General features: G+C 45.9%; 1 protein-coding gene across 1 annotated transcript; it reads right to left on the reverse strand.

Moving 5' to 3' along the window:
• Positions 1–746: 746 nt before the first annotated feature.
• On the reverse strand, positions 747–54,923 carry LOC142775808 (uncharacterized protein C18orf63-like). Its single transcript, XM_075877927.1, has 8 exons — positions 54,761–54,923; positions 53,333–53,374; positions 52,271–52,347; positions 46,173–46,276; positions 42,651–42,747; positions 35,433–35,711; positions 22,255–22,341; positions 747–1,032 (listed from the first exon to the last, which is right to left on the reverse strand). Exons 1-8 carry the CDS (start codon positions 54,882–54,884, stop codon positions 901–903), a joined length of 942 nt encoding a protein of 313 aa, XP_075734042.1. The 5' UTR covers positions 54,885–54,923; the 3' UTR covers positions 747–900.
• Between the last annotated feature and the right edge of the window lie 362 nt (positions 54,924–55,285).

The raw sequence follows: 55,285 nt of genomic DNA on the forward strand, positions 1-55,285 counted from the left end.
ATTTTTGCTATAGGCTATTTTATTTCTAGGCGTGTTTTGGTCCTGTTTGTCTTTATTGTTTTTATAAGAGCTGTGCAAAATGTAAAAGTTCAAGGTTTTGTTTTGTTAGTCTGTAGCATTTGTTCTCTCTTGAGGACATTGTCACCAGAGGCAAAATGTAGCTTTTTATGAAAGACTTTTTCGAGGTGCCAATTATTTAATATTCAAAAAAGTTGCATTGCATTGAGAAAGCAATAGTTAGCACCAACTGCCATTTTTCAACTTGCTGCTCTGTCGTTCACCAAGTGTCTGCCTTCCATTTGAGAGGGCCCAGCATCGATTGCAATAGGCTTTTATGTTTGTTTTTTTTTCTTCATGTTTAACTTACTTCAGGCTGTGGTACCAAGTTCCTTTTGCAAGTAGCAAAATAACTGTTGGTGGCTCAAGGCGACACGTGCCTGTATAGAAAGGAGCAGCACAGTCTTGATGTAGCACAAGACCCTGCAATCAGTGGACTTTAAAGGAGGAGTGGTCACAAGGTTGCCTGTGTTAAAGTGTACAGTGTGTGTCAATCGCAGTATGAGGCAGTGTAAATAGTGTACATAACCTTCATAGGCAGAGGCATTCTACCTGGCAAAACAGGAACACCCAAGTTGGTCAAGATGCTGTGTGGAGTGTGTCTGTTGTGAATAGTGTAAATCTATGTTATAAAGATCAGCAGTACCACAGGAAGCGATTTGTGACACTACAGTGGTTGTACAAGAAAGTGGTACATCCAACGGCATTGAGCTTTATTTTGTCAAATAAAAGAACAAAATAAGAAGAGAAAAAGAAGAGTATTTTTGCAGTCGTCTTGCTGCTAGTAGATTCTTGCAGTAATCTTGCTGCTGTCACCCTTTATAAGCATGCTGAGCTACAATGTCAAACCTCAGCAACGTACTGAGCTATCTTGAACAGGGTGTCGCTTTCCTTGGTCTTGATGTTGCAAGGAACATTGTTGTGACACAGCCAGGCAAGCAGCATAGCAGAGTTCACCTTGTTGAGCATGTCAAACTGGAACCAAAAGCATATAATTAGCATTGTTAATTTGTTTACTGCTAAGCAGGTGTGCACCTGGCTTACTGTTGATAGTTTTCTTGGAGTTCATTTAGGAGCAAGTTAGCTAAGGACCTTGGTAGTTTCAGAATATTCTATCATTTAATCGCTGTTTCTATGCGATCAAAAAGTGAAGTCTTCCACAAATTGACTGCACTAGACGGCATGAAGTGCTCGAGTTAGATAGAGTATCTGTTTATGCCCCCATTCCAAGAGTGTGCTATATAACAAAATAGAGTTTGCAATGCAGAAGATCAGGGTTGTAAAAATGAGGATATGTCTAAAGTACAGGTTGTAAATGACAGATTGAAACATGCACACATTGTATGAATTGGAATAAGCGCCTTGGAACATTGTGGTGTCATCCATAGGTAGAACCCCATGAATGGGGTGTAATGGCATCCCATGTACTCAATGTTTTTTTCATAGTTTTGCTGCATGTGAGTGCACTGCTGCTCATTTTTATAAGTTTCTTGAAAGCGAAGGATGACTTTCACTGCCATACTACTAACAGATTTAAACAAAAGAAAATAATAGAATGCTTTACAGGCACTTCTAAAAGCAATGTAATGCCCTCGGCTTGCTTCACCAAACCAGCTTTTCACCTTAGCATCGAAGCTTGGTCGTGTTGGTTGAACATTCGAGATACACAGCGTAAAAGAAGTTTAGGGCAAGGAAGCACTGTGTGTGTTTTGCCTTGCGTTGTCAGAGTGATCTTTTGTGCGGTCTTCCTATCAACGTTTCATGCATAGCACAGCTACACCAATGGTAACACCAGAATTCTTGTAACACTGAAACCATTGGCGACTCGCTGCAGTGATCACATGGTTTTGCAGCAAACAAATCCATGTTTACTAGCCATTACGCATTAGTACATCAGATTGAGACAGTAATGTTTCAACTGTCAGTACCTACATTGTGTTTGTTGGTTTATGTTCGTTTTGACAATAGGGAGTTAATTTTTATGTTGAAAGAGTGAAATAGTTTCAAATATATAGGTGTGTATAGAGGCATAGACCGAAATTGTCTTTTTTTTTTGGCAGGGGGGGGGGGGGGGACGGAGGTCTCCTTTATTTAATGGGGGGGGCTGGCCAGGCACATGTGTTCGAGTGTCATTTTCTACTTGTACGGGTGGCTGGATGGATGGGTAAACTTTATTGGATCCTTCGGAACTCCCTTTAGCACGAGGTGGGCCGCTCCCATGTCAAAATAGAAAGACCTAAGCTTTTTGCTGCGTCGCGGGCCCGTTGGACTGCTCATGACCCTTGTTAAGGGGTATTCACACCGAAGAGAAAGCCTCGAGTATAGTGCCTAGAATACTGCCAGTATATTCTAGGCACTATACCTCGGGGGAGACGCGGGAATTCTGGATTACGTGAGAACGACGTCACAGATTAGCGATGGTGCGCGTCTTTTCCGCGCCAGCTCGGAGACGACCGGGACCTTTTCTTCGACAAATAAAACTACCCACCCCGCGGTAAGGGATATGGCGGAATTTCGCGCGGATTTTGGGCATCACTGTCGCACGTGCTCCTGGATCAGAGTTTCTAGGCCAAGCTATTTCGATAAACGTTGTCCGAAATAGAGCGGCAACGCGCTGGTGGTTCCATACTAGACAGCTAGTGAAACGGGCGTTACAAGCCACCAGAATCGAAGTTTCTAGGCCAAGCTATATTGATAAACGTTGTCGGAAATACAGAGGCAACGCGCTGGTGGTTCTGTACTAGACAGCTAGTGAAACGGGCGGTACAAGCCACCAGAATGGTCTGGTGACACTTGTGCGCCTCTGTTCTTCTCATCCATGTGAGCGGGGGACATTTGCAAGGCTTGTCTGAATGCCCCTTTATAGAGTCCGGCGATGGTAATAGCAGCCTCTCATTTGAACGACGTATATGACTTCGTGCCGTGCAGCGTCTGCGATGTTTCGCTACCGTGTCGGTGTGTTGAGAACTGTGGCGCTTTTCAGTTCTTCCAAATTTAGTTCAAGCAAATGACTTCCAGTGTGGCGTGTTCGTCTGGGGCGATAGTCAAGTACTGAGGAGGAATGCGCACCGGCTTAGCCAGGGGGAAAGTAGATGGCGGTGTTCATGGTCCCCCCACCCCGAAAAATTTCAATTTTGCATACATCTGTACACACACGCACAAACAAGTGGAAAGAGTGGTCAAACCCTCCCATCGAAATTCTGGCTACGCTACTGGGGATACGGTTTGGTTTGTGTGTTAAAATGGTGTCCTTAACAACAAACGGGACATTTTCCTGCGTGCGTGATGTACAACGTAATTTTCAAGGGGTGAATGTAACCTTGCCTATTTGTTTTAAATGAACCTGATTTCTTTGCGTCATCTGACGCTGGTAAATGGGTTTTATGAACGGGTTCGTAAGACACATATGAGGCAGTTTGAAAACCAAGTAAAAAGAACAAATTGCACTGTGCTAGCATATCGACACTGCTTAGTTCTGCTACCTGTTTTCGCATGAACTGCATTTCTTTTGATGAGTTTATTGATTGTGCATAGACACTATCTCCAGCACGTGTATGCTTCATCACTGATGCTTATGTGATGGCTTTCGTAGTACAGATCACGTAAAAAAATTTTTCCTACTCTTGGTATTACAGTTATTTCTGTTGGTATACACATATAAATCATTATTATGGACACTGACACACACAGACATCCCTAAATAGTTACACCCCACCACAGGCCTGTTTTACAGTGAATCGCATCAAAGCGAATTCGTCGTCATGGAACTCGTGAAAGCAGCACTTAGCTCCGGATATTTATCGCCGAACAAAACAGGCGAAATCGAAATCGGTGGAGGCAAGCTCGCACAAAGCGCGGCCGTTCTAGTACGTCAGACTGGAATTACTCCGCCACATCGGAGTGAAAAAGTTAGAATGACGGCCCGTCGCGGCCGTGTGCTTTCGTGAAAAGCTAAAAGTCATATCATTTGTGTGCCGTGTATCGCCGTAATTTTTCGCGTACTGTTTCGTGCTTATCTATTTCTGTCAAACAGTGCACTGGAAAACTGGAATAGGAACCTTTTCTTTGTCTTAGAAGCACAAATTACTGGGGCAGCCGCTGCTGTGCTTTTTGCATTGATATATATGTGGGGTTTAACGTTCCAAAACCATCATATGATTATGAGAAACGCCTTAGTGGGGGCTCCGGAAATTTCGACCACCTGCGATTCTTTAACGTGCAACCAAATCTGAGCACACAGGCCTACAACATTTTCGCCTTCATGGAAAATGCAGCCGCCGCCGTCGGGATTCGATCCCGGGACCTGCGGGTTTGTAGCCAATGTGCTTCTTGCAGACAGGCGAAAAGTTTTTCATGCATTTTAATAGTTTTAAACTCCACAAATAATATAATTTTTTTCTGGTTCACATTTTATGCAAGACAAAGAAGCCCAAATTTGCAATTTAGTAAACCTACAACTTCTTATTTATATTGCTTGCACTCGGAACCATTTTAGTAAACGTATTACAACAATTTCATGATGGCGATTATGATGTGAACATCATCTTTGGGACATGTAAGCCGGGCATTTTTGTACTTGTACTATACTTTACAATGAGCAACGTATAGTGCCGGTTGCTATGCCTAGGCATAAAATGTCGGGCCGTACAGGTTGTACATGAACATTTATTTCTTTTGTTGTTATAGAAGGCGTGCAGTTTATTCAGTGTGGATTAAGCAGATACGAAGATATAAACCAGTGGTGTCAAACTCGCACCCGGGCCACAGTCACCAAATTTAGTCCGTTAAAGGGCCAGGACACTGAGTCCGTGAGAAGCGGAAGGGGGTGGGGTGGGGGGGTGTCCGAACAAAATTTTATCTAACGTTGCTGTTTTCCCATATCCCATGTATGGCTCATGTCTAAAGAAGGTTCGGCATCAGGTTTCAAGAACGATACCGATCTACGCAATGACTAAAAGCTGGAAGTCGAAACTGGTTTATAAAATATTTATTTCACAATCATTTTTTCAACATAAGGTAACGTAAGCAACATGAAGTATCTCACGAAAAAAAAAAGCTTGATATATATATATATATATATATATATATATATATATATATATGACTGTCATGTGTGGGCCACAGGCTGCAAGAGAAAAGTTGGTGCGTTCCTCTAGAACTAAATAAAAAACGCCAGGCCTGCGCTGTAGGCGCAGCACAGTCACATCGAAAGCTAGAAGAGCGGTCGTTTCAAAATACTCATTGGGTGACTGCTGCAAGCACACTCGCTTGATACCCACTACGACATTTATAGTAATAATTTCTGGGTAGTAGGCTGACTGACATTCGCTATGCTATCTTTCGTCATTATGCGTATAATCTTGGTATCCGCTAAACGCTTGCAAGGAATCGTGTGCCAGTTGTTCATGCAGTGGCTGACGACGATGAGGAATTATGGCTGAAGTGGGTATGCACCACAATTAGTAGGGGAACAACAACAAGCTTTGGTAATGATTTGGGGCATTGGACGACCCAATCGTTATGCTATTCTTGCGCGACGACTGGTTGTTCTATCGCTGTTTTAAAACGCTTTATAAGGCCTATTAACGCAATTGCTTTCCTGACATCAAGCCTGCCTAAGGCAAGTTTGCCAACGAGTCCCAAGCACTTGTGTGGCTCAGTGGTGGAATGCTGGGCTGGCACCCAGCGGCCCCGGTATCGAGCCCCGCTGTCTCATTGGTGTTAGGTTTTTTTTTTTCTTCCGATTTCGAGCGAGGTGGTTAGAGACACCGGCGGCGGCAGACAACTGCACGTGACCAGAGTTGTGATCTCATAACAGCTTTCGCTGTAAACTGAAGAGCAAGTTTGTAAGTGAACCACAAATTTGCAACAGCAATTGAAGATAGAAAGACAAAAGTCGTATCGGACACATTTATTCTGATATGGTATTCTGCATGTGTGTTAAATACTTTTGTCAATATCTTATGTTGTATCTCGATATTAGCTCAGCGCACCTTCACAGCACTGAGTAGTGGTTGGTGAGAGGGCAAGTGGAAGTTCTGAGGTGCAGTTAGCGTTAAAAGTTTATTGACCACGAGATGCAAGAAAAAAATGCCGCCATATCCACGAAGTGAATGATGATGAGTGGGCGAAGCTCCGGAGGTAAACCTGGTAAACCATGAATCCTCCGTACATTTTGCCCACTCGATTTTATTGCAACGCTCCCCCTAGCGTACGTCGCCGCACTATATCGAACGATGACACGCGCCATATGTGGCATCATTCCTATTTTATAACACCTCGCATCTTTCATAATCAACTACACGTACCGCCGTCTAGTTTATAACATCTTGCATCTTTTGGACGGACGGATGGATGGACGGACGGACGAATGTATGGATGGATGGATGGACGGACGGACGGACGCACGGACAGATAGACGGACGGACGGATGGATGGATGGATGGACGGACGGACGGACGGATGGATGGATATGGCTGTACCCTTTAGATCGGGCGGTGGCTAGCGTAATACTTAGAACTGAACGAGAGGTGGCTACATACAGGGGACGCACAGCCCACGCCTTAAGGAGCTTCGCTCCTAAAAGCTAAATACTCCCGATGATTCGGCAGGCAGCCTTGAATTAAGACATCTGGCGTCTTCTAAAACGCGCTCACTTACTGTGCAGATCGACCGAATATATACAAGAACGAATCGCTGGAGATTCAAAGTTTTTTCAGACCTAGTGACGTTGGTTTCCGGTCTTGCTATAGTTGAACATACTCTTGCCGTTACCGTCAAGTGGTTCCCTGCGCATGCCAGGGAGCTGGACGTGGGCCCGAACCGCAACGAGGGGGCAGATACGGAGGCACACGCGCTAACTAGCCGCAGGTCTCTGTCAACGCATTCCTCGGAGCCGCAACGACCCGATGCCGAAGACGGAGAGTATTTTATCACAACCTACGCCGACGTTTCGCAGTGGTACAGAACGAGCAGACGCCTCTACCTACCGCCTCACCGAGACCTACAACGCAGAGAAGCAGCCACACTACGGCAGTTTCAAGTGCAAGCCATATGGACCCCTATCTGGGCAAAGCACGTTTGCCCGGAGGTTTACACCACTGATGTATGCCAACACTGCAAGAAGGCGCGAGCCACCCAGAGACACCTCCTCTGGGACTGTGTACCACCGCCGGGTAACGAAGAAGTATTGCCAACTGCCATAAGCAGTAAAATCATCAGCCGAGAGCCAGGCAACCAAAGAGACGTGGTCCAGCACGTGCTTAGCATCCTGGAACGCCAGCGGCCAAAAGCGGCGCCCCCATGGGTGTGACGCGAGTATGTTGCTGCTCCGGGACGTCCGAGCACGCTAGTGTCTTGCTTTAATCCCTCTACGCCTTCCCCCTTTACGCCGGATCGTCAATAAAGTTGTTTCACTCACTCACTCAGACCTAGTGGCCTTTACAGTTTTCAGGCCTACAGATACTGTAAATGCTACCTGTATATGTTATTGTATATGCTCCCATAGGGAGCATATACAGTATTTGAGTAATACAGTAATAGAGTAATATAGTAACGAATAGAGTTAGCGTATATGCTCCCATAGGGAGCATATACACTAACTCTATTCAGGCCGGCTTTACACGTGTTTTTACATTGGAGAGTAGGGGAGCGCAATTAGAAGTTCCTGTGCACAAATAACGTCGACTGCACTTACAGATGCTATAGGTGCTGCAGCTGCCCCGCCGCGGAGGTCTGGTGGCTAAGGCACTCGACGGCTGACTCGCAGGTGGCGGGATCGAATCTCGGCTGCGGCGGCTGCGTTTTCTTTGGAGGCGAAAATACTGTAGGGCCGTGAGCTCAGATTTGGGTGCACGTTGAAGAGCCCCAGGTGATCTAAATTCCCGGAGCCCTACACTAAGGCCTCTCGCGTAATCATATGGTAATTTTGGGACGTTAAACCCCACTTATCAATCTATATGTGCTGCAGCTAGATATTCAAGCCTATAACTTCTGAATTTATTTCTCTTTGAGAGAGAAAAAAAATTGGGTGAGTCTGAATTCAGGGAAGTTTATGTCAAAGAAAGATTAGTTGGTGAGCGCTCATGTCATAGTGAAGCTGCCATCAGCACCTATAATACTAGTTTTTGATGAGCAGGGGTGACCTCACATGTGCAGCTGCTGCCGTTGTCCGATGTTGGGCTACCTGCAGTGGACACAGAAATTGAAATGATTTGTGCTACACGCTCGTCATTCAGTAGCCATTATAGATGCGTTAGTGGTAGACGGTGTTTCGTTGTAGGTTAGTTGTCTCTTTTTTTATACTGATATGATATATAAAGAGATGTTGGAGCACAATTAGTTGTCGCTTAGTATTTGGCCGCGCAATCACCTCTGAGGGATGGTCAAAAAACTGGTTGTGGTAGGCAGCTGTGATAAATGAAAAAGTGGAGTAATTGCAAATTGAATTGTGAATAGATGAATTGACATAAAAAAATAAGCAAGGAAATGATATTGTAAAATTGGGAACTAGAGAAGGAAGAAAGTATAGCTGGTCACTGTTCTGGTTCTCAGAAAACCGAATGTGGCTACAAGTGCACTTGTAGCTAAAATCCAAAGCGGCAGCATTAGATGAAGCACTACCAAAAAAAGAAGTCGAGGCCGAGTTTTAGAAAAAAATTTTTCAAAAGTATTTTTTTCTGCAGTTTAATCGAAGTCTTACAAATTAATGTCCAGAGATGTTGATCCTTGCTCTGAATGCTGTGGTAAATATAGTGGAGGAGACGCAGTCATGGAGGCCAGGCGTGCAAAAGTAAGGATGTGTAATTGAGAGGGTCGGCAAGAACATTTCGTTAAGCAGGGCTTCCAGCTTTTGTATGAGACTTCAGCTCCTGTTTGAAGTTCAAAATTACACAAGGAAATTCAGAAGCGAAAGTAAATGTATGTTGCGCGGCGATCAAACAATTGGCAGTCGTACAATAACAACTTTGACAGAGTAGAATTTTGGGCCAGTTGGTCTGCTCTTCGCTTTATCAAACATAGCCTGAAGTGTGAAGCATGTTATGAGAATTGCAATATGCTAGTTTATAGATGGCAATGAAGTGTTCCCACCTGTTTTAGATATACTTTCACAAAGTGATTGATCAGTTATTAGCACGATAATTATTAGAAGGAGCGTGAGGTAGCCATTACAAGAGATGACTCAAATACAGTACAAATACTTGATGTTATTAATAAAAAATCGTTAGAAGAATTATGCAAATAAAGCTATTTGACACGGCCGCCTTGCAGGGTAGCTTGGAAGGGGCCACAGTGTATACCTGAAGAGAAATGGCATCGCCATCATTATCATCAGCAGCCTGACTACGCCCACCGCAAGACAAAGGCCTCTCGCATGATCCGCCAGGCAACTCTGTCCTGCACTTGCTGCTGTCACTTTACATGCACAAACTTTTTAATGTATCTGCCCACCTCACTTTCTGTCTCTCCCTCACCTGTGTGCCTTCTCTTGGAATCCAGTCTGTGATCCCTAATGACCAGCGGTTATCTTATCTTACATTCGGCAACGTGCCATGCCCATGACCATTATTTCTTATTCATGACTTCGACTATGATGTCCTTAACACCAGTTTGTTCCTTGATACACTCTGCTCTATGTCTGTCCCTTAGGGTTACACCTATCATTTTCTTTTCTATTGCTCGCTATTGCGTCGTCCTCAACTTAAGTTGAACCCTCTTTGTAATCCTCCAGGTTTCTGCTTCGTAGGTAAGTACCGGTAGGATGCAGCTGTTGTATACCTTCCTTTTGAGGGGTAGTGGTAATTTACCATTAATGATTTGAGAATGCTTGCCAAATGTTCTCCACCCCATTGTTACACTTCTAGTTAATTCAATCTCGTGCTTCTACTCCGCGGTTACTACCTCTCCTCACTAGACGTACTCTTTTGCAACATCAAGTGCCCTACTACCAAATGCACTGCTACATATTTCTAAGCGCCATTCGCTTCTGAAGTTGTTGTACATTACTTTCGTTTCGTGCAGATTAATTTTAAGGCTTGCCCTTCTACCCTCCTTGTCTAGTTCAGTAATCATGAACTGCAATTCGTCCCTTGAGTTACTCAGCTATGTAATGTCATCGGCATAGCGCAGGTTACTAAGTATACTCTCTATTAACTCTTATCCCTAACTCTTCCCACTCTAGGCCTCTGAAAACCTCCTGTAAACACGAGGTAAATAGCATTGGGGAGATTATGTCCCCCTGTCTTACACCCTTCTTGAGTGGTATTCTGTCGCTTTCTTTGTGGAGCACTATGTGGCAGTTGATCCTCTGTAGATTTTTTCCAGGATGTTTATATATTCTTTGTCTATGCCCTGATTTCGCAATGTCTGCATGAGTGCTGATATTTCTACTGAATTAAATGCCTTCTCGTAATCTATATGAACTCTATGTGTAATGCTTGATTGTATTCTGAGCATATCTCTATTACCTGATTGACAGTATGAAAGTGGTCGATTGTTGAGTAGCCTGTCGAAATCGTGATTGTTCCTTTGTTTGATTGAATTCTGATGTTGTCTTAATTCTGTTAGCTCTTACCTTTGTAAGTAGCTTGTGTACGACGGAGAGGAAGCTGATTGGTCTGTAATTCTTCAAGTCCTTGTTATCTTCTTTCTTATGCAATAAGGTGATGTTAGCATTCTTTCTAAATTCTGGTAACTTTTCTCTCAGGAGACACTTTGTAAACAGGGTCCCTAGTTTTTCTAACACAATCTGTCCTTCGTCTTTCAGCAAATATTATGTTACCCGATCCTAACCAGCAGCTTCGTCTCTTTGCGTTTCCTCCTAGGCTTTCTTTATTTATTCTGTCACTACTGGTGGGACGTCATGTGTGTTGTTGCTATAGTTCTTACATAATTTAAGAAAAGCGTGGTTGCGACTGATTATTAAAAATATACCTGTGGTGCTTAGTTGTTACCTCCACCGATATATGTGCCACACTGTTGATAGGCCTTTTTTTTCCCTAAGTAGAACAAAATGCATATTTATGGAGTCTTTAAAAAGTAACAAACATTGTACATTGGGCATTATATTTCTTATCGCTTTTAAAATTACGCTTTTTTATTTCTGAACCATTTATCAGGTCTGAACGGCGAATCATTTAAAAATGGCAGTGCTATTTTGGCACGCAGTATGGAGTTTCTGGAAAACAGCTTTCTTTGTTTTGTTTTTACACTTTTTTGTTTGCTTAGATTTAGCTCAAGTACGGATTGTTCAATAACATTTAAAGCCCTTTATAAAGGCTAGAGAAACCATGTACAGTAGCATTCACTTTTGAAGGGAACACTCGAATACACAACATCAATATTGCTGGCCCTCTAACAGCAAGTGGTTATGAAAACGATCTTCATGCACATCGACAGTGTGTCAATAGGAGTCAGAACTTTCAACTACCACTATAGTTTGATGGATATTTAAGCTACTATGCCTCCGTAAGGTAGGAAAATCTAAGCGTGCTGTGCACACAGGTGTTCCCTTTATCAGTGGACACGTATGTACATGATCGAGCAAATGTATTTAGTTCCACTTGTATTGACCCCAGCACACTTCTGCGGAATCAAACCTGTGCACGTGGATAGCTTGAAGTGCTGCATGCGAATCATTCATTCAAATAGCAAGATAATAATTAGTTTCTCGTTTTCAATGCTCTGCCTGTGCCCTTGCACTCGCTAAATTTGCAGCAGCGAACTCGAACACTCGAAAAAACAATTTCCTCCATGAGGCCAAGTCAGTGGCCTTCATTTCGATCACTTTCCATACATGTGTGACAACATCTGTCGCGAGCAACTGCGATTTTTGCCTTAAGCATACAGGGTCACATTTCCAAAGCCGCATTTCTGTAACACCCAGGAAATAAGCCAATTAGTCAAGTGAAAGCGTTTCTACGTAGACCCATTTTGCAATCTCGTGCCTTAGGTTACAGCAGAGCGTACTACTTTAGTCATAAAACCTACGCAGAAACTACCCAGGAAACAGCCAGAGGCATGAAAGTTGCCGCACTACTGTGAAGCTCAAGGGTGCGGGTTTGCTTCCCTACGACGGCGGCTGATTTTCAATAGGTGCGAAATTGAAAAAAAAAACATTTATGTTCGCCTTTAAGCGCTTTAGGTGGTCGTAAATAATCTCGAGTCACCCATCATGGGGTCCCTCACGATCATACTGGGGCGTAGACAGAAATCTTTTTCGGAAAAGGGGGGCACCCCCTTAATATGAATTGGTATTCACGAGACAGATGTGGTCGAGTGTCATTTTTGGGACCTCTATTCCTTGGTAAAACAGAAAATTGATACGGGGAAGGGGGAGGTACACAGGCCCGGTGTGCACACTCCTGGCTACGCCATTGCGAACATGTCATGGTTTCGGCTCGTAAAACAGTGGCAAGTATTGCTTATTATAAACTACTTTAATTTTATAAACTCGGAAGTTGGCTGGTCAGAAACAGTTTATTCGGGTATCAATAAACGTTATCCAGTTAAGCGCCTGCATAGCGAATGAACAAAATTATCGATTTAAAGGCATCTATTTAATTTTTGTCACAAATTCGTGACCATAAAACATCAATGAAAAAGAAAAAAAGAAGCATTTGGTGATTACGACTTTGCATGAAGTTTCATATTTCAATTTCAGGAATTTTTTTTTATAATGAAGTACATTGCCGGTTTTACCGACTTCGTTATGTCAAGGTTTCTCACTTACAATCGCTCTTTGCTCCGTGATTTCGGTGAAACGAAGAAAAAGTAGTATATTTACAGATCATGACAATTACATATTCGTAAGGAAAACAATATTGGCACTTTCGCCGCAAGGGTGAAGAAAAGAACGAACTGTCTTCTTTTAATGGGTGAATGTGCACTTGAAAAGAAAGTGTTCAGGACAAGAGCTATAACAATCGATCTCAATTAGTGACGTGCTTTAACAGTTCCTGAGTGATACTGAGCTAACTCAAACTTATACTCAAGTTTACTGAGGTGCGTATGACAAACTCATCTAAATTGTGAAACGAAAATGTCCCGCCGGCTTAAGTGGCGAGCGACGGTCAATGCGACTGTGCGTTACAAGGAGAACAAAGAGTGATTAAAAATGATTTGAGTGATCTGTGTGGTACACTTTTCGGTATACTTACTCTTTAAGGAAATTTTCGCATATATTTAAGGATGGATTTCGGAAACACGTGCACATGCGCAAGATTAAGCCATGTAAACAGCATATTTTAACAAAATGTGTGGCAGCGTCACGCAAGTGATTCGAAGCCTGAAGGAGGACGATAGTTATAGCGCGAGAACAGAATGACGACAAAGAGACAAGAAGGACACGAGCGCTAACTTGCAACTGAGTTTATTGCGCAGAGCGTGAAAACATATAGAGGAGACAGTAAACCATGTGACAAAAACCATGCGGCACAAAGAGCAATGCATGAGTAAGGAAAAAAAAGGCGGATGAGATTTCAACCAAGAAGGACGCATGTTTTTGCGCCCCCGTCCTTACCCCGATCTTCGCTCAGTGCTCTTAGCGCGCAGCCCTTTTAAGGGCTATATATGGCGCCTCAGCGATTCAACCGAAAAAAAAGAAACAACACATTAGGATGCCGTCGTGGCAGCCTCGACATCATTTTCCGTGCCAGCACAGCAGCAGCAGGTACAATCCAGGCCAGCACGCTCCAAGAAAACCCAGCCGCAGGAAGTCAGCAGCCCTTCATCTCTTTCAACTTCATCTCCTTCATCTCCTTCAACTCCTAATGTGTTGTTTCTTTTTTTCGGTTGAATCGCTGAGGCGCCATATATAGCCCTTAAAAGGGCTGCGCGCTAAGAGCACTGAGCGAAGATCGGGGTAAGGACGGGGGCGCAAAAACATGCGTCCTTCTTGGTTGAAATCTCATCCGCCTTTTTTTTTTTCCTTACTCATGCATTGCTCTTTGTGCCGCATGGTTTTTCACACTGCTGCTCTCTCCCGGGCTTCGAGCAAAGCGAAGGCGCACACCGGAGCTTGCTCGGCTCCTGCCACGGCCTTGTCTATCTGCGAAGGATACCCTCCTGGCAACAACACCTCCTCATCTCCTTCAACTACTGGGACCGCCTAGCAAACGGCGTCCGCCTCCAGTGAGCGTGGTGTGCCCCCAAGCATGCCTCCGCGTTCTGACGGTCCCTACGTTGTTGGTGACCCTCTTTCGAGTGGATATGCGGCCACCATCGTCTTTCAGCCTGTCGGGAAGAAGGCCAGCTTCTTGGCTGCGTGGGGGGATTCGATCGCCGCCTTCCTTCGGGGTTCCCAGCCACCCAGCGATGTGCGGGTCCATTTTCGGCGCAACCTTGTTTCTGTCGACACCTACCCTACCGCCGATCTGACTGCCCTACTTCAGGTTGGAATGATCTGCGCGACCAAAGTTCGAGCCACACAACTCGACCTGAACACCTGTGTTGGCATGGTCTTTGGAGTGGACTCAACGATCCCCTTCGAGGACCTCGCCGACAACATTGCATCACATGTGCCCCTCGTGTCCGGTGTATGCAGAGGCAACTGCCTCACCCTCACCTTCGCTGGGACTACCGTCCCGCCGTATATACTGCTTTACAAGCAAAGGCGCCCAGTTGGACCCCGTCAGCCACGGCCCCTGCAGTGCTCCCGTTGCGGCCGCTTCGGGCACGCAACTGCCACCTGCTATCGGGACGAACGGTGCCTGCGCTGCGGCATCAAGCACGCCCCAGGATCGTGTGCAGCACACCCTCGTTGCATAAACTGCAGCGGGAAACACCCTGCAACCGAGTCCCGCTGTCCAGCCTGGCAGCTTCATCGCAGGGCCGCGGTTATCATGGCCTCAACCAAGGGCACCGTGACTCGCCACCAAGCCCTGCACCATGCTAGGACCCCTGGCAGCAACGCCTCTATCATCAAGGGACGCTCCTTCCGATATGCGCTCGCCGGACCGGCCACACTACCTCGGAGGCCACCCCTCGCCCTACAACGAGTGCGCCCATCGTGCTTACTACAACGACGACGGCCCCGTCCTCATCCACAGCTCAGCCGGCCCCTACCGTCGTCCAAAAGCGCTCGACGGCGACGCAGACACCGCGCGCTTTCTCACAACCGCCGGTTCCTGTCACCGTCACCTGAAGCACGACGACTGAGCCCACTACTTCGACCTCACAGCAACGGGACATCCAAACGAGGAACGACAGCCTCAGTGCTCTTGCTGTGGGACTTCGAGTGGTGCTCAGGGCCCTACCAGGTGGCTCCCACGAGCGCAATCTGGCTGTTGTGCCCCTACTGGCCTTCGAGGCCATGACCGAACGATTTGGTATCTCTCTGAACGAATCGGCTGCATATCATGAGTTCCACTCTGACCCGTGTTAAAATGTGCACATCACTGTACCGCTGGCCTTCTTGGTGGTAGTTCCAATCGACTGCGAGTGGCGTACCGGTCTTCTTCTTGTGCGCGTACGCTTATTTCTTCCTTTCTCTCGTCCCCCTCCCCCCATTCATAGTCATTTGCTTCGTGCGAGAACACATTGCGTCGCGCCCCACGCCTCCTCGGAGTCCCACGTGACCTTGTTTACATACGTTGCTCTGAGCTGCTTGACTGTTTTTTTAAAGACGATAGTCTTTCTTGGGGACTTTCGACGCAAACATTTTGGTCTGTCTGTCTGTCTTTTTTGTCTTTCTGTCTGTACATTTGTCATTTTGTCCACTCTTAACGACCCCGGGTACTTGAAATCACCAATGTTGGTCAAGTTTTAGCGTTTATGCTTGTGCAATTGCAAATTAATAAGCAATCATTGCGCAAGTCTTGGTCACCATGACAACACGTATAGTCTCAGCAACAGAAGCGATAAACGCCTCAGGAATACTATCCTGCAGACCAATAGGACAGAGCAGAGGCAGGGACAGATTTCGAGCAACACGGATAGTGTGTGAAAAGATAGCCGTTGTTCCGTACAAACACCAGATATCACGCAGGCTCAAGAAAATCACAAAATGCGCGGTAGTTTGTGTCCTGTTCTCAGCACCGTTCAAATTAATCACTCTCACCAAATCTACAAACCCCCTGAAAAAGCAGTCATCAACTGAATGCAGAGTTAAGCATAAAACGGGTATCTGACATGTTCCCGGGAAGTTGAATGTAAGCATTCGAGAGTAGTCTTTCTGGTTAGGTATGAAAATGGGAGATGATTTAGACTCCAACCAAAAGTTTTGAAGAAACCTGGCGTTTTGAAACTGACTTGGTTCCTTCCTCAGGGGTAACTGGAGAGGCTACGTAGCAGCGGCGTGTTCAAAGTACTCGCGGCGTGAATAATGACCCTCTGCTCTCTCTCTTTCTCTCTCGTTTTGCTGTGGAGTGCAATCCTTGTGCATACACTGAGGGAAGGGTTCCGAGAGAGCGGTTGATGTTATGGGCTATCCTCTGTATGTGCCACGACTCCAGTAACAACCTTCTCCAGTTCGGCTCGCTTTCAAAGATGGCCGTCGCTTTGAAAATTATCGGGTGATCCAACGTCTCAGCATGTTCGGCGACTGCGCTCCGCTCCTTGTAGAACCTCCGCACATTGTTGGCGTGTTGCTTCAGTCGTTCCGGTGGGTTTTTCGTTTTGCCGATATACGACGAGGAGCACTCGGCGCACGGAATTTTGTAAACGACACTGGGGGTCCTGTCCAGTGTTGTCCGGTCTTTCGGGCTAGGGAGGAGGCGGCCCAGCGTACACGAAGGCACGTGCGCGATACGAACCCCTTCCTTTTTGAAGATCCGCGCCAACATCTCGCTGGTTCCCCGAAGGTATAGAACCGCTACGCTTTTCGGGGGGCTGCCAATTATGGTTGATTGGGCTTTTGGTATCCTCTGTTGCTGTGCGCTGCGGGTGGTGGCTCAAATGAAGTTTTTTGGGTATCTGTTTTTTCTGTGGTCCGCAATTACGCGGGCCTCTTTTTTCTGTCGCTCTGGGTCAGAGAAGTTGTCTATAGGACCCCCCTTCCATGTGGTGCTTGTGATGTCGGAAGGACCGGAAGGTGTCTGAACGATCAACTGAGAGAACACGCTAACAATGTTAGAAACGGGAAAAAGGTTTTCTTGCTCAGCACTGTACTGAGTGCAACTGTGTGCCCCTTTTCATAGACACAGTGACGCTGTATAATCACAGGGATGAGCGCTCCCGAGTTATCGTTGAGGCCGCGCAGATGGCACGCGAACAGGTGTCATGCATTAGTAAGACCCCCTCCCGTGTTTCTGTCTGAGAAGGAACTAAGGTTCCTCGAAGGCTTCGGTGCGCGAAAACAGTTATATTACTTTTACTTTTCTGTTTCGTTTCCTTATATAATTTTCTTTGCCTTTTTCTGTGGTTTTGTTTTTCCCCCGCTCACTCATGCATTGCTCTTCGTGCCACATGGTTTTTATCACATGGTTTACTTTCTCCTCTATTTGTTTTCGCGCTCTGCGCAATAAACTCAGTTGGAAATTAGCGCTCGTGTCCTTCTTGTCTCTTGTTTGTCATTTTGTTCTCGCGCTATCAGTATCGTCATCCCAGGAACTTGAAAGTCGCATCGAAAGTAAATTCAACGCCCTTATCAGTGACATAACTACAAAATTAGAGGCACGGATAGAACAATGCATGGAAACTATTCTCCAGAGGATGGTTTGCATTCTAGAGACACGCCTCACACAGCTCCCTCCGCTTGCCACCCCCTTTCCCCTCACAGGACAACGTGCCGCCACGGATCCCCACACCTCTATTAACGAGAGTCTAACACCGCTCATACATCCCCCTACGCTCCATTATGGCAGTGCGGGCCAATAATAATTCCATTCATATAACATGGAACTGCCGTGGCTTTCGGGGCAAGCGCGCGCCCCTGCAGCTTCTACTTCCTACTCTCTCCCCAACGCCCCAAGTCCTTCTTCTCCAAGATACTGCCACACAGGCCACACTTCCTAGTTACAGCTCCACACACTCTGACACCACAAACGCACCCAGAGCGTCTACCCTTGTGCACCGCGCTCTCACATACAAGACACATTACATCACATCAGACACACCCTGTGTAATAACAGAAATTATCCACCACACACATACCATCCCCTCCATATTTATTGCCAACATTTACCACCCCCCATCCCAACCGATGGCCTCGCTGGATTCCCTCTTCCGGGAGCTGCATCGACTGGCGGGGAAACATCCCTTGCTAATCGGCGGCGATCTCAACAGTCAACATACTGACTGGGGATACAAAACAACTACACATAGAGGTCGCAGGCTTTGGCTGCTCATGCAGAACCTCCAACTCTCCGTCCACAACAACTTTCAGACACCTACACGCATAGGCAACAGTGTCAGTATGGACACTAGTCCGGATCTGGTGCTTAGTCGCTCCCTCCGTACTGTCACATGGACGAGAACACAGCACACACTGGGCAGTGATCACTACATTATACAAGTCACTGTCCCGTTCAAACCACCCCGGCACACATACATGACACACAAACTCATTAAGTGGGACGCTCTTCGTGCTGCGCGTACCACCCGCGCAGACAATCCCATAACCGACATCAACGACTGGATGGAATCTCTTCAGACTGACATTCAACATCACACGCAACTAATTGAAACCACCACAGACACTCCAACACTAGACAACCGACTCGCTCACCTATGGGATGCCTACCACAGCCTTCTAGAGCGGTGGAAACGGGGTAAACATAACAGGAAGCTAAAGAAACGCTTAGCCACTCTACAATCCCAAATCCAAATACATTCGGAGGAGCTGTGCCGCTCCAATTGGGGGCAGGTACGCGACGACATTGCTGGCAGACTGACCACCAAAAGGGCGTGGCATCTCCTCCGACACCTCCTCGACCCATCGCACATGAAAACCACTACCCAGCACCACGTCACCCGGCTTATACACGCACACATGGACAACCCCAATGATCTTTTGGATACACTCCGCGACACCTACACATCGCCCGGCATACCAACTTCTCTTCCCTCATACACAGGACAACCGAATGCCGAACTCGACACAGATATAACCGAGGCGGAGGTCAGAGCCGCGCTGTTGACTCTCCGCACTAAATCCGCACCCGGAGCCGACTTGATTACCAACACAACGCTCCGCAACCTGGATGACAAATCGATCACTCGCATCACGGAGTACTTCAACCAGTGTTGGAAGGAAGGAACGCTTCCCCAGTCCTGGCGTCACGCGAAAGTAATGTTCATACCGAAGCCCAACAAACCACTTACACTCCAAAACCTTCGCCCAATCTCATTAACTTCGTGTTTGGGCAAGCTTTTCGAACATGTTGTACTGGCGAGGCTTTCACAGCATATGACAGACCGTGACTTATACCCTCACAGCATGGTTGGCTTTCGCCCCCATTTGTCCACTCAAGATGCCATGCTACAAATCACTCACGACATCTTCGACCCGCTCATTCCGGGCCACACAAAGGCAGTGCTGGCTCTGGACTTATCCAAAGCCTTTGATCGCGTTGAGCATCATGCGATCCTGACAGCACTTTCTCCACTGAACGTGGGTACACGTACGTACACTTACATTCAGGCCTTTCTCACAGCATGCACGGCCGAACTTTAGTTCGGCCCGCTCACCCACCCAACATACACACTAAAGAGTGTCGGCACCCCTCAAGGGTTCGTCCTCTCACCTTTCTTGTTTAATATCACCCTCATCCCCCTAGCTCGACAATTGGCAACTGTTCCTCATCTGAAACATACCCTATACGCAGACGACATCACGCTCTGGTCTACCCATGGCAGTGACGGTGACATACAGGACACCATCCAAACAGCCGCCAACCTAACGCAAAATTATGCAGTTAGCGTAGGACTAACCTGTTCTCCAGAGAAGTCCGGACTGCTCTGCATCCGCCCCAAAAGCCGCAACTCCCCCTCCCCACCCATCGTCATCGAACTGAATGGCAGATCGGTACCAGAGGTCGACACCCTCCGGATACTGGGCATGCATATCCAGAGTGATGGGAAGAACACAAACACAATCCGGAGACTCAAGCAGGTTGCAGGGGCGATCTCGCACCTCATCCGCCGGGTCTCAGGCCGTTACCGAGGCATGAAGGAGGGCGACCTATGTCGCCTTATTCATGCCTTTGTACTCAGCCGTGTGCTCTACTGCACCCCCTACCTCCAACTCTCTCGCCGCGACACTGAAACATTGGACGCCCTCATCCGTCAGGCATACAAAGTAGCCCTCCACCTTCCCATAAGTACACCTACCGATCGACTTCTCAAGTTAGGCCTTCACAACACTATCGGGGAACTTATAGACGCGCACCGCCAAGCACAATACCTTCGTCTCACACAAGCCGACACTGGTCGGCACATTCTACATTCTCTTGGAATCCAGATACCCGCCAATGTGTGAGATTATCCCACATTACTCCCCATACCAATACCCCTGCACCGCGAACTCCTCATTACACCACTTCCCCGTAACATGCACCCCGACCACCACGATAAACGTCGCAGAGCTCGCGCTAGAACTCTACACCTATGTTACGGCGCCGAACCAGACGCCGTATGGGTAGACGCAGCCTGCGTGGGTGATGAAGCGGTCGCTGCCGTGGTGGATCACAATCTCTCTCCCATAGGTACACACACACTCCCTCCAGACACGTCCCCTGAAGCTGCAGAGGAAGCTGCCATTGCCTTAGCAATCGTAAACACAGAAGCACGGTACGTCTTAACAGATTCCAAAACCGCAATCTTAAATTTTGCACGAGGCCGAGTTCACGTCCCTGCTTTTTGCATACTGGATTCGCCCGCTGCAACCCCGCCCCGTCAAGTGCAGTTGATTTGGGTGCCCGCGCACTGCGGGAATCCTGGAAACGAGGCCGCCAACCTCTTAGCCCGAGGTTCTTTAAACCGGGCTCCCGCGGCCTCCGATCTGGGATTCACGAAGGACCGCGCGCACACTTTCAACGAGCTGACTCAGGCCTATAGGGCAGCACGTCAGCTATATCCCCCACCGCACAAGTCCCTGAGCAACCGACAGGCAACCCTCTGGCGCCAGCTACAAACTCACACTCTTCCCTCTCCTCTCATTCTATCGCACTATCACCCCCTTTTCCTCACCTCAGCCTGTACCCTTTGCCCTGAACCTCATGCTTCTGCTATACACATCCTTTCTCACTGCCCGGCGGATCCTCCCCCGCGGGCCCTAGAGCACCTAAAGACTTGGGAGGATTGGGAGACCCTACTGCGCTCAGAGGACCCGGTTGAGCAGACCATGGCGGCCGACCGGGCTTCCAGCGTCATGGACCACCACCAAATGAACGCTTGAGCGCAAAGGGGTCGTGCGGGGGCCCGGGAGCCTGCGTGCTCCAAACTCCTCTGTTGAATAAAGTTTTTCTCCTCCTCCTCATCGCATACCAACTAGCCCAAACTGCTAGACTTCTGAAAGAGGAGCTGAGCTAGGTAGGCTTCATTGCTTTTCTTTATTTTCTCCCTTTGCGTAGTCTCTTTCTCTCGGTTTCTTGTGTGGTATAAGTAAATAAATAAATAAATTTCTTCAAAAGAATGTATATGCCCAAAAGTGTACAGGCTGGAGCTTTTGCCAGGGAGCAATGGGCGCATGAGCAGCCTTTCACGGCGTGTTTTGCTGGTAGAAAAGCGCCATCTGCATTTCTCTGACTATGTAAACACAGTAGCCTTAGAGCATGTATTCTACAGATTACGATTCTATTCATCGTGTTTCTTATTTTGTGACATTAATCATCATTGTGATGTGCCCTTGAAAACATAGTAATTAGGTGTCGTTCGGTACGTCTCGATATTACGTAATAACCAATAGAACCAAGAGTATTTCTGCCGTATAAATCTCCCAAATGGAAAACAGAACAAACAATAATTGGAGTGCACGTGCTCAACTTGATCTAATACGCGACATAACCTGAAAAATCCCCACGATATCCAAGGATGTCCTATTGGAATACGCAAAATTTTATCTATTTTTCTAAATTAAAAAATTAGGTACACTAGGAAGTATTTTACCGAGGGCTCTTCGACGAGAGTACGTGATCGGTGACCGTGAATGACTTTCGTGCGCTGCTTACGAACGCATTCGTTTGGTTTGGAGAAGACTGAATTTACCAACCATCTTCTGCTATATTGAGTGAGCATAGGTCTGAAAATTGTCGTGCTTACCTTCTTCTGTTTGAGCAGGCTGTCCACTTCTGCAATGGTCCAACACTTCCGGGTGCTTGCTTTGTTTCGAGGTGACTTGTGCATCACCTAAAAAAACATATTAGTTTGAGTGCAAGTTAAAAATGATACTGACATTGTAAGGCTGTCCGGTAAATTCGTGAAACACTTGAAATTTTGCGCTATGGGCAAGTAGAGTCAGCATAGATCAAGCTGGTAGAGTTACGCTTTTCTGAGACAGTGGCGAGGTAACGCTTGCAGAAAGACTCGTGCACGCGAAATACGTTTCAATTAAATTCGCTTATAGAGCCCTCTCGTTTGTCCTTTGCTGCGTATCTTATTTTGCCACATAAGCTAACCATGGCCTACCGTCCGATAACGAGTTGTTTCACGGTGCGATTGAACCGAGCCAATACATTCAGGCAATGTAGGCGTCTGCCGATCACCGGGATTGCGATCGGTACGAAATCCAGTGAGCGCGTAACGATTGCCGTATGCCTACAACCTCTGCTTCCCATAACACTGATGTTAGTACTATCCTTTGGTGGCAGTACACAGAGGTACAAAGATATATTTAAGTTTCAAATAAATTACTATAATATAGTACAATGCAACATTACGGTGCTGTGTACAATACTATGAGTGGCATTTACAGGGGATATTATTTCGGGTTTATGAACTTGCATTCTTGCCTGTCTTTCCTCGAAATCGTTATGCGTCGGCGCAGTCACTGACTGTTTTCTGCTCCTCTGTAACTTTCCTTCCCCCTCTCTCCTTCCCCAGTGCAGAATAGCGTACCGTGGCTTGGCCCTTGTTTACCTCCCCATCTTTCTCCTTACTTTCTCTTTCTCTCTCTCGTTATGAGTGGCCAGTGCCTCATTATACATACAATATTTATGGATCATTACTATATACTTTAGCGTTTCCGATTTGAGCCGGAAGTAGGTACGTCGTGTTTCCTTCCGCCCAGCTTTTCACTTTTATCTGAACACCAGTAAAATCTAGTTTACCGGGAAGCTATACGGCAGCGATCGGCATGCTAGTGGGAGTCTGTATGCGCTCTGACGTTAGGATCTCGACGAGGTCAACGTCACTTGTTAGCATATGTCACCCTAATTTTTTTCTTTTCTTTTTAAAAGGGCCCTGACACACTTTTTCAAGTCACCATCGAATGAACTCTCTGGAATAGCTTATTGCCTCACGAACGAGTGCTTGTGGAGTTACAAAGAGTCGTCGCATGCTGCGATTGAATTCTCTCTTCTCTCGTCCCGACAAAAGCACTGGAAGCTAAGCAGAGAGGGATGGCAGGCGCAAAGAATAAGGTCACGCGCGCCTTGTGACATTTGGCACCTTTGCTTTTTTTTTCTTTGATCGAGCGGCTTTTTCAGTGTGATCATGTGTGCACGCGTGGACAAGTCCCGGCCTGCCCCGGCAATCTCTATAACGACCTAGCGCTTCATGTTCAAATCGGTCAATGGCTGATAGATGAACTTACTAAGAGTGATTTTTGGATTTACTCAGTGAATTGCAGGGAGAAGAGAAAGCAATTTTCAGCTGAATTTGATCATTTGTTGTGAATTCCAGACCGCGTGCTGCGCTATAATATTTGGCTCGCGTGTTGTCGCTAGCCTTTATTACCGATCGGCAGTGCTTTTTGACCAAGCTCAAGAAGTGTGCCAGGGCCCCTTTAAAGTCAGTTTTGCCTAGCATTGCGATGATCCCTGCAGACTTCATGCGGCCGCCATATACTGGCGCTAACGATAACTTGTGTTCGTGGAGTTTATTTCTTTTCTATGTCAGTGTTTTTTGCTTTAACATAATGTTATACAGTATGTATACATTTATTGGCACGAAATAAAACGGAATTGTTTTTCAGCTCTAGCTCTAAAAGAACGTATTTGTATTTCTTTCGTAGCGCCACGAATGACCTCCGCCCTTGAGAAGCTTTCTTTTTTCTAAAACTGTTATCCTGTATATTGTTTACAAGCACGGTTGTAGAGAGCAAGAAATGAAGTCAAAGATTGCGTCTACGGCATAAGTGATAAGGTAGTTATAAAAAAAAGAAAATGGAGGTATATTTTGCGCGATGAATTACCCTTTAAATGAAACCAGAGGAAGTTCAACCTGGACAATACTATTTATTAAAAATTGCCTGAATTGGGAGTTGTAGTTAAAAAACAGACTTAATCTAAGATTCGGAAAACAAAAAAAACTAATAATGTTGATGTCTGTTTTATTACTGTTCTGCTCAAGTCATGTTGTTTGTGGCTATCCTTTAAGCATGCTGTACTGCACTGTTTAGAATCTTTTGTTCCTGACCACCACGTTAAAACAAGGAGGGCTAATCCCTGGGTAACCCGCGACATTGTACACATTAAGCGAAAACTAAAGCGCGCCAAAAAGAAATCAAACAGAAATCCCGATGGTATTCAACAAATTCAAGCTGAACTTTTTTGCGCACTAACAGCATCCCGAGATAAATATTTTTCATCGACCTTACCGAGTTTCTTAAAGAATAATCCGGAAAATTTTTGGCAATACTTGGGAAATAAGGCTCCAACTTTAGAAAAATTAAGGGAGAATGACTTAGTAGTTACTGACTTAACAGAAATTTCCAACATTATGAACGATTATCTTCATTCCGTGTTTTCTTCAAAAGATACTACAACTCTCGAACTTGTTCCATCCTTGCCTGATTCGGATTTTATCAGCTTTGAGGGTGTGTTGTCACTGTTACTTGGCGTAAAAGAAAAATCCTCTGGTGGCCCTGACGGCATACCGAATTCTTTCTTGCGTCGATACGCTGAACCAATATCGCATATTTTAACCACTGTTTTCTCTGAATCACTCAAAACGGCAACGTTACCAGATGACTGGCGTCTCGACAGGGTTGTAGCTGTGCATAAGAAAGGTGATCGCCTGCTGAAGGAAAACTACCGCCCAATTTCCCTAACGTCTACATGCTGCAAGGTACTTGAACACATTATTGCTCACTTTATTACCGATTTTCTTGAAAATAATAACCTGTTGTCTCCAGCTCAGCATGGTTTTCGGAAAAAATTATCAACGTGCACGCAGCTAGTTGCAACAGTTCATGATATCGCACAAATACTTGATTTTTCAGGCCAGGTTGATTTAATTTTTTTAGACTTTAGCAAGGCATTTGACCGCGTTCCCCATGGCAAACTTCTCATAAAGCTCCGAAACCTGAATGTTCCATCTTTCATCATAAGTTGGATAGAGGCTTATCTTTCAAACCGCGCTCAGTACGTTGATGTGGGGGGACATATTTCTAACACGTTACCGGTATTATCAGGTGTCCCACAGGAAAGTGTTTTAGGGCCGATTCTTTTTCTTATATACATAAATGATATAGCTGACATGGTTGAGTCTGACATTAGTATCCGATTGTTCGCTGACGACTGCGTAGTATATAAAAAAGTGACATGCCAACAAGATCAGGTTGATCTAAGTCTTGCATTAACACAAGTTAGTGAGTGGTGTACTCGGTCGTCAATGACATTAAACTCTGACAAAACGGTACTCCTACGTGTGACAAGAAAAAAACAGCCATTCACGTTTACCTACAACGTCCAAGGAACACCAGTACGTGAAGTAAATGAATATAAATACCTAGGAGTAACCATTACAAACACACTTTCTTGGTCCGCACATATAACAAATGTCTCCGCATCAGCTTCTCGTAAGCTTGGTTTTCTGAGGCACAAACTGAAAAAAGCCCCTCCGAAATTAAAAATGCTCGCGTACAAAGCGTATATTTTGCCTAAACTTGAATATGCATCAGTGGTTTGGGACCCTTTCTACAAAAAAGACATTCAAAAACTTGAAATGGTTCAAAGACGCGCTGTACGTTTTATTTTTTCTAAGTTTAAATCATCTGATTCTCCGACAAAATTAATGAAAGACAACGATATTCCTGTGCTTGAAGATCGCCGCAGAATCGCACGCCTGAAATTCTTGCATTCTATTTATAATGGTAAGCTGAATATTCCTGCCCATAAATACATACAACCATTCTCTCCTCGCGCATCTAGGCATCGTCATATGCATAACCTTCTCCCATACACCACGCGGACTAACACCTTTAAAAATTCTTTCTTTCCCCGAAGAATTATTCAGTGGAATAGCTTACCACCTGATGTCATTTCATCTGATGACTTCGAGAAAGCGTTGCTCGGAGCATCTCAACCGTGACATAAGCGCATCTTCTCTGTACTGCTAGTGCTTAATATAATGTTTATACTCTGTATTCATGCAATATCACTTTTTCGGATTGTTGGTGCTCAGTACTTGTAATAGTTGACGCGTTTCCATGTGTATAAATTTGTCTGTACGTATGTGTATATTCTTTTTTTTGTGTGCTTTAAGACATCACTCCATTTTCGCCATTATTTATTATTTATTTTTATATGGTCTGTTATATTTTTTCTTAAATTCATTGTATCATCCATTTTGTATTCTTGCAAATTTGATTATTCCTTTAATTTTTTTCTCGATGTTTGCATATTTGTTTATTGTAATGTTCCCCACCTGCTTGGTCTTCAGTGACCGCAGTATTTTCTAAATAAAAATGAATAAATAAATGTTTTTACATATTTTCTTGGAACATCAAAGGGCCCTGCGAGTGTTATTGAGCATGCATGTTCAAACACGATGCGAGAGATTGCCGCCGCCAGACAGCGCCGCCGCGTGCAATGCGAGCCATGTATTATTACCTTACTGTATGCAGCAAGCAGCCCACAACCTTGCATAACAGATCGCTTTCAATCTCAGTTTACAAATATGCCCAATGCAAAATGCGACTCTTTGGTTGTTCAGCTTTACCCTTAAAACCTTGAACTGTGTACATATATAAGATGAAACGACTAGTTGAATCGTGACAGGGGTGCTATGCAGAATGGCCCGAGCTTCTCGGGCAGACGAGTTTGCTCCGAACTCGCTCTGCGGTGGCCATGGCATGAAGACAGCGCGAAGCGCGTGATGGCAGCGTTGATGAAAATGGCTACAGGAACGCTCGTGGCGTTCGGAACGACTCTGGGACATTAGCGGCGCTTATCAAAGATATGCCGCGTGCGAACACTTTAGCGCCTCCACTCAGTCAACATGCCGATTGATATGTGGGGTTTAACGTCCCAAAAACCACCATATGATTGTGAAAGATGCCGTAGTGGAGGGCTCCGGAAATTTCGACCGCCTGGGCTCTTTAACGTGCAGCCGAATCTGAGCACATGTGTCTACAGCATTTCCGCCTCCATCAGAAATGCAGCCGTCGCAACTGGGACTCGATCCCGCGGCCAGCGGATCAAGTTTGATTGTCGCGCTGTTCTTTAGCCAAGCGCGTCCCCCAGGCATGTTTGTGGGCGTATGTCCTCTTTCAGACAGGAATTCGTTCCACCTAGAGCATGGAAGATTCCATTATCGAAGGCAGAGGGTGCTCATGCAGAACTCTCGTGCTGCTCGCTTCGCTTCTTTCAAATATTGCAGATTAATATAAGGACAGGTGGCCACTAGGGGCACTCGCATCATGGCGGCAACGCAGCTGTGGTTGGATACGTCGTGAGCGCGGTGAAATATAATGCGAGACATCGTAGCCACGTGGCGATATCACTTTTACTTGAGCGTGCATGTGTGCATAGTCTGCGATAAAGCTGATAGATTAATCGTGCTGCACGACTTGGCTACTGCTCCTTGGCAAGAGCGAGCGTGGTGGGCGTACCCGATCTGTGCCGTGGGCGTCTGTCAATCAAAGTAATTGACGTGTGAACCTTAATACAAACTCGTTGATTCTTAGAAGGCCTCTGTTCAACTCGTAACTGTGATGGTGCCGGTGTGACTATAAAGCGTTTGATGCGTTGAACGCTAAGCGGCAGCTTCTTTGCATATAAAATAATTTGGTGAGCTTACAGTATACAATAGAGGAGCTTTTGATAACCGATAGCTTCTTGCATCGTTTTAATGTTGGTCGTCTACTCATGTGCATCGTCGTCTTCGAAGTGAAGACCGCATCAGCTCTGTCTTAATTTAGTTGTACTAAATGACTGATGATAACCTACCATTACACTGAGCTTCCTTGTCTTCATAGATAAGGCTTCAAATAAAAATCAATTATCTCAGGCGCTATTAGCGAGGCCATGATCAGTATGGTGCTATTAAACGTAATCCTGATTAGCAAGATCCTACCTGTTATCGTATCAGTAAGGGATAATTACCATGGTTTTACTTAACGTGCTCATGAATATCATCGAGTTAATAAGCATAGTTTTGTGTGCTCATCACCTAGCATGCTTTAGGTAGCATAGTTCTATAGCTTGAAATGCCTTCATCAGCTCGGTTTATAAGATGTGGCGTAATTACCTCGGCCTTACAATGACTTGGCATAATTAGCTTGGTCAAAGCATGTCCTGGCCTAACTAACCAAGTGTATAGTCCAGCCGAAAAATCACAAAATTTCCACGGAGTGAATGGTGATGAGTGGGACGAAGCTTCGGAGGGTTTTATTGGTAAACCGTGAATTGTCTGTCTGTATGTCTGTCCGTCTGTATGTATGTACGTTCGTCCGTTCATCAGTCCATTCACCTCTTCGTCCATCCGTCCGCACATACTGAGCGAGTCACGGAACTATAGGCGATCACGTACCGCGCGCTAAGAGGAACAGACCCGCTGCTTAGGAACTTCGCCCCTGATAGCTAATTAGCCGGCCGCATATGCTCGAGTGCTAGCGGGTGAAGACAACAAAGACGGTGTGCACCGGCCGAGCAGCGCGCCATAATGTACAGGCTTATGATGATTAACACTTGGCCTCGGATTCAGCTGCTTTCGCGATCTTGTAAGGCAATCTGCTGGTACTGATCTTCGAGCCCACAGTTTGCTTATTCTAAAACATACTTATTGCGGGCATCAAAAGCTTCAAAATAAATTTAAGCACTAGGTGTCTCTAAAAATATTATCAGGAAAGTTTCTGACACTTTATTGCATGGGTGCACTTCAGCACTCACCCCGCCGCGGTGGTATATACTCGGCTGCTGACCCGCAGGTCACAGTATCGAATCCCGGCTGCGGCGGCTGCATATTCGATGGAGGCGAAAATGCTGCTAGCCCTTGTGCTTAGATTTGGGTGCACGTTAAAGAACCCAAGGTGGTCGAAACTTCCGGAGCCCTCCACTACGGCGTATCCCATAATGATATGGTGGTTTCGGGACGTTAAACCCCATATATGAATCAATCACTTCAGTACTTAGTGGAACGACAAACGAATGAAAAAAGATGCTTCTGGTTTGAAAACACCGCCCAACTTAGTCGATCGTCCTTGATGCGATGACTAATTCTATCGTAACCAATGAAACGCCTCAGCGCGCTCAGCGGTGTATTTGACTTTTTAGTACTGTTGGCTCGTTCATAAGGGGGTGTCGCCAGAGCTCGGGAAGGTACCGAGTTTCGCCCAACTCGGGCAAAACTCGGCCGATCCTCCACAGCGCCCCAGGCATGATTTTAGATTCACATTCCCAACCGCAGCGTTGAGCAACGCTCGAGGTAAGCGTACGGTTACTGCTGGCGGCACTCCAGTGTGACGGCTGCAGTGTTCTGTGCAGAGGAAACGCGTGTCGGAGTGTTCCTTTGTGGCGCACCGCTACACGCTATTGTATACAGCTTGCGGCCAATCATTTGAGGGCAAGTTCACATGATCCGTGCGACACGTGTGGGGTCAATCCAACAGCTGTTCCGGAAGCCGTAGCATTCAGGGCCGCGTCCTATTAGAGCAGGCCTGGTCGTTGGGAAAGTGTAGCGGAAAAAAAAATATACATGAAATAGAGTGATCTCTGGCTCGTATTTTTCATTGCGTTATGTGCGACCTTTACCGCCTTTCACTGGAGATTCTTTTCCCAAAATTTTCGTCATTAAAGGCAATCGAAGTTAGCTCGATATTAGAGCGAAATTGCTGTAACATATACGAGCACGGCCAGCACCTGGCGAAGCATGAGGATTAAGAAACAGACGGTCAAAGCGAAGGGTCATGCAGTGTGAATATTCGAGCAGGCTGCTGCGTTGCGAGCGCGAGTGTTTCTGCTCTACGAGTTCCCGTGAACACTCGAGTTCTCAAAGCGCTATACGTCGCCTGTCGCAGCAAATCTTGTCAATAAAACAAATGGTTTCGTGTAATTGATTAACTACATTAAATCAATGCTATAACTACTGAGTGGCACAAATGATGAGCACTAACAAATAAAGATGCCAAGAGGATCGTATTAGAAGTAATTGTAGTGTAAATGTGAAGAAAGAAAAGTAAACGAAAAGATAACTTGCCACTGGCAGGATCCAAACGTGCGACCTTCGAATTACACGTCTGATGCTATACGACTGAGCTACGATGGCGGTCTTCCCTTCGTTCACTTTATTGGGTATACATGTGTATGTAAAAGTGGGAGCGTCAGTCGGCGCTGCCTGTTGCCATTGCGGCGAGTGCGGAACACTCTTTTTGCCCGTTGGCGTCACGCATAGCACGTGATCTTATTACGAGCTCGCAGCTGACAAAAAAGAGCAGCCCACATCCCTCCACAGGGGGAACTCTAGTAAATGCGTCGCAGTGAGCTGGGGGTATCGCGCGAATGTTACGTAATTTAGTATGGTTCCGGAATGCTTAATTGTTATTTCGTCTTTACTCTTCTGATTCATTGAACGAAGGAGAAGGGTTGCCTTCAACGAGTGGCGGGACGCTGTGGTTGTGCCCCACTACTGGTTGAAGGTACTGTTGCTCCGCTCCTATCGCATGTACTCGAGTCAAGCAAAGCGTCAGGACAGGCGAAAGCCAAGTCAAGACGCCCGTGACTGAATTCCGAACGCGCGATGCAGTGCCTACCTATAGGGCTGGCCAGCGAATGGTTTTCAAGCGCGAGCAGTCGATTCTTTACTAGCAGACGCTGCCGGCGTGGGCTTTGCGGGGGGAGAGGAGGAGGGGAGTGACGGTGGTGGTGGTGGTAGTGGTTAGAAGATGAGAAAAGGCACCTAATTTCTGCAACCCGGTCGGGAGCACGGCGCAGTGCCTCGACGGCACGAGACGCGAGCATGTGCAGTAGGGATGTGGACGGCGCCGCCGATGCCGGATCCGCGACCTCATGCGACCAAGAAATGCTCCGCATTTAAGATCCCTCTCATACTACCTGATGGCATCTAGTCTGCCAGAGCAAGACTCGCGATGAATGAAGAAAAAGAGTGTAAATTTAAAGACTCTTTTTTAGACACAATAATACAGACTACTAAACGAATTGAATTCAATCGGGAACTCTATGAAACAAAGCGCAAGGTGCTATTAAATGTAGATTGTGCTCGTTTAGTATGGAAGATTTCATTTTTGCTGAACCCCACGTAGAAACGCTTCCTCCGTGTTTTACCGATTAATCACACATCGTATCGTTTGTGCGCAGCTAGTGAAACCGACAGGGAAGCCAAGGAAAACACAGGAACATTAGCCGTGGTTCTTAGCTCTATTGTAATGATTCGAACCTAAATTGAACGAAAGTGAACTGGGCAAAAAATCACCGTTCGTTTTGGCTAGACCCTCACGCACAACCTTCGAAATACGTAATTCGAAGGTTGTGGGTACGGATCCCATCGGCGAAAAAGGCAATTTTTCTTTGACGTTAAATTTTTAAAAATTTAGGTGAGAATCATTACAATACGGATAAGTATCCACAAATAATATGGTTGCGTCGGCTGACCCAATTTCGCGTTGGCTAACCGGCCCCTGCCCCGCCGAACTACGTGGTTTGGTGACCATGTATATAGTGTATTTGTAATACAGTAAATTTCAGCTCAGCCACGAATCTCCGTAAATATCAATATCGGTCGCTCATTTACGCACTTCTACATACGCCTCGAAGAATCCTACATGCGTCTTATTGCATCGCGTAAGATAATGACACCATTTGAATGCCTGAAGGCCACAGCAGAAAAGAAGCTTCTGTAAAGCAGTGTCTGCTTCACGGGACAAGCAACGCAGTACTTTCGATAGGCGCCCTTTATCTGTGCACAAAGTGCTTCCGTCCTGGTCCTGCTTCAACAAACAGAGGTTGGCTCTCGAGAAGCGCTGTGAGTTTTCTCGAAGACGGCGGACTGATCAATTCCTTTTGTAGAGTCGTTAACGTAACTGTTTTTTTAATTCCTGTATGTACCATTACCTCTGCATACTTGGGCCATTTATACTTTATATTTTCATGATTCTTGTTATTGTTTTTTTTTGTTGCGATCGTTTTACATACCTTCAATTTTATCACAGCTGGCCCAATTTTTTATACTTCTTAAACAGAAAAAGGAAAAAGGGTACCATGGTCCAGGCAATAACAGCGTGTGCAGTTATTCATCGATAACTCGATCCCTCTCAGTCCGATATACAAGCGGTAAACAAACTCTGCTATCAACATGACACGCAGCTAAGTCTAGCCACACTGGAGCCCGCCATCCGGGTAGAATTCCCGGCTCTTGACGGCGTAAAACACACGAGATGTTCACCACGGTGGGCACCGGCGCGGGTGGCTGTTCGATTGCACAATATACGCCATTGAATTATGCTGAAATTTAAAGGACAAGCATCTATACCACGAAATGTTTTTTGTTCGTGCGAAATATAGAACATGTTTGTGTAGTGGACAAAACCTTTGCGGACAAAAGGACATCGCCTGTCGTGCTTCTCCAAGCAGCAGGAGCCATGCTTCTAGCAAATCTTGTTAGCTTTATAACCTTTCGGCTACGAAAGCTATTTCGCGCGAGCGCGACATAGCTTTTTTGCCACACACACACACACACACACACACACACACACGCGCACGCACGCACATACACATATACACACAAGCACATGCACACACACACACAGCATGCAGTGCATCGTACTCTTGGTGGGCATCCGAATTATATCATTTATGGCACATTAAACCCTAGATTTTTCTTGCTCGTCATAAACTGGCACAATGTCGTAAGTTGAGTATGTTATGGGAAAGGCTGGTTTGGAAGCTGAAATTTGCTTAGCAGCAAGGCTTGTTTGACTGTTGTCGACTTTTCATTATGTTCATTTACGACGGTGCTGCAGCTTGGGGAATTTTTTGTAATTGAGACTTGTTGCAATTCCTCGCCCTTTTTAGCAGCGTGGTGATGTTTACAAAATTGTTACGTACACAGAAAATGTGCCGTCCACGATTGACCATTGCTACAGGTACCGCCTTTTTATCTGGAGAAACGTTTGCATGAGTGGCGAGCGAACACCAGACGCCGATGCCCTTGCACACGAAGAGCGAACACCAGTCATTACGCGTGTGGGACTATAAAGACCAAGTACAGACAGCTTTTCACTCGTTTTCGTTGTCGATTGTTTGCCGACATACTTAACCAACATTATGTGCGACATCGTGATACAGGCTGACGTCACGATGTTTGCAGATAGGTGCCCCGTTTTCACAAACACATAATTTCTTGCGCAAGAATTGCTCGCAAAGCAAAATTGACCGATCCTATGTGGCGGAATCTGTATGCGGGGAAGTGAAGAAGTTGAATGCAGTGGATGCAAACGGCGACTTCCATTCCACAAGCGCTAGTCGATGTTAGGGTATTTATAGCTCTGTTTGGCGATTGGCTACTTGGGAAGTGGGCGGTCAGCTGATGAAAGGAGCTGGTAGGTTCCTTTTTTTGTGTGTGTGAGGTGTCCATTTTATGAACTGGATCCTTCGCTCAAGCTAAAGCTACCATCACAACTTTCCCGCTCCGATGCGACACTGTTATGCCGCCTTTGGTTGGGTGTTGCATTTACAAAGGTGTACTCCTTTCGCATTGGTATGGCAGACACTCCTACATGCGACTACTGCGGAGCTGAAGAGACCATCGAACACGTCCTGTGCAGCTGTGCTTGCTACGACACACAGTGATGCCAGCTCCGGATGGTTTTGAATCATCTTGACCCCGGACTATTTTGTGTGCAGAAGATACTATGACCTTGGGCATCTGCCTCAGTTGCGCAGAAATCAACTAAAGCACTGCTAATTTACCTAAAGTCAACAAACCTGAGCGACCGCCTGTAGACTGTGTGTGCTCCCCGAGTGTGCTCGTGATTGCGTGTACCTTCTCATCTCTCTGCAACCTCTTTTCTCCCCTTTATCCCTTCCCCAGTGCAGGGTAGCAAACCGGATGTGCGTTTGGTTAACCTCCCTGCCTTTCCTTGCATCTTTATCTCTCTCTCTTTTGTGGAGCCCAGCCATTCCCATTCGCACTCATCTCCAACATCTCTCCCTCTCCCCCCTTTTTTACCTCTGGCCTTTCCCATCAAACCGGCAAACGCACGAAACTATCGCTTCGCCCTGCCGTCTTTAATTCCCTGGGGTTTTCGAAGTTCCACTCCACCCAGTGGTTGGTCCTTACCCTGGGCCAGCTTGCGCGGCGCGCGCTTCACACTCACTCACTCAGTCGTTCCCCCATAGAGCGAGGTAAACGCTCTTCTCGCCCGCTCGACACCCTACCGCCTTCATCAAAGCCAGCAGCGACATCAGGCGCATAGTCGTTTGCGTCCCTCTTCTAAGGAGCTTCGCTCATCGGTTGTATTCATACACGGAGCAACTGCCAGCTTTCTTTTATTACGTCACTCACCTACTCTTAATGAATATTATATTGTATCACATGTTCGCCATTAGGGCTGTGTTGTGTATGAAGTTAAACAGTGTTTTGTGAAATTTGTTGCCAAAGATTTAACGTTCATAATGGCTCGTGTCATTGTAGTAGAGGCCGGCTTCCAGGATGTGACGGGAGCTATTAGACTGTATGGATTGAAAACTGAAGAGGGTGGGAGGTCAGCCTCCCCCCCTCCTTTTAGGCTGCAGCTCTCCTACTGCTCTACATGCGATACATTTGCTCTGATACACAGTATACTGTATATCAGAGCCCAAGCTTCTATCAAGGATAGTTATAGCGCGAGAACAAAACGACGACACAGAGACAAGAAGGAGACGAAGGACGTGTCGTCGTTTTGTTCTCGCGCTATAACTGTCATCATGCCATACCAACTAGCCCAAGCTTCCACACTTCTATAGAGGCTTGGGCAAAGAAACTCTATGCGACACTGCTCACATCGCACGTAACGTTCAGCTATACACCGTTCTGGGCTTGTGAGTCTGGTGAATACCCACCTGGGCGTCCTTGGCCGTCCAGCGCAGCTGCGGGATGGGGAATGCCGGGATGTGCGACACCATGGAGAACGGCTCGCCGCACAGCTGGCCCATCCTGAGCTTGACGTATTGCAGGAAAAAGCCAATGATGGGATAAGGATTGATGCGCGCCAAGGACTGCGCCTCCCTGGAACGCACACACAGGATCGGGTACACGTAGTAGTGGTCGCGTCTCGTTCGGAACTGCACCTTCACGTATATCATCATTTCCTCGGTCTGGTCCGGGAGGCGGTAGCCGTACTGCACCAGTAGATCGGAGTTAATAGGCGTGTGCTCCTATACAGAATGAACTGTTGCGATAAGAAATGATATGCAAGCTGTAGGGAGGAGGAGGAGGAAGGAAATGAAAGGCATTGATGTTAACCAGTCTAGAGCGACCGGTATGCTACCCTACACTGGGGATAGGTATGAAGTAGTTTGAAAGATGGAAACAAAATGAGAGAAAGGAGAGCTCGCACACGCATTGGGTTCACAAATGCTGATGACTTGGAACATAATGACGCACACAAATTGGCGAAAGTCTGAAAAGACGCGGTTTTAGTCCACTGGAGTTGCACTGAATGATGGATACTTCCTTGACTTCTTAAAAATGATGGTGATCGTTAGCCATTCTTCTACTCGAGCGATTACAGTACTGGGCTTAAGGTGTCCAGTACTTTGAGAGCGCTTCCAGCAGACGTTGTCCTCACGTCCAACAAGATCTCCCGTATGACATCCATGAGAGAACGAAGCATAGTTATGACTTTGTCATCTTTCTTATGTGTGTCATCAGTGGTTGGTGAAGACCCCTGAGTGGGCGTGGTCTGCTGACGTTCTATGGTTAGCGGATTACTTGGAAGAATAGGTCATTGGTCTGCAGAGATAGTCCTCTCTGAAGTCTTCTTTGAATTTGTGGTCCTGTTGCGGCTTGACTTAATGGTGCAGCAGTAGAAGTGGCGCTGTCGTTTCGAGCTAGCGCAGTCCCTGAGGTCGAACGATGGCATTGACGCCGCTGCCGACGCCGGACTGTTCCGGCAGCATCCCTGTGGGTCGAATTGGTTGTAACCATTTGCTTAAACACCGTGCACTCCTTCTTGATTAGAGGGCAGTCTTTCCGTGAGGCAGTGTGTGAGCCATTACAGTTACTGCATTTAAGAAATGTGGACTGACATGCATCTTCCGAACGGGGCTCTGTGCACCGGGGGCACTGTAGTGAGTTCGGGCAAAAGCCCTTGACTTGATCTAGGTTAAAGCACTGGTGGCATTGAAGTGGCTTTTGCACAAAAGCCCAAACAGGAATTCGAAAATGTCTGACTTTGACATGGGATGGTGCGCAATCGCCTTTGAAGACCAATTTCACACAGCGTGACTTCCCAAGGCGGTGTACCTGAGTGATGACAGTATCCTCATTTGCCGGTTGGATGAGGGTAGGCAAAACAGGGTCGGGAATCGCAATGTTTACGTCGTATATCAGACCAGCTATGGATGAGTTGTCAATCGGTGTAAAGGGACTCACTTTGATGCCGCCTAGCTCAGTCACTTGCTTTAGTGGTCCAATTGCGCATTCACGTGGAATACGTCTATGGCGAGTGTATTTTTTTCCCGTATTTACTCTGATTTCCTTGATTTCATTAGGTACCACACGTTCCAAAAAAAGCAGAGTGCTTTCCTGTTCAGTAGTTGCAGCTTTCCTGAGGACTCCTCTGGCACAATGATGATGACTTGTGGCCATCGTTCATGCCTTGACTCCATAGTTGCTGTACACGCAGAGGTGGGCGAGGCTGCGTTGACGATCTTTCTCTTCGCCCCGTTGCTCCGGGCAGGAATGAAATTATCATCGGATGAGTCGTCTTCAGAGGCGGCTGAGTACAGCTCTGTGTACTCGCTGTCACAGAGTGAAGTTCCTCTCTTCTTCGCGGTGGTGAGCCGAGATGACTGCTGGCCAGGCGGTCCTCCGGAAGGCCTCACGACCATGGCCGCAAGACGCAGAGCCGAGTCACCATACGAAACTGAAAGTTTCACCGAAAAAATCGTAGAGCACAGAGAGAAGCGCTTGGATACCCGAACACTTTGTCGTCGTCTCTCTGCAAGCTGTAAGTTTTCCTGTAACTTAATAAAAAGATACATCAGAGAAGAGTTTACACTTGCGTGAAGAACCCCGTCTGGGATATATTTTGCATCTGCCCATTTTGATCAGAGATAGGTGATCAGCAATAAATATATGGCCGAATTATTCTGCACAGGGAAAGCACGGAAACGCACTGAAAGACGCTAAATACGCGTGCCTTAAGAGGACAAAAACAATGCGATACGAATAAAAGACGCAGACAAGAGGATAAAAGCACGCAATTTCGGTAAAGAGATGCACTGAAAGACAACAGAAGCGTTCTAGAAAGCAGCCAGAGGTGTTCACAATTTTGTAGAAGCTATGGTGAATAATGCATTACCAACTAGCCCAATCCCACACTTTACTCCATGGTGAACACAGATATATGCACATAACTGAATATATATACTACGCACAAAATTCAAGTGAATGCGGTACATGCACTATCCTATATGTGTAACTAGTATACTTATTCCCGCTCTCGGCAGCAATTTTCATTGCACCAAGCCCTCGAGTTTTTCGGTTTCACTGGCTGCATAAGCTAGACGCAAGTTCCTTTCAGTGTTTTCGGCTGTCGCGGAATATATCTGGCGAAAACGGCGCAAGCGAAATCAAGCCATTGAGCCCTTTGCGTCGTTCCTCGTGGAAAGAGATGAGAAAACAAAGAAAAACATCCCTACAGATTCCTCGCATTGTGGGAACCGATTTTACTAGAAGCAGTCAGCGTGCTGTTGCTTATGCCAAAATTTATGGCTTTGAGTCGGCGTGTACAAAGTACTTTGTTGTCAGACGCAATGTCGAGATTCACGTTACAAACTAGACGTCACATTTACCGAAACTAGATGTCAGCAGCGTGAATCCCAAAGCAGAGACCAGCAAGGATATACTATGACTCGTTGAGTAATACGAATGCATATCTCAATTTTATTACAACCTTATAAAGCATATACTACCACAATTCACGTTTTACAAGTACCACCACCTAAACGATATTAAGCAGCCGTTGATGTAATGCATTCATTCGCTACCTGTACCACGTATTTGCTTAGTAGGGATCGTTGCAGCATGCTTTCCAGGGTTTGTGTGCTGCTATAAGGTCGCAAACTAGAAAAAACAAGCACCGTTTACCACCTGTCACCTTTGAAGCAGGCTGACAGCTTTCCGCGCATTTGAGTGCTTAGAATCCACAGCTTCTAAAGGCACCGTTGACTGATCCACCTTGGTAACTACTGAAGTGGGCACATCTTCGCTGTTTGCAATATGCTGAAATAATTTTCTATCTGTCCGTGGATTGGAAAATCGCTACTTGCCCATTATTTTCGCAGTGACCATCTACTCAAGGCAGCTGGCAAAAGGAATGAATTTTGTTTTTTTTAATATAAGGCTACAACGGGTGGTTTGATTTCGTAATAGAATGCCATAGACTCTAAAAACTAAGAGAGTGTTGGGCACTCGCTTTGGGAGAGTATTTTCTTGTCGCATATTTTGCTCTCTTTTCCAGAGTAAATCACCTTTTGTTAAGGTAGAGTACAGTGATTCCCCCAGAACGGGTCAAAGCACTACCCCTCAACAGAGTAACATAAAGCTGCTCGAAGCAGTGTAGCATGACCCCACCGAACAGAGTAGCAGTACAACTGACGAAAAAAAGTAACAGAAATTGGGCTTTTTAATTGTCAATACAGACTTCCTCGTGCGCCGGATGGTCAGGATGGCTATATAAATACGAGAACCACAGAAAAAAGGTAAAAAAACAACTAAGTAGGATTCGAACCTTCGACCTCTAGGTGCACTGCACATTGCGAGCCTGACACGGTAACCACTGAATATTTTTCTGGTGATAGGTAATGTTTGTGCTCTGTCTGTATTTTCTTGTTTAGAAGTGCAGATTTGAGTGCCTCCACTGTTATCAAAAGCAGCCGGACAGTAGGTAACATGTTTAATGCATTTGTTTTGTGCTTCATGAGATTGGAACGTCTGTCCGACACGTTTTCACTGTAGAAAAAGAAGATTAGCGCAGAGGATTATATGAACGACATTTCCACTGACTCGCTAAGTGGTTAGTAATTTCTGTGTAAGAAACATTGCGCTCATGAAGTGTGCATTAAACAATTGAGTTTTCTTTTTCACATCCTTGGACATATTTTCGGTCATTTTTCGTCAGGTACCTATTCCTCTTCAATCACTAAAGCCACTGCAACTGTAGCCGTACCGTGCATTAGGCTTACGACAGCATCTCCGTCTTCAATATTCGTAGCGTTAAACATGAATATTGTGAGCGCAGTCACTGACCCTTCTTTATCAATGGGATGTATCGTCATCATTTGTATAATTTCCTCATCTGTAGATATCATCATCAGTGTGTGCCAGCTCGAGCTCGTCTCGAATAAAGCTATTTCTCGTAAATAGGGGACGGTGCCTCTCGATCCCCAAGTCCTCTCGCACGTTATCACTGGAGCTCCGCTCGGGTCGTCGTCTACTACCACCTGCCATGGCAGTGCAAGACAATCCTGGGTCATGCAAAACCGCCGGCCCAGTGCAACCTCAGCCGTCGACTCTGGCAATGCAGAGCCACCAACGGGATCCGCTAGTGTTTTCGGGTCTCAAAGGGGATGACGTTTAAAATGGCTACACACCTATGACCTCGTCAGCTAGTTCAACAGGTGGGATACTCTACACAAATTACGTACGGTCCATGTCTGCCTGGCTGAAGTTGCCAAAGCCTGGTTTTGGAACAACCTCCAACGTTTTCCCGACTGGGACACATTCGCACGGCAATTTCGTCAGATTCTTGGTTCCCTCAGTGTTCGCGCGGAGGCAGCAACGAAGAAGCTTCCTGAAGGCATTCAACTGGTGGCTGAATCATACACCTCGTTCACTGAGAATGTTCTTGCTTAGTGCAAGCGTGTAAACTTATCTATGCCTCAAGGCGACCAAATACGCCATATTATCAAAGGCATAAATACTGTCGCTTTCAATGCCATTGCATTGAAAAATCCTACCACGGCTCAAGATGTCCTCACGGTTTGCCATAGTCTAGACAAACTTCAACCTCTTCGTCTCTGATATGATGCCTCGGACATTCCTCTTCCTGCGGCCCTAGACATCTGTTCCCCGGTCCGCGACATCGTTCGTGAGGTGCTTCATGGGCGCTGCTCTTCCTGCGCCCCACCATCTACTTCACCCTCAGCTACAGCCTATAGTTGCGGCCTATGGCGTCTGCGTCACGTCTACCTTGTTCCACCAAATCCAGACCTCTTCAGGTACTAACGCACGCCGAAGTTTTGGCGCTCTCAGCACCCACCACTATCCCAACAGATACACCAGGTGGCCGTGTACCTGTGGCGTCAGTGTCACCACCGATGCGTCCACAGCCGTATTGCTCCATGCCGCGTCCTCTTCGCCCCATCTGTTACTATTTTGGCTATAGGGGTCACATATCTCGCTTTTGATGAAGGCGCCAACAGGACGAGCTCGAGCAGGCACACCCTGATAATGGTATCTACAGATGAGGAGATTAAACAAATAATAAAGACACGTCTCATTGATAAGGAAGGGTCAGTGACTGCGCCCACAATTTTAGTATGAGGAGACTGTCATAGCCGTTTGCTTCGAATTCAGATGGTGACCGAATAAATAAGATAGTATTCGCTTATTTCACTACACAGATGCGAAGCTAAATATGAGGTTATTAGGAGTTACAAGTGCTTTCCTGGGCGATGAAATTCACAGGTGTGCTCTGAAAACACTGTTTTTTTTTTGTTAATCGTCTTTAACGCCTCAGCAAAAAATTCCAGTACGTTTTACTGCATATATGTGTGCTTATTAGGGGGTGATAATCACTCGCAATGTGCCGAGACATCTTCATGTAATCAATATCAAGAGTATAGCCGCGTTTTACTTTCTCATGCCTGAAGAGTATACGGGTACTGCACTCTCTCAGAGATAGAGTAAAAAAACAGTTTCACTCTCTCATTTTATGTAGAGTGAAAATGAGTTTCACTCTATCTGATGTTTTGCTAGAGCAGAGGAACACTCTGAAGAGTAGCTTGACCTATTTACTCCTGCGATACCGTCCGCAGATTTTAGAGTGTAGGTTCTCTAGTCCGTGTCATTCCTGGCAGCTCAAAAAAAATGATTTACGTACAATAACTACATTGAATGATAGTCATGTAATGCCGTCGAGACTCCTTATGCCCATTAACGGGATTTTTTCATGAGCTGTTATTTGTTCTGCAAACACCCTTTTTTTTCTTTAACGCCTCTTTTCCAGCCACCTCGTTCATTGCTAGGCACCGCATGACAAGCAGGGCGGAGATTACTTGACGTAAAAAAATTATTGACTCATTTATTTGCTTATGTATTTGTGAGAGAACTGCCAAGGTCGACAGGGTGTTGCAGACACTCCGGGAATATTTAACCATGCGCTCATCGAAATGCAACAGGCTTGAAGACAGAGCAGGTAGCTTAATGCAATTTGCTTTCGAAGGAAGAAAGCATAACTTTCTGCTGGCAGGAACCGCCCTTGTTTGGCATTTTCACAATTCGTTGCATGTATCGCACATGCCTGCTTTGCCGATGATGTAAACTTGATATTAGGCACGATGAATTAAGAACAAAACATAATGGTGTGACCATATAGAGCCCCTGCTGAGTGGTGCCCTCCTCCGCTATTTCGGGCACTCAAGACGAAAACGCACCACACACAGCCTGCTTGCACCGGAACCAACCAATACCGCTCATTGTGCTAGTGCACGGAAGCCGATCCTCCCTGTAGACGTATGGGATAACGTATTAATATCCGTGGCAGAATCACTAGACTGCTCAGTTGAGAGGAAACTTCAGCTCAGCTGTTTATTTGCCGATGTGCCGCCAGTGGTGACTGCTCTCGAAAGTAGGGTGGAGGCGGAAGGGTGTGTAAGGGGGGGGGGGGCGGCAGCATTTCTAACAAACAAATAGCTTTAGCACTACGTATACTCTGAACTTTCATTTCTGTACAATCTTACGCGATTTGTTTTCATAACGCGAGTGCATGCGCGGAATGTGTGTAGTCATCGTAGGAGTAAAGTTAATTCAGCGCATTATAGCGCACTTACGGTCTTCTTCCAGAACCTCTTCAGGCGCTTAAATCTTCTGAAGCGACAGTCGGGGAAAAGTTTGAAAGACACGGCGATGGCAGTTGCGATATCCATGCTGTAACGGGTACAATAAAACTAGTTTGAAACTCTCGGGCATCAATGCACATCATGAATTAAACAACTGATGAAATCGAGAGACAATTAGGCCAAACATAGCTTTTCGTGATGTTTAGTCAAGTTTATTTTTTTCCAGTTCAAGTGAGAAGCATTGCACAATACACTTAATAAACGATATTGTCCCACCTGCTTTGGCTTAATTGTCTGCCGGTTTTATTAGCTGTGTATATTACAGAAAAACGAGCCCCTTGGGCAATTTTTCTTCTTTCGTTATACTATCACAAAATAAAGACACGTAATCTTTTGTCAAAAATGCGCGACACAAATGCATGAATGAATTTCACTTCGGCAAGGACCGTCCAAGACATAAGTAGGAGAAAGGGTGTGTTGTGATTTGACTAGTGAATATAAGAGGCTGCACCGGGTGTGCGACAGATTCCCGATGTACCGGCTCTTTATTTTCTTTCCATTACAATTCAGAAAAGTGGCGACACGTGGAACAATTGGAGTCCTCGACTTCGTTGACTCCGAGTGGAGAACATGATACGCGTGATAAGGACGCTATAATTGGATAATCAACACGAAATAATTAATTGTGCTTTAAAGCGGTGACTTGAGGGCAAATATTACGTTTTGTAGATTACAGAAAGATAATGCGCAAAGCGCATCATCTTCGAAGGAATATTCAATGTGAGACCTGTTTCGACGTGCTTATTCTTAATGTCGGTGACAGCATGCATGACCTTTAAGTTCTATTAGGCATACTCGAGAGGTTTTGTTTGAAAAAAGGACATGGCATATTTAGACAGCAAGTTTCGTGAGGCACGTTTTCTTTCAAGTGTAAACGCCTAGCCAACTCACCGGCTACCACTCGTAAATTGCAATATCCACACTGAAAGAATTGCGTCAAAAGACAATTAGCAAATTTTCGGTAACTAGTCGATTGTGTTTGTCATTTTTAGTACAAGAAATATTCCCCGCTTCGAACGATCTTGCTCATGGAAAACAAATACGCTGTCTGTCGCAGTTAAATAATTAAAATTCTGTGTTGTTTAAAATTAGCACTCCTCATAAGATGGGAAACCTTTGTTTCCTGGGAGTACGCGAGAGCTCCAGCACCATATTTCATGATTTTGTTTTGACCCTTACGCTTAAGCTTATATACAACGGAATGCATTACCATACGTCGACTTAATTCAGCTGCCATGGTTGTTTGTGTAAATTGTAGCGCTCCGTACAGGTCGCTTCAATCTTGCACGATGGCTTGTACTTCCTTATGCTCTATACGTGGAGCATTGAAAGCACTGAGTGTCTGAGCATTTCACTGCTAAGTGCTGAGTTGGCGGGCACGATCCAAGGCCTTTCCGCATAGCGAACGCGGAGAGACGAGAAAAACACTTGTCATTTGAAAATTATGTGATGCTCGTAAAACAAGCCCACGTGACATCCATTGTGATGAGGTTTGTGGCATTCGCAAAAAAAGGCTAAAATGAAGTGACTGTAGAGCAAGTGAACTTGCACAGCGAAGCACATAAGTATAGGGGGTTCGCAACTCAGAGAAAAGCTATTTGTTAAAGCCACAACAGAAAAGCCTTAGCATGTATGTGCCATAGAACAATTCCACTAATTTCCACCAGTACATTGAAAATAAACAGAAAAAAACTAACTAAAGAAATACATGTATGAACAAGTTTATGAAACATAAATAAGCTGCGTGCGGCGCATCTGGGCCGCAAATCGAGTTGGTTGGTCTTCAACAAAACATACGCTAAAAAAAACATTGTGCCCTTCTACACTTTTCATCAAAATAATATGTCACTTCTGTTCCGAGGGATCTACGCAGCTTCGCTAGTCATCCACTCACACAAAGTGGAACAGCTCGTAACTTTTTCTTATTTATGCCGTCTTTTTTTAATAAAGTTGTAGAATACAGCGACATCTACTGAAACAATTTACGCAGATTTTGCTACTCTGTATATGTAAGAGATAATTCTGTAAACTCTACCTAATATAGTACATCTAAGGGGCAATATTATCTACCATACTCTGCTCTGAGTTTCACCGCTAATATGGCCGTACAGGACTTAAGGAATGATTGATTTGATTGATATGAGGGGTTTAACGTCCTAAAACCAGCATATAATTATGAAAGACGCCGTAGTGGAGGGCTCCGCAAATTTCGACCACCTGGGGTTCTTTAACGTACACACAAAACTGAGCACACGGGACTCTGCATTCTTGCCTCCATTAAAAATTTAGCTGCCGCAGCCGGGATTCGACCCCGCGACCTGCGGGTCAGAAGCCCAGTACCTTAGCCACTACACCATCGCGGCGGAGCAGGACTTAAGCAAAAACCCTTCTGAAATCGCAACACGTCATCAATCCGTTTATTATTAGTATGATTGAGATATTTGGACAGATACGGTTGACAGAATTCAAAAAGATATATTTGTCGTGCTGAGTGATGGATTTGTAATCTCCGCACGATTTAATCCTTCTGAAAATTCACCAATTTTTCGGTAATTTTCGTAAATTATGTGACGTACTACATAAACCTTCTGCCTGCAGTTTCCAGGATATCATTCCATTTCTTGAGAGCACTCTTGCGTTCAATATGTATGTATTTCAAGAAAAAGTATATGAGATGGCCTTTGGCCAAAGTTTTCCTTCAAGGGCATAAGCAGTACCTAAATCAGTTATCGGGTAAACTCATGTGACTTGCACTCCTGTGCACTTCAGAATGTCATACAGGCGATAGCAGACCTTGTAAAAAAACTTTGTGTTTTCGTCAGTCTATATATCTTGAAAGAAAGTCAATATAAACAGCTTTTTTGTTTGGCGTGACTCATTTTGATATCTTCCAGTGCATTTATTCGCCACAGATCACTTTCGGCGAGTAAAAATTTGACTTTGGCGAGACTGGTTTTATAGAAGAGAGAGAAATGAACGCTTATTTATAAACAGTGTTCCGAGCAAGGCGCGGTGTCACCCTAAGGTGGGAGGTTTCCCTAGTCCAGGAACCCTCTGCCTTCGACTGCTCTCTCGGCCCTGGCGACGAGTTCTCGCTGGTCTTCCAGGTCCTCAAGCACGAGCTTGGCCTCTCACTGATTTTATAGAAAAAACAAAATAATATTTTGCGCACATGCGGTTGTTTCTGCCGGCTTCCATGACGGTGAACTTCGACTGTCGCGTCAAGTGAAATGTGACGCCGACGTGTAGTGAGCTGATCGACTTTGTTTCGTCAGGTGACCTATCTCTGATTGACCATCATATCGCGCATCTTGAGCGATCAGGCAAGGTGTGGTTTTTTCTATATTGGGAAAGGCACAGGTTGTTTCTGTAGGTCGTGGGCTCGAAAAGTTTCTGTGTTGGTGCTCGAGCTTGACAGAAGCGTAGGAAGAGATAACACAGCGACCACCATACCTTGGTAATACGAAGCACTCCATGGGCGCTATCGCAACCTCATTCTCAAGCAGCCGAACCAAAGTGTCTTGGCTGATTTGCGACGTCCTCAGAAGGTCGACCAGCTGCGAAAAGATGTTGGAGATTGCTGAGCAGAGAAATAGTTGGAGCAAAGTGTTGATGTACGTACATATATGGTATGGAAGAAAAAGTCGTCCATCGGCTTTAATTAAATGAATCCGCTTTCTTGATACTTACTGCAATGGCAAACACATAAATGCTCTGTTTCAGAGGGCGGTAACAATACGCAAGAATTCTAATGTAATTATGAGCTTTCTTGTCTCATTTAAAACATCCAAAAGAAAGATATTGACACTCGTGGTGCAGCAGTGCTCTACCCACTCGCTGCAGCAGTAGCAATAATAATAATAATAATAATAATAATAATAATAATAATAATAATAATAATAATAATAATAATAATAATAATAATAATAATAATAATAATAATAATAATAATAATAATAATTGCAGTGGTAGTAGTTGTAGCAGTACTAGTAGTAGTGCCATATAGTAGTAGTAGAAGCAGCAGTAGTAGTAGAAATAGTAGTAGTAGTAGTAGGAGTAGTAGTAGTAGTACACTAACCCCGCCCAACATAACCCAGCTTGCTGATGTTCCTTCCACAGGGTGTACTAGCTTTGCTTTATGTTTCATTCCACTATTAGGATTTGCTGGTGCCACAGTGGCTGAAGCCATCAAGGCAACGACAAGATTCAAAAACTATTTGTTCTCAAGTCTAGCGATTTAGTCAGAATTCTTCTCCCGGATCAAACAGTATTCAGGGTAGGTAGGTGCACTTACACTACGAGATTTGCATGGTTGCCCTTCTATAAGCTAGCATTATTTGGTTACTTTTCCTCTGTCGGGTCTATGTAACACTACATGTATTATCAGAAAAGGGCATCGGGATGGCTAGCCGACAGCTCGGTCGAATGAAAAACAACGGACCCTTGGTTTGTCATGTGTCAATGTTACAAGCTGCCACTCTAGCATCGCCAGCGCGAAGTCGGCGACGGGAATGACAGCAGGTTGGTTCGTTCCGTACGCAAGCAGAGACAGTGAAGAGATCAGAGACATGGGAAAACAAAACAAACTTTACTCTAGTGATATTGCAGCACACGGGGTCTAATACAACACTTCAATACAACTAACAAAATACATCGACACTTGATACAACTAAAGAAAACATAAACAAAACAATAAATCAGCTTACGAGAGAGAACTATTACAAACTACACAAATAGCAAGAATAGAACGACGGAGGAGAAAGTTCGAAGACATAAACAGGTGAAGGCATACGTGTGATGACCGGTAGCGTTGTGTCCCCGACGATCGGATGCGAGAAGTCGAAGAGAGTTCTGGCACGACTGCGATATCGGCGGTGTTGCAACGCTGGTGGCTCCGGGAGGCTAGTGCTTGCAGGTGACTTCGAGCAGGTTGAGCTAACTCGAGGCGAAGTCCCGATGTCTACGTTGCAGACGTTAATATCGCGTCACAACTAGACGAACGGCTAAGTTTAGGTGGCCAGCCGATACAGAGCCACACTAAAAACTTCTAGAAGAGATTCTTGTTGATCTATTTCTACACCATCTTGGTCAGCGACTAGTCTGCCTAGCATGGCAAAATCCTGCGCTTAAATCCCCCTCGTGTCTCCTCGCTCTCTTCCTTGGGGACAAGAGACCTCTACCTGTGTCCAATCATGCGCGTTTAATTGATAGGAAACTCCGCCCGAATAATATTTTGACCCCACCCCTTTTTAATTGGGAGAGGGCCCTCAACTAGCGAGAGTGACAACCTGTCGGGTTGTTGTCATACGGCTTGGCCACCAGAGCGTTTCCCACGCTTTTCCCCGTGGGAACGGTCAAAACGTTTGGCTCTCAGCCGGTGTGTCTCGTAGTCTAATCCTTGTTCGGGGTATACCGCGGCCTTCTACGACCTTGCAGACGCCGCCACAGTTACAAAAGGATTAACCGTCGGCGACGACGTTCCAAGAAGAGCACCCCATTTTGAACTTCTCGGCTCCCTTTCATGCGCCGCCGTTTCTCACGGTCAGTCGGGGAGTACGGCGCCCGTTAATTGCCGTGACGCGGTGTCGCCAAAAATGGCCGTCCGTGACATTGCCCCCCACTTTGAGAATGTTATTCATAACATTTGTTCACACGGAGGGGAATTTTTCGACAACAAGGAACAAAACACCACCAACAAGGGAGACATGAGGACTGTCCCTCTCATACCCAGCATACATAGGCAGAGTGCATCAAAGTAACAACAAAAGAAAAAACAAACAATTGTTGGAGTACCAGCTTCATTTACACGCAGCAATATCAATGCGCCATACAACCAAGAAGAGGAAATAGCCGTGTACGGCAGCCATCAATACAGAATACACTGCACGAATGTATACTACGAAACAAAACGGAACAGGTGCGCTCCTCTACTGTAGTGCAATCCTTCAATGTGCATTAGAGCAAGTAAAAACAGCCAATGCACCAAGCAACAAGAAAATAACTCAAAATACACTTCTTATACAATGAAATACGCACATACAAACAGAAAACAACTGACGAAAGGGAAAAATAACATGCTCATAGACCTCAATTCTCAATGCGTGCAACGACAACTGTACCGTGTCACGCCAATCTTAATTTACGAAATCATTCGGTTTGTGCTAATATCTTCCTCAAATGCTCATTCATGCCACATCCCCATGGCAGTGGAGGCGTACGATGAACCTCTGAAAAAACTAGAAAAGTGACACATTTTCTCGGTTTTTACCTTATGCAAATTTTTGCACTCCTGATTAAACTAATTTGATGCTAACTTTCAGCCTTTGGCTCGGCGGTTTTCCTTCTGAACAATTTACACTGCATCACGTAACTTGCACAAATTATGACTGAAGTCGGCATCTGCAAAGCAACACTAAGTAACCATACTTAGCACGCACGTGCAACAATTCTTCAAACTGACCGCCCCCCTTTTCTCAATTAGATTCGCTTGAATCGCACACGATGGGGTCGCGTTCCCGGCGGCTTTCGAGCATGCCAGAGGTTACAAAAAGCACGAACGCCAGACTGTGTCCTGCTGTCACACCTCATTCTGCATTTCTGCCGGCTCCCCTCAGGAATGTGCAAGGGACGCCAGAAACAGGGGGGAAGCCTGGGTAATAGTGTCTCTGTGGTCGCCCCCACGTAGCACTTAGCCCTTGTGCCTTTTCGACTTTGACCCATCGGGCAAGGCCGCTTTCCCGAAGTCGTCGAAATGAACCGCGCCTTTCGTTCGGGTGACGCTCCTCCTTTTCCCCCTCTACACCTGGCTCGCCGCTTGTGTCTCCATGAACGCCACCATTGACGTTTCTTGAAACGGATTAACGGCCTAGCCTTTCGTCTCTGTCGGGACGGAGTGGGACCAGCCCTAGGCTCACGCAGTGGGGTACGCTTCCTTTTCTTTCTTTTTCGGCGATGTTTGCGTACCTCCTTTCCCTCGATGTCATCATCATGTCGCTTTGGGACCTCAAAAGTTGGGAAGCTCGTTGGAGCTGGTGCTAGGTCTTCCCTCCCGATGACGCTTTTTGAACTCTGCGTCACGACGGACTGTCGGGCCAAATCAGCTTTGTCAACATTGATGAAGCCATCAACTGGGCCCTCTCCGACGGCATCGCTGCATTCCTGAAGCGTCGCGTCCTTGCTCTGCTTCGCCACTGTGCTAACCATGCCTACATTTGACGATGTCGAAACGTACTCTTGAGGCACGGAGGAGGTTTCCAGCATCTTACTGGGCCCATTAGGGCTGCTGGCACTCTCCTCATCCACGCAAGGAGCGTCTTTTGACATCGTTTCTACCTCCAGACCGGCCAAGGCCTCGTTCTCAGCATACTCTACCTTGATGCATTCTAGAATACACGGGCCCTTTTCTGGCGCGATCTCTGGTTCTAGCGCTTCCTGCCACACTTTAACGTCCAGCGCTTTCCGACGCCCCTCACTTTCAGACTGTTGTCTTTCTGTTTCGCGCTTTCTTTCAGACTCTTGTCTGAGCTGCTCTTCTTTTGTCCAGACAGAAGTTCCGAATGTCCGGAACATCTCTGCCTTAACTACCTCGTAGTTGTTCGCGTGCTGCTGACTGAGTCGCGCAACAGCTTCATTTGCCTCGCAAGGCAGAACCGTGAGTAGCCCTTGACACCATGTGCATCGCTCAAATGACAGTTCCTCGCCGGCATCGCCGTGCTCACTGCTGGATCGGCTCACCCTGCTACTCTCACTGAGGCGAATCTTTAATTGCAGTAACTGCACTTCCCGTTCTCCGGCTTCCCTTGCCGCTTCTCGTTCTTTCGCCCTTTCTTCGCGTTCTCTCTCCCTTTCTTTTTCTCTTTTCTCCCGGGCCCGTGCCCGCTCTTCTCTGGCTAACGCCTGTGCCTGTTCCTGCTGCTCCTTAACACATTGTCTCAGTTCGGCGCCCTCGAGGCCTAATTAGGCCTCGAGGGCGCCGAACTGAGACAATGACTAACTGTTTACCGTACGCGATCCACTTATCAAAATCCATACACTCCATACTGCAACTGTCACTATAATGCCACTATAAAAACAGCGCAATCATTGCAGGATGCAACCGCTTCAACTGTGCGGCTCTATCACAACGCTGTCCACACGGTTCTCGTTCACCCCTCACTGTCTTACTCTTGTACGGAACGTCCTGTCTCGCTGACGCCAGTTTTGTTACAAGCTGCCACTCTAGCGTCGCCAGCGCGAAGTCGGCGACAGGAATGACAGCAGGTTGGTTCGTTCCGAACGCAAGCAGAGACAGTGAAGAGATCAGAGACGTGGGAAAACAAAACAAACTTTACTCTATTGATATTGCAGCAACACGGGATCTAATACAACACTTCAAAACAACTAACAAAATACATCGACACTTGATACAACTAAAGAAAACATAAACAAAACAATAAATCAGCTTACGAGAGAGAACTATTACAAATTACACAAATAACAAGAATAGAACGACGGAGGAGAAAGTTCGAAGATATAAACAGGTGAAGGCATACGTGTGATGACCGGTAGCGTTGTGTACCCGACGATCGGATGCGAGTAGTCGAAGAGAGTTCTGGCACGACTGCGATGTCGGCGGTGTTGTAACGCTGGTGGCTCCGGGAGGCTAGTGCTTGCAGGTGACTTCGAGCAGGTTGAGCTAACTCGAGGCGAAGTCCCGATGTCTACGTTGCAGACGTTAATATCGCGTCACAACTAGACGAACGGCTAAGTTTAGGTGGCCAGCCGATACAGAGCCACACTAAAAACTTCTAGAACAGATGCTTGTTGATCTGTTTCTACACCATCTTGGTCAGTGACTAGTCTGCCTAGCAGGGCAAAATCCTGCGCTTAAATCCCCCTCGTGTCTCCTCGCTCTCTTCCTTGGGGACAAGAGACCTCTACCTGTGTCCGATCATGCGCGTTTAATTAATAGGAAACTCCGCCCCGAAAATATTTTGACCCCACCCCTTTTTAATTGGGAGAGGGCCCTCAACTAGCGAGAGTGACAACCTGTCGGGTTGTTGTCATACGGCTTGGCCACCAGAGCGTTTCCCACGCTTTTCCCCGTGGGAACGGTCAAACGTTTGGCTCTCAGCCGGTGTGTCTCGTAGTCTAATCCTTGTTCGGGGTATACCGCGGCCTTCTACGACCTTGCAGACGCCGCCACAGTTACAAAAGGATTAACCGTTGGCGGCGACGTTCTAAGAAGGGCACCCCATTTTGCAGTTCTCGGCTCCCTTTCATGCGCCGCCGTTTCTCACGGTCAGTCGGGGAGTACGGCGCCCGTTAATTGCCGTGACGCGGTGTCGCCAAAAATGGCCGTCCGTGACAGTCAAGGTGCTGCAACTATAGTTGGTTTTAACACATCGACACTATTATAGTATCCTTAGCAATAAAGGTCTCAGTATAACCTGAATCATGCTCAATGAGCAACGCATGCACTGTTCACCGTACTCTCAACTTCGTATTCGTACCACTTTTTCCGCATTATGAATGATCACAAAAAAGTCAACGAGGTCGTAGCACCGACTTACCGTCATGTGTCGCAGCCTGATGCCGACAGCGCACAGCGTCAGCTCAGTCTTTGTTTTCGTAGCCAGTATTTGCCAGTCTTGGGACGTAAAAAGAGATGATTTGAGAATAGAGGTCTGCTTGCATAAACTATCTAACCGTGTGTATTTTAATGAACGAAAGAAAAAAGAGCGAAACTAGACATTTCTGACTTCGAGAATTTGGCAGTTTCATTGTTTTTAAGCAAATTCAACCTCCAAACAAGACAATTATAAACATCCACTGTAGAAATTGCCTATTTCAATACAGCGTATCCTTATTTTCAAAAATACGTTTAACATTACGTCACCTTCACCCTATAGCTGCGCCAAGCTTGAAAAAAGTTCTGAGCTTTTTGGCCTTCTTTGTTTCTCTTAATTTTTCTCTTTCTTTATTTTTTTCATTCTCTTTATTTTTCCATTGTCTTCTTGGTGCTCGTTTACTTTCCTCTCTGTATAAACATTTCGTTTTCTTTCTCTCTCCGTCTACCTTTCTTTCTCTTTCCTTTGATATTTTTCTGTCTATTCATTTTTTCCATAAAACTATGATTTACTCTCTCCCCTCACCTTTTCTCCTCCTAACTCTCACTTCTCCTTCTCACCCCTTGCAATTGTAAACTATAAAAGGCTATGTTTTGCTCTGCATAGCGTGCCTGTATAGCCGATAGTGGTTACGATACACGCCTTCGCATCGTAGGTACTGTTCAAATCATGCCTCGTTATAAATAATTACTCATCAACCCTTTCCTCATGAATTTCACACTTGCTTTTTTTCTCTCTCTCTCTCACCCACCAGAGTTATCAAGTGCCAAGCCGGGAAAATCGGCGCTCGTGTTCTGGGATCGAAGAAGAAGATCAACAGGAGGAAGAAGATAGCACGTTCCGTTTAATGATGATGATTGTGATAGTCGACCGTTCGTGGATTTGAACCGACGGCTGGCATAAAGGGCTCGGATGTTATTGCAGTCTTAGCTTCTTGTGGGCCCGCGTTTGAAGTTCACAAACAAAACACAGAGACAAGATAGGCAGTCAGAAAAGCACAATTACTTATTGCTGGTATAACGTCGTCGGCCACTAGGAAGTCTCTCCCTGCAAAATAATAAATGAAAAAGAAAAGAAGGTCAATGAAAGAAAACGAAGACAGAAAGACAAATGAGCGAGATTAACTACCTTTTGAATGCATCAAGCAAATAACAGCGACTTACTGATTATATTTTAAATATTTTATTTCGTTTAGATGCAAAGCGGATTCATTGGTACATCATTTCGAAATCATAGTCCGAGAAAGAATTCTTTCCGAGTGCCTACTCGCTGTGATTTTCTCTCGTATTTTTATTAGGACTGGTGAACCATTGTTCTGAAAGTCTGGTCATTAATGTCGCGTTCACATGAGGTTCACTGATGAACATATGAAACTAACGAGTGGATGTATATGCCTATGCATATATTGTGCCCAGACAAACGCAAACTCGGGGTGATGTTAGTGCCTGATCAGACTGCAATGTTTTTGTAGTTTAGTATTACAGTCAACGAGAAGAAAGAAACGCTAAAAAGCAACACCGTGTAATAAACTTTTGGTAGCAGAACTACCGATGTTATTAGTTTGGAATTATAGTGTTGTTGTTGTTGTTGTTGTTGTTTTTGTTTTTGTTGTTGTTGTTGTTGTTGTTGTCTGGTAACTCAAAATAAAAATCAGTGCTTGCAAATCCTCATCAATTAAGTACTTCAAGTCGAAGTGAGCATCTTGTCCTTTCTTTTAGGCTAATCACCCACTCAACGCTGCTGAAAATCTCGCGGGCTCGAGCATGCGATGATTAATTTTTTGGAGACGGTCACAGTTTCGGTTTCAATGAGTGCCGAGTGAAGCGGCACACAGAATGTTTTTCACACAAAGCAGGGTACGTGAGCGTTTTGCACACAACTCTTTTTCAAAGGGGGGTGGGGAAGGGGGAGGACCCGCAATTGTGAGTGGCCACCTCAAGATGCGCTTCCGAGGCAAGGACGTCAGTAAGTCTGCCCTTTCCATTGAAAAGGCCTGCTGAAGTAGAGGGCGCTCGCATAGATGACGGAAGCCAACGCTATCTCGGGGCGCAGGTGGAAGTTGATTGTTGTTATCAAAAACAAAGGCGCGTTTCGCGTGCAGTGGCGCGACATGCACTTTACCAATAATTTTAAATGTGTACTAGGTAATAATATTTGTTGATACTTCGAAGATACGCGTGTTTGTATACACACAAAATCTATCTCACGAGTTATGTCGCCTTCAAACGTCTGTGTCAGTGCTCTTTTAGGCTGCGGCAAGGGGGGGGGGGGGGAGGTACCACTTGCGGCCGACTTGTCCACTGATGTCGAAACCGCGTTCGCGTGCAAATTTGGACCATGCCAACTTTTTGCAGGACGGGTGCAGCCATGGCTCTGTGTTCTATGTGTAACTACGGCGTATAAAAAAAGAGATCCGTCGGGCGTGGTGCGCACCTTGGCAGAGGTACCGTCCGACTTTGTTGCAGGTCGGGGCCAGCAGCGCCACAATTGTGTAGGTCATACACGTCTGGAAATCCTGGGGCAGCGCGCGCTGTCTGGAGCACACGCGCAGCTCCATAGCCTCCAGGAGCTGCCGGAATGGTTCGCTGTCCAGCAAGCTCTTCTGCAGGGGAACGACGGTGTGGCGGAAAAACGCCGTGAGCACGTAATACGCTGCAGTGCCTCCCATGCACGGGGTCAGTTTAGTCGAGCTAATCTCGAGTTACGGTGATTGATTATTATAGACAGACTCGGCTTTATAACGAGGAAGAAGCAAGTTTTCAGGGCACATGAATACAAATATGATATTTGGCCAAGCATTCCGTTGATGGTTGTGAAATGAAAGACAACTTAACATCAATGAATGAGTTAATGCCTTCTTCGGAATAAGAAATCAGTGAAGGCATAATAATGTAATAAAATTCGGAGATATTGTCACGGGGTCGTGACGTGGCTGAAGACAGGAGGCTTTATGATGGG

The sequence above is a fragment of the Rhipicephalus microplus genome, chromosome X (genome assembly GCF_043290135.1).
Source record: "Rhipicephalus microplus isolate Deutch F79 chromosome X, USDA_Rmic, whole genome shotgun sequence".
NCBI classification, from domain to species: Eukaryota; Metazoa; Arthropoda; class Arachnida; order Ixodida; family Ixodidae; genus Rhipicephalus; species Rhipicephalus microplus.

Coding starts and splice junctions, on each gene's coding strand:
- LOC142775808 (XM_075877927.1), bottom strand. CDS start 54,884: ATGGAGCTGCGCGTGTGCTCCAGACAGCGCGCGCTGCCCCAGGATTTC. Junction 53,375..54,760: donor CGGACGGTACCTCTGCCAAG/GTGCGCACCACG, acceptor ATTATTTTGCAG/GGAGAGACTTCCTAGTGGCC. Junction 46,277..52,270: donor TCAGGCTGCGACACATGACG/GTAAGTCGGTGC, acceptor ATCTTTTCGCAG/CTGGTCGACCTTCTGAGGAC.